Here is a 71,562-nt window from a genome sequence, read left to right as displayed (position 1 = left end):
TGGAAAAGGAAAATGCAATAAATATTTACTCTGAGCTGCGCTTCGGTAGATTGGTCGTAGATGCTGGCCGGGTTGGCCAACAGATCTTCCTGTCCTCGGAAGAATGTCTCTGGTGGTAAATTGGATACGTGGTGGTATCTTCGTCTGTTTGTTAGACTGGATCCGTCGTCCGTCCTTTCCTAGCCCACGTCTTCAGCGGCCGCTGCTAACTCAACGGCTAGGAAGTATCACTTCTGTAGTGATTAAGCTCAAAGTTCATACCATTCGCCACCAAAGCTCATGCCGAGGTTGGCTTAGTTCTGTACTTGACGTGTGTCCTTCTAACGTAGAGGTTGCAGACCTCACGTACTGGAACATGTGGTTATCTTTTCGTCAAAGGCTTATATAGTGGAGAGGGGGAAGGATGTGTTTCATCGTTTATAACCCCTGTCTCTTCACAGGGGTGGGCCACTGATCAAGCAGGGCACTTTCCTTATGAAAACCCAATTCTCTCATTTGGAAGCTAAAATGACATTTAATCTCCTAACAAACAATTTCAATATCAAACATTTCAATTGCATAACAATTCCATGTGACTCTGATAACTAGAGGGTGTATACTTTCCCAGGTACAGTTTATGTCGTCCTGTCATCAGTCATAATGTCTCAGATGACAACCGAACTGACATCCATACTCATTACGTTCCAAAGTATATTTCCAACTGGTTTTATTACCAAAATATGGTTCCTTTCACCATTTGTTTGATGTTCCCAGACTCTATATTTAACAGGACAGCAGTCCTTCAGGACAGCAGTCCGTCAGTAGGGTCAGAAAGAGAGGGGAAGGGAGAAAGGTATTTATGGGGGGGTCATAAACCTTACCCACAGGCCAACGTCATGACAGTGTTGTGTACAACCCAAATAAATGTGTCATTCATTTCTTTGTCTTTATGGTAAGGTAGTTGTGCTAATTACTTTTATCTTACAGACAGAGGCTATTACTGTGGGCTCTCGTTCTCCGTGGCCGACATGAGTAAGACATTTAAGTGTGTTAACCATCGCAAGGCTGCCAGCCCAGACGGTATCCCTAGCCGCGTTCTCAGAGCATGCTGGAGTGTTTACAGACATATTCAATCTCTCCCTATCCCAGTCTGCTGTCCCCACTTGCTACAAGATGTCCATCATTATTCCTGTACCCAAAAAAGCAAAGGTAACTGAACTAAATGACTATCGCCCATAGCACTCACTTCTGTCATCATGAAGTTCTTTGAGAGGCTAGTTAAGGATCATATCACCTCTACCTTACCTAACACCCTAGACCCAGTTCAATTTGCTTACCGCCCTAATAGACCCACAGACGATGCAATCGCCATCGCACTGCACACTATCCTATCCCATTGGGACAAGAGGAATATCTACATTAGAATGCTGTTCATTGACTATAGTTCAGCCTTCAACGCCAAGCTCATCATTAAGCTCGGGGCCCTGGGTCTGAACCCTGCCCTGTGCAACTGGGTCATGGACTTCCTGATGGGCCGGCCCCAGGTGGTGAAGGTAGGAAACAACACTTCCACTTCGCTGATCCTCAACACAGGGGCCCCACAAGGGTGCGTGCTCAGCCGCCTCCTGTACTCCCTGTTCACCCATAACCGCGTGGCCACGCACGCCTCCAACTCAATCATCAAGTTTGCAGATGACAACAGTAGTAGGCCTGATTACCAACAATGACGAGACAACCTACAGGGAGGAGGGCCCTGGCGGAGTCGTGATAGGAAAATAACCTCTCCCTCAACGTCAACAAAACGAAGGAGCTGATCGTGGAATTCAGAAAATGGCAGAGGGAGCACGCCCCTATCCACATCGACGGGACTGCAGTGGAGAAGGTGGAAAGCTTCAAGTTCCTCGGCGTACACATCACTGACAGTCTGAATTGGTCCACCCACACAGACATTGTGATGAAGAAGGTATCAGCGCCTCTTCAACCTCAGGAGGCTGAAGAAATTTGGCACAATTTAGAGCATCCTGTCGGGCTGTATCACCACCTGGTACGGCAACTGCACCGCTCGCAACCGCAGGGCTCTCCAGAGAGTGGTACGGTCTGCCCAACGCATCACCGAGGGCACACTGCCTGCCCTCCAGGACACCTACAGCACCCGATGTCACAGGAAGGCTAAAAAGATCATCAAGGACATCAACCACCCAAGCCATGGCCTGTTCACCCCACTATCATCCATAAGGCAAGGTCAGTACAGGAGACTGAAAAACAGCTTCTATCTCAAGGCCATCAGACTGTTAAATAGCCATCACTTGCCGGCTACCACCTAGCTACACAACCCTGCACCTTAGAGGCTGCTGTCCGATATAGATAGACATGCAATCACTGGCCACTTTAATAATGTTTACATACTGCTTTACTCATCTCATATGTATATACTGTATTCTATTCTACTGTATTTTAGTCAATGCCACTCCGACATTGATCGTCCTAATATTGATATATTTCTTAATTCCATTCTTTTACTTTAAGATTTGTGTATTGTTGTGAATTGTTTGATACTACTGCACTGTTGGAGCTAGGAACACAAGCATTTCACTACACCCGCAATAACATCTGCTAAATATGTGTATGTGACCAATAAATTTGATTTGATCCATACTGATAACCTTATGCCTAACCTTAACCTTGAATGAAGACCCCCAAAAATGTTTTGTGTTAAAAAAAAAAAAAGAGATTGGTCTGTCAAACGAAAGAAATGTGTGAACTAAAATTACAAAAAGTTAACTCTGACAGCCCTAAAATATATATACAGTGCCTTGCAAAAGTATTCACACCCTGTGGATTTCTTCACATTTTACTGTGTTAAAGTTGGATTAAAATGGATGTAATTATATATTTTTGGCAGCAATCTACACAAAATACTCTGTAATGTCATAGTGGAAGAAAAATCTTTTTTTTTTAATAAAAAAAATCATAACCAAAATATAGTCGTTGCATAAATATTCTGTATTCTTTGTTTAGGCAAGCCTAATTAGTTCAGGAGTAAAATCTGTCTTAACAAATCATATAATAAAAGGGGTTGACATGATTTTTGTATGACTAACCCTTCCTCTGTCCCCATACATGGGCCTCCTGAATGGCTCAACGGTCTAAGGCACTGCATTGAAGTGCTAGAGGCGTCACTTCAGACCCGGGTTCGATCCCGGGCTTTATCACAACTGGCCGTGATTGGAAGTCCATAAGGTGGTGCACAATTGGCCCAGCATCGTCCGGCTTAGGGGAGGGTTTGGCCGGGGTAGGCAGTCATTGTAAATAAGAATTTGTTCTTAATTAACTTGCCTAGTTAAATAAAAGGTTAAATAAAATAATACATAGAACATCTGCAAGGTCCCTCAGGCAAGAATAGAATTTCAAGCACAGATTCAACAACAAAGACCAGGGAGCCTTTCGAAAGCCTAATAAAGAAGGGAAAGTGATTGGTAGATGGGTAACAATAACAAATCACAGATTGAATATCTATTTAAGCATCGTCAAGTTGTAAGTCGCTCTGGATAAGAGCGTCTGCTAAATGACGTAAATGTAAATGATGTAAATGATGATGTATTTAACCACCCAGACACATCAAAGATACAATAATACTTCTAAACTGCAGGACAGGAATGAAACCGCTCATGGATGTTACCATGAGGCCATTGGTGCTTTTATTTATTTGCACTAAAGAAAAAAAGTGTAGATAACAATACAGACAAAAAAAACTATAAAAAAACAACAGTGAGCAGGTGGTGTTGGAAGCCCAATTGCTTATATGAGAGTTAGGCAATATGGAGGAGATTACTGAGTAGATTGGTTCATCAGGCTGACCCCCAGTCTTCGCTTGAAGTTGTTGAGGGATGATGATGTTTTGGCAATGTGAAGATAACAATTCCAGAGTATGGTACTGTACCTTTGGAAAGTATTCAGACCCCTTGACTTTTTCCAGATTTTGTTATGTTACAGCCTTATTCTAAAATTGAATAAATTGTTTTTTCCCCTCATCAATCTACACACAATACACCATAATGACAAAGCAAAAACAGGTTTTTAGAAATGTTTGCAAATGCATTACAAAAAAACACACATTTACATAACTCAGTACTTTGTTGAAGCACCTTTGGCAGCGATTACAGCATTGAGTCTTCTTGGATGGGGAGCGTTGATGTACAGCTATTTCCAGATCTCTCCAGAGATATTTGATTGGGTTCAAGTCCAGGCTCTGGCTGGGCCACTCAAGGACATTCAGAGATTTGTCCTGAAGCCACTGTGAACAAAAAACTAAGTGAGGCTTCCAAGCAGAGTGCTTTAGAGAAAAGTCAGACAATAGAAACACATCTTCTGCTCTATTCAGACCACCTTGGTTGGCTTATTTATTGCAGATCAATACTGTCATTTTATATGCATCAGTATGAAAATCCCTTCACATTCCTCCTCAGATCTCACAGGATCATATTACCTCTGAATTTTCAACCCTTCTTGAATGAATGAAGAATGATGTTGTCGTGAAAGTCTGTATAACGACAAACTGAAAGTTCTTTGTTCTTTTGAAATGACCTCCACAAAGAAAGCAGCTACACACAACTATAACAGCATTCATTTTTAAAGTGCACATTGTGACTTTCCTATTCAAACCTTTGATGAAACGGGCTGAACAGTTAAAGTACAGTTGTTTGTTTAGCAAAATCTTCAAAAAGCAAATAGATAAAACATCTGTCAACAATACTGCATGCCTACATAAATGCCACATATATTTGTCATGCGAACAAAGAGTATAATGAGTGAGACAACAAGTAAAAACATATTGTTGTACCACAATATGTACAGATGAAACCCATAATCATTCCTCTTTCATTTTTATTTTCAAACATGACCTGCAACAGAAACATCTGATAATGCCAATGAAAGCCAGCAGAGTAAATAACACAACAGTCAGTAAAAACACCATTACATCTACAGAGTGGTAGGAGAACCAGGGCATTCTGTAGGACTCTGTACGCAGGTGAGCAGCACCTTTGTGTCTCATGACAAACTCAATCCAGAAGAGGGCAGTGTCCAGGGGCTCCATTGGCACGTCCCTGTGTAGCCTGGAGAGTCTCTGCATGTTCGTCCTGTAGGATGGCTCATTCAGAACTTCCTGTAAGGCCTGGGAGAATATGTTTCTATCTAGTGTTGCTAAATCCACAACCTTTGCTATACCCTTCAATTTCATTCTAGAAAGATTTTCAGGTTGGTCGAACACCAGAGGAAGGCCTACTATTGGAACACCGTGGTAGATAGCCTCGAAAATCCCATTTGTTCCTCCGTGAGCTACAAACAGTCTTGTCATAGGGTGTCCTAAAAGATCATTCTGAGGCATCCAGTCAACTAGTAAGGTGTTGTTGCCCAGAGTAGCTGGCCTATCTCCTTTGTACCTCCAGATTACCTTCTGAGGCAGATGGGAAAAAGCAGCAGCTATCTCATCAGCTATATCATGTGGAAGTTGTCCAATTAAAGTCCCCAAAGACATGATAATGACTCCATTCACCCCAGAACTCTGAACAAACTCCTCTAGTTCTTGGGGAAGAGGCTTGGCAGGTTTACATTGGAACCCTCCCATATAGATAACATTAGGCATGGTGGGGCGAGGGAACTCAAACACAAAGTCAACTCTCATGAGCCATAAATCAGCAGCTTGAAACAATGAGAAGTAGTTGACCTCAGTACCAAAGTAACGACTAACCAAAGCGGAATAATGAGGTCCCACTGTCTGTCTGTACATATACTGTCTGATAATATAAACAAGGAAGTTACGGACTCTCTGAAAAAAACTCATCTTGTCTGTTAACTCTGCAACAGGAAATGGAACATAAGATAGCGGAGAGGGAGCAATAACAAAATGACCCTCACCACCTATAGTCCATCTAACATTGAAAACAAGGGGCACATTTAAATAGTGCGCCAGCACAACGCCTCCCCCATTTAATGGGTCTGTCAGAACCAAGTCATACTTGGTTTCTCTAATAGACTGCATCAACTGTTTATTCTCTAACATTTTGATTATCATCTCACACACTTTGCGGTGAATTTCAAAAAACCCGTCCTTCAACTCCATTTCCAAACTAAAACGAGTCCAAGCAGACTTTCCCTCTCTCTTTATCTGTATTAGTCTTGATACAAATGAGCGAAAGAATTCCTCATCAGCTCCACCTGGAATATCAATTGTGATTGAACTGTAGTGAGGGGAGGTTTCCTTGATGTACCAGCTGTCTGATGGCCGTACTACTGACACACTGTGACCTCTTGAATGCAGCGCTTCAATAATGATCTTCATGTTGACCCAGTGGCTGCCGTCTTGAGGAAACAGCAGGACTTTCCCACCATGGACAGCAGGAATTGAGAGTGTCAACATGGTGACAATGAAGATACCAGGGAGACTCATCTTCAATAGCTGATTCACATAAACCTGCATCAAGTTTACCTGAAATATACAAAAATAAGGTCAAATAAATCTAATAAAATTACGTTTTGACATGAAGAATTAAAACAGGCCTAAGTGTTTTTTCTTTAGGCTACAAATAAGTCCCTACACTGTCCACAATATTGACTGGCCTACTTTAAAGTTTAGACAAGTTATGTCAAAAGGTTGATTATGTAATACAGTATAATCTTTCACTCTGTCGGAGAAATACTTTTTTTTACATGAGAAAAATTTAAAACAGGCTTGATTGTGACGCTTAATATAATTTTTTTCGCTACGAATAAGTCCCTACACTATCCACAATATTGATACTTTAAAGTTTAAACAACTTTTCATAACAAAAGATTGATTACGTAATACAGTATAATCTTTCATTCTGAGAGATAAATGATTATCTTCTCCGATATAAATGTCTCTTGAACGTTGAGAAATTATCAAATTCTGTAGATTTTGCAGAGGTGAAACATATTTCACATCCTAATGTTAGGCTACACGTTAACATTGTATTATTGTAGCTCCGAATCAACAATCTGTCGTGAGTGTGAACCAACAACGTCACGACAGAATCCATACATGCGGACCTAATTTAATTGAAGGCTTACGTACCGGTTTTCATCCAAAGAACAAAGAATTTTAAATGAAAGCTATTTCAGAGCCCGTCTGGCTGTAAATCAGTTCGTAGGTATTTGTAATAATCTCGGAAATCAGAGAGGAAGAGGCGAAATCAGTATAGACTCTAGACATCCGCGTTGGCTCCCACAATTTTCAAATGCTCCTTCTATTTCTGTTTTCAAGCCCGAAGACTTGTCAGCATATAGAATGGATGCGTTCGAGCAGATCGCTTTTATCAAGTCGCTCACCACCTTTCAAAGCTTATTGCATAATGACAGGGCCGGTCCAAGACGTTCTGCAGCCCCCCCCCCCCCCCCCCCCCCCCCCCCCCATTTTTGTCAGCTAAAAGTTGGAGGAACAGAACATAATAGCAGCCCAAATAATAGGCCTATGCTACAAATTAAATACAATTTTAACACATCTGATGAGTAGGCTATATAATCAGTTCAATGTCAATAACATAGCCTAATGTTTTCAATCTGATTACATCGATAAAATCACCAATGCCCTGGACATTCTGCCACTCTAGGCGAGACAAAAATAATTACATCTTAGACATCCTTATCAATCAAAGCATGGACTTTCAAAAGTTACCTTTCCTACCCAGACAGAGGCTCTACTGACGCAGAAAACTGTAAGCTTCAACTGCTGGCTACTCGTCCGTTATACAATGGCTTGCGAAAGTATTCACCCCCTTTGAAATTTTTCCTATTTTGTTGCCTTACAACCTGGAATAAAAATAGATTTTTGAGGGGGTTCGTATCATTTGAAGATGCAAAATATTTTTTATTGTGAAGCAAACAAGAAATAAGACAAAAAAACTGAGCTTGAGCGTGCATAACTATTCACCCCCCCCCCCCCCCCCCCCCAAAAGTCAATACTTTGTAGACCCACCTTTTGCAGCAATTACAGCTGCAAGTCTCTTGGGATTTATCTCTGTAAGCTTGGCACATCTAGCCACTGGGATTTTTGCCCATTCTTCAAGGCAAAATTGCTCCAGCTCCTTCAAGTTGGATGGATTCCGTTGGTGTACAGCAACCTTTAAGTCATACCACAGATTCCCAATTGGATTGAGGTCTGGGCTTTGACTAGGCCATTCCAAGACATTTAAATGTTTCCCCTTAAACCATTCAAGTGTTGCTTTAGCAGTATGCTAAGGGTCATTGTCCTGCTGGAAGGTGAACCTCTGTCCCAGTCTTAAATCTCTGGAAGACTGAAACAGGTTTCCCTCAAGAATTTCCCTGTATTTTGCGCCATCCATCATTCATTCAATTCTGACCAGATTCCCAGTCCCTGCTGATGAAAAACATCCCACCAGCATGATGCTTCCACCACCATGTTTCACTGTGGGGATGGGGTTCTTGGGGTGATGAGAGGTGTTGAGTTTGTGCCAGAAATAGCGTTTTCCTTGATTGCCAAAAAGCTCAATTTTAGTCTCATCTGACCAGAGTTCCTTCTTCCATATGTTTGGTGAGTCTACAATATGCTTATTTTTTTAATTAAGCAATGGCTTTTTTTCTGGCCACTCTTCCATAAAGCCCAGCTCTGTGGAGTGTACGGCTTAAAGTGGTCCTATCGACAGATACTCCAATCTCCGCTGTGGATCTTTGCACCTCCTTCAGGGTTATCTTTGGTCTCTTTGTTGCCTCTCTGATTAATGCCCTCCTTGCCTGGTCCCTGAGTTTTGGTGGGCAGCCCTCTCTTGGCAGGTTTGTTGTGGTGCCATATTCTTTCCATTTGTTTTATAATGGATTTAATGGTGCTTTGTGGGATGTTCAAAGTTTCTGATCTTTTTTTATAACCCAACCCTGATCTGTACTTCTCCACAACTTTTTCCCTGACCTGTTTGGAGAGCTCCTTGGTCTTCATGGTGCCGCTTGCTTGGTGGTGCCACTTGCTTAGTGGTGTTGCAGACTCTGGGGCCATTCAGAACAGGTGTATATACACTGAGATAATGTGACAGATCATGTGACACTTTGATTCCACACAGGTGGACTTTATTTAACCTGTTAGGGACAGACGTTCTGCTAGCGGAACGCCTCACCAATATCCAATGGTAGAGCGTGGCGCGAAATACAAATACCTTAAAAATGCTATAAAGTCAATTTCTCAAACATATGACTATTTTATGCATATTCTAGTTTCTGGGCAGGAGTAGTAACCAGATTAAATCGGGTACGTTTTTTATCCGGCCGTGAAAATACTACCTCCTATCCCAAAAAGGTTAACTAATTATGTGACTTTGGAAGGTAATTGGTTGCACCAGATCTTGTTAGGGGCTTCATAGCAAAGGGGGTGAATACTATGCACGCACCACTTTTCCGTTTTTTATTTTTTAGAATTGTTTGAAACAAGTTATTTTTTCCATTTCACTTCACCAATTGAAACTATTTTGTGTATGTCCATTACATTAAATCCAAATAAAATTCTGTTTAATTTACAGGTTGTAATGCAACAAAATAGGAAAAACGCCAAGGGGGATGAATACTTTTGCAAGGGACTGTATAACCCAACAACATAAGTTCTTCCCTAAAAGCTGCCTGGGTTTAAACAAACATCTTCTCTTTTCAGAAAGAGAAAATCTCAATTAATAAAGACAGAATAGCAAAGTCAAAAAAAAATGTATCTCCTCGAATATTATAGGCTGCAGTTTAGCTTCAGATTGTCATAGAGAGGACTCAATATATCCCGATATGCATCGGAGTCACATCTTTAGAGCTTGTTTCTACCATAAGGCATCACCGGGTTAAGCATTGTTATAGAACGCTTGATATAATTTGGATACGTTTTATGTATTTATTTCAAAATATAAAGCAAACAATAGATATCATTTTCATTAACAAAGGGTATGTGATACCCTCACTCAATTCGAGCCCTGGTCTTAGTCAAACACACCAAGCCCTTCCCAGACATTCCCAGGTATTTAATCAGTGCATGCGACAGTATTTTAGTATTTGGCTATACCGACATCTATGGATTTGATAATTGTGTCTGTGAAACAGGTAGGATTACCACTTATTTATTGGAAGATGAAGAAATAAGCTCCAATTATATTTAACCCCTGCATCGGAGAGTTACAATGTTGCTATCACTATGCAACCTACTACCTATAGTAGGAAAACGAGTTTCTTATTAATAATATCCCACCTGCTATCACAAATGGCACGACCCCATAATTGTTACAATTACAACAATAAAAATAACACTTTTATATAACGTATTTGACATATATTTTAATATTTCTGTAGGACTGTAAAACAGAGAAAGATCATTTGAGCTTTGGAAACAACTGCTGTCATAAATGCATGGCGGGCCTCGTTGCAGTGCAAAATAAGCTTTATGTCAATGACCAGGCCTTAACGGATTTCGTTTAGTTACATATTGAATTTGATTGTCCATCATCAGTTTCAAACATTTATTTATCCAGCTAGAGTGGCCTCTTTCCTCTGCTGTGGTGCTGCATTGCAGCCAGTGATGTTTTCTCTCCGAAGCTGTCCATGGTCCTGGAATCTAATCATCTGAGTTTGCTTGGACACCTGCCTGATCTCCAGAACCTTCCACCTCTGGAAACTATCTAGGTGGTCATGCGACTTCTCATACGAGTTGAGTAGGTGGCACAGATTGTTCCAGTCCCTGCTTCCATCCTTGACCAGCGCAGATGTGCACTCGTGTGAGAAAAGTTTGCAGCAAAAACAGAAGGCTGCATCGTTTTGCTTGGAATAGATACGCCTTGGTCTCGGCACTCTCTCCCCATTCGCCATCCTTCTATTGTAGTGGGCCACCGAAAACTTTCGTTGCCCCTCATCTCTTGGGAAATTCCCCTCCTTATCCTGATGTGGCCCAGCCTGCACTAGCATATCCCGTAAAGATCCATTCCTATATTTTGTCCACTAACCGGGATCTTTTATGTTTTTGGTCTGGGAGTCGGATTTAGCAGCAGCACCACCACTGTCATCCGGGACGGGGAGCGACGAATCTGAGACTGGGTCCAAGATAAAAGGGTCTTCGCCGGCATTGTTTGGAGGTGTGGCTAGGCCTGGTGCGACCAGGTGTTCTTGTCCAGCCAGAGAGCTTTCGTCATCGGTGGAAGTGCATGGCTCGGACTCCTCCGGTTTGCCCTCTTCGCTGCTAGAATCAGCGAACGGGGGCTCGTAGTTCTCGGCGAATGAATAGCCTCTCCTTCTAGGCTTGTCATTCTCCTCCCCGCCTGATGGACATTTCTGCACGCTGATACATTTCACCATCGAATTTCTTTGGTTTAGAGATTGTTTCTCCTTTCTCATAGTTTTTTAATATTTTCATCCTGATAGTTTGTGTCTCTTAGACATGGAAACAAATTGTTTCAAATCTCTATAGATTACTTTTAGCTAAAATGATATCCACTAGTAGTAGCTAGCTAATATTAATCTTCTTCTTCAAACACGAACATGAAAAAAATACAATAATTTAATTGGCAGATTAATTTGTAATTATGTTTCACAGATGGATATTCCCATATAAACACACACGTCACCATAGCTACTCTGTATTTTCACCCTGTGAAATACTCTTCATGAGGAGTCTGGGGTACCTTCCCAACGGGTCTCGTAGCCCGTGAACAAGCTATACCCCTTCGTGATAACTCTCAGTTCGGGACACAAAACCTTGCGAAAAACCGTCTTCAGCCCCATAGTCCACTCCTAAAGTCTGGTCTGTGTATTCTCCACCTTCGGCTACGGTATAGAGTTTCACTCTACGGGCCGGGTAATCAAACTGATACCCCCAGTGCTGTCCATTAGACATCATCACTTGATCTTTCAGTGCAGTTGCGGGCGGTATTTGGGTTCTATACACACATAGAAACCGCTTTTTTGGCGCATCGTATATTGCTTCTTTATACTGGGCCTTCTCTCTATGTTTCAGCCGCTGTCCTGCTTCCGTTGTTAAGGTCATCACTGCTTTACCAAAATCCATGTTTATTTTTAAAATCTTATTTAGTGTTCTGGGTGTGTCTGTGTCTTATAAGTCGTCTGGCTCCAACACCTTCCCCCACCCCCCGGACATTCCTACTTTATAAACAACAACCCTAAGAGCAATAAAATAGGTGGGGTGTGGGGCCATCCTCTTTGAAATGTTCAAACGAGGTCCCTTCACATCAATCATCTTGACAACTTCAAAGGCATAGATGCAATATAGATATAAAATAACACACACTCTAACACGTGACAGAACAGGTGACACCTTCCCGCCAGGATGCCCTGACCAGGTGCCCTTATTTGGGCATGTACGCCCCAGCCGGACATAGGGTCATAAATCATGATTTTGACTGATGCCGTCTACTTTATTCTCTCTCACACACATCACCATAGCTACCAGGATAGTGGGAGTGAACTTCGGGAGAAGCGGGAATGGGGTGGGGGCGGGAACTGCAGCAACGCTATGAGCTGGTGGCTGGGATGCCGCGGGCGGTGTAGTAATCGATCAGGGGCGCCGGAGGACCGCAGCCAATTGTCAAAATTCCGCCCCAATTTCAAGTGCCGCCATAGGCGGCGGGCTAATCTTTCCTAATGGGAGGGCCGACCCTGTATAATGGGGATAGAAATTGTCTGACTTGAGCCTACATGTCAACTGCATGAACTTCACATAAATCATGTGATCAAAGGTCATGCATTTTTACTGCAAGTTTCTGCAGTGGCTCTTCACCAACTTCATCCTGCAGCCATCGCCTCCATTGTGGGAGGCTCTATTGTCAACCAATCATTAGGGTGTTTTTGTTTGATCCACGCAAACGAAATAATGATATTTGAGGCTCCCTTGCACTCTCTAAATTGATTGTATGCCTATAACGTACACATGTGATTTCAGTTTGTGACTGTGGTATGCGGGTTAGAGACATTTTATTTCGACATTATAAAGGAAAACGATTATAAAGGCAACTCTGCCATGTTGATCTGAGCCTTCTACACGATGCCTTGATTACACCTTTAGCCTGTTAGGGACAGACGTTCCGTTAGCCTCACCAATATCCAATGGTATAGAGTGGCGCGAATTACAAATACCTCAAAAATGCAAAAACTTCAATTTTTCAAACATATGACTATTTTACACCATTTTAAAGACAAGACTCTCCTTTATCTAACCACATTGTCTGATTTCAAAAAGGCTTTACAACGAAAGCAAAACATTAGATTATGTCAGGAGAGTACCCAGCCTGAAAAAATCACACACCCATTTTTCAAGCTAGCATATATGTCACAAAAACCAAAACCACAGCTAAATGCAGCACTAACCTTTGATGATCTTCATCAGATGACACTCCTAGGACATTATGTTATACAATACATGCATGTTTTGTTCAATCAAGTTCATATTTATATAAAAAAACAGCTTTTTACATTAGCATGTTTTGTTCAGAACTAGCATACCCACCAAAAACTTCCGGTGAATTTACTAAATTACTCACGATAAACGTTGACAAAAAACATAACAATTATTTTAAGAATTATAGATACAGAACTCCTTTATGCAATCGCGGTGTCCGATTTTAACCTGACGCCTGTCTTTGACTTGACAAAACATTACACACAACTCTTGTAAATGTACTGTCCTAACATACTCTAAATTTATGCTATTTACACAAGCGTCCCACCCGTGGTGCACTCCATCAACAGCAGGTGCATTTCAAGAGCGGCAAATTTGAATCCAAATAAATGTCAAAATTCAAATTTTTCAAACATACAACTATTTTACACCCTTTGAAAGATAAACATCTCCTTAATCTAACCACGTTTTACGATTTCAAAAAGGTTTTACGGCAAAAGCATAAATTTAGAGTATGTTAGGACAGTACATTTACAAGAGTTGTGTGTAATGTTGTGCCAATTCAAAGACAGGCGTCACCAAAACCATAAAATCAGCTAAAATTATGCACTAACCTTTTACAATCTCCAACAGATGACACTTCTAGGACATTGTGTTAGACAATGCATGCATTTTTAGTTCTATCAAGTTCATATTTATATCCAAAAACAGCGTTTTACTGTGGCGTTGATGTTCAGGAAATCGTTTCCCTCCAATAACCGGCATTCAAGTCAGCACCACAAATTAAATAATTAAAATTAGAAAACATTGGTAAAATATTATATTGTCATTTAAAGAATTATAGATTTACATCTCTTGAACGCAATCAACTTGCCAGATTTAAAAATAACCTTACTGGGAAATCACACTTTGCAATAATCTGAGCACTGCGCCCAGAAAAATACGCGTTGCGATACAGACTAGCCGCCATGTTGGGGAGATCTAAAATCGAAAATACTATGTAAATAATCCATTACCTTTGATTCTCTTCATCAGATGTCACTTCCAGGTATCACAGGTCCATAACGAATGTAGTTTTGTTCAAAAAAGCTCATAATTTATGTCCAAAAATCTCCGTCTTGTTAGCACATGATCTAAGCCCGCCGGACTTCACTTCATGAACGAGGGGAAAAAATATATTTACGTTCGTTCAAACATGTCAAACGTTGTATAGCATAAATCATTAGGGCCTTTTTTAACCAGAACATGAATAATATTCAAGGTGGACGAATGCATTCTCTTTTATAACGTATTGGAACGAGGGTACCCAACATGAACTCGCGCGCCAGGTGTCTAATGGGCCATCATCGTTCCATGGCTCTTGTTCGGTCAGATCTCCCTCCAGAAGACTCAAAACACTTTGTAAAGGCTGGTGACATCTAGTGGAAGCAATAGGAAGTGCCAAAATATTCCTCAGCCCCTGTGTTTTTCAATGGCATAGGTTTAAAGGTAATACAACACATCAGGTATCCACTTCCTGTCAGAAAATGTCTCAGGGTTTTGCCTGCCAAATGAGTTCTGTTATACTCACAGACACCATTCAAACAGTTTTAGAAACTTTAGGGTGTTTTCTATCCATATATAATAAGTATATGCATATTCTAGTTACTGGGTAGGATTAGTAACCAGATTAAATCGGGTACATTTTTTTATCCAGCCGTGCAAATACTGCCCCCTAGCCCCAACAGGTTATTAAGGGATTGTGTTGGGGATGGGACTCCCAATTGAAGGCAGGTGTGTTGAGTTCCCTTTGATTGGGAGTCCTATATAGAAGGGTGTGTTTTTCTTTGGGATTGTGGGTAGTTGTTTGTGTGCACTGCGTTTGTTTTAGCCTGCCACACTGTTGCCGTTGTGAGTATTGTTTTTTTGGTTTTCCAGTGGATACTTTACTTGTTTTTATCAATAAACATGAATATCCACATTCCCGCTGCGCCTTGGTCCATTCCTAACGACGGTTGTTACACCACTGTGACGTTACAGAGTATTTTGTGTAGATTGTTGACAAAAAATAGCAATTAAATCAATTTCAATCCCCCTTTGTAACACAATAAAATGGGAAGAAATCCAAGTGGTATGTAACAGGCGTCGTAAGGAGTGGACCAAAATGCAGCGGGTATATTGATCATCTTCTTATTTATTGAAGGAAAAAACACTTAAACAAAACAAACGACGAAAACAGTCCCGTAAGGTGCACATACTACACAGGAAACAACCACCCACAAACAAAAGTGAAAATGAACACACTTAAAAATGGCCTCAAATTAGAGACAACGACAACCAGCTGCCTCTAATTGGAGGTCATTGAAAAACACAACATAGAATTAGAAAACTAGAATAAACATAGAAATAGAAAATATAGAACATAAATCAAAACCCCGAAACACACAAAACAAACACCCCCTGCCACGCCCTGACCAAACTACAATGACAATTAACCCCTTTACTGGTCAGGACGTGACAGTACCCCCCCCAAAGGTGCAGACCCCGAATGCACCTCAAACACAAAAACCCCACAAAAATAACCCCAAACTTAAAGGGAGGGAAGGGAGGGTGGCCACCATCAACGACAGCTTCCGTGCTACACCCCCCCATCCTCCGACTACGGAGGTGGCTCTGGCTCCGGGCTTAGTCTCCATTCTAACCTGCCCACCCCCGCTGAAGGCTCAGGGCTGTAGACCACTGCTGAAGGCTCTGGGCTGAGGTGCGTCACTGGACACCTCGGGCCGAGGTGCGTCGCTGGAGACCTCGGGACGAGGTGCGTCGCTGGAGTCCTCGGGCCGAGGAGCGTCGTTGGAGACTCCGGACTGTGGGCCGTCTCTGCAGGCTCCGGACCGTGGGCCGTCTCTGCAGGCTCCGGACCGTGGGCCGTCTCTGCATGCTGCGGACCGTGGGCCGTCTCTGCAGGCTCCGGACTGTGGGCCGTCTCTGCACGCTCCGGACCGTGGGCCGTCTCTGCAGGCTCAGGACTGTGGGCCGTCTCTGCAGGCTCCGGACTGTGGGCCGTCTCTGCAGGCTCCGGACTGTGGGCCGTCTCTGCCGGTTCCGGACTGTGGGCTGTCTCTGTCGGTTCCGGACTGTAGGACATCGCCGGAAGCACTGGATGGGGAACTGTCGCCGAAAGTTCTGGACGGGGAACTGTCGCCGGAAGCTCTGGACGGGGAACTGTCGCCGGAAGCTCTGGACTGGGACTGTGCACTGAAAGCCTGATGCGTGGGGCTGGCTTAGGAGGCGCCAGACTAGTAACCCACACGACAGGGCTAGTGCGAGGAGCAGGAACAGGACGTACTGGACTGGGCAGGTGCACTAGAGGCCTGGTGCGTGGGGCTGGCTTTGGAGGCGCCAGAACAGTAACACGCACCACAGGGCTAGTGCGAGGAGCAGGAACATGATACACTGGGTCTTGAAAACGCACTGGAGGTCTGGAGCGCACAGCCTGCACAACCCGTCCTGGCTGAGTAGTCAGGGTATGGACGGGCAGAGTGCTGGCACAGGGCGAACTGGGCCTAGGAGATGCACTGGTGGCCAGATGTGCTGCGCCGGCGCACTTCTCCCTGGCTGTATGCTCACTCTAGCAAGGCATTTGCGGGGGGCTGGTATTGATTTTTTGGGGGGGCTGCCTCCTTATATCCTCCTGAAATGGAGGATATAATGCCTCATACCTCCGTCGTTCTGCCTTAGCTGACAACCAGCTGCCTCTAATTGGAGGTCATTGAAAAACACAACATAGAATTAGAAAACTAGAATAAACATAGAAATAGAAAATATAGAACATTAATCAAAACCCCCGAAACACACAAAACAAACACCCCCTGCCACGCCCTGACCAAACTACAATGACAATTAACCCCTTTTACTGGTCAGGACGTGACAGTATGAATACTTTTACAAGGCGCTGTATACAGTGACTTCGGAAAGTATTCACACCCCTTGACTTTTTCCAAATTTTGTTACTTTACATCAGGGGCGGGCAATTCCAGTCCTCGAGGGCCTCATTGGTGTCACAGTTTTGCCCCAGCTCCAGCCAACACACCTGACTCCAATAAAATCACCTAATCATGATCTTCAGTTTAGAATGCAATTTGATTAATCAGCTGTGTTTGCTAGGGATGGAGAAAAAGTGTGACACCAATCAGGCTCTCGAGGACTGGAGTTGCCCACCCCTGCTTTACAGCCTTATTCTAAAATGGATGTCACGTCCTGACCATAGAAAGCTATTATTTTCTATGGTAGAGTAGGTCAGGGCGTGACAGGTTTGAAAAAAATCTAGTTTAGATTTTCTATGTTGTTATGTTCTAGTTTTTGTATTTCTATGTTGGGCTTTTTTGGGATGCTCTCCAACTAGAGGCAGCTGGTCATCATTGTTTCTAATTAGAGATCATACTTAAATAGTTGTTTTTCCCACCTGGGAGATTGTTTTTGAGTTAGTGTATGTTTCACCTCTTCGTCACAGTTTGTTGTTTTTGTTCTTTAGGTTATTTTGTATGTATTGCATAGTTTCACAGTTTAATAAAGAAAATGTGGAACGATACACACGCTGCACTTTGGTCCGCTCCTTCATCATACGACAACCGTGACAATGGATTAAATAAAAGAAATCCTCAACAAGCTACACAAAGTACCCCATAATGACTAAGTGAAAACAGTTTTTTAGAAATGTTTGCTAACTTATTAACAATAAAAAACATAAAATAACTTATTCACATAAGTATTCATACCCTTTGCTGTGAGACTCAAAATTGAGCTCAGGTGCATCCTATTTCCATGAATCATCCTTGAGATGTTTCTACAACTTTGAGTCCACCTGTGGTAAATTCAATTGATTGGACATGATTTGGAAGACACACACCTGTCTACATAAGGTCCCACATTTGACAGTGCATGTCAGAGCAAAAACCAAGTCATGAGGTCGAAGGAATTGTCTGTAAAGCTCCGAGACAGGATTGTGTCACGGCACAGATCTGGGGAAGGATACCAAACATTTATTACAGCATTGAAGGTTCCCAAGAACACAGTGGCCTCCATCATTCTTAAATGGATGAAGTTTAGAACCACCAAGACACTTCCTAGAGCTGGCCGCCCGGCCAAAGTGAGCAATCGGGGAAGAAGGGCCTTGGTCATGGAGGTGACCAAGAACCCGATGGTCGCTCTGACAGAGCTCTAGAGTTCCTCTGTGGAGATGGGAGATACAACAAATTGGAATTCGTAACATGTCATACGCTTGCAAACTTGTAAAATATTGGACAAATTCGTAACATATCATCCGAATTGTAATTCGTAACATATCATACGAAATAGATGATGGACATCCACAAATGAATGCATGCCATACAAAACGTAACATATCATACTAAATGGACTGTCTCGGATTTATGTACAGAATAATACAAAATGCTCTGAGACCAGGTTGCAGCCTGGGAAATCACAGAACTAGTGCAACATCACTGGAACATTGTTAATGTGGAAATCAACCCGTCTGCCTAGGATGACTAAAATTATCCTGAATGAATAATGATGAGTAAGAAAGTTACACAGGGTCAAAGATCATACCTCAAGACATGCTAACCTCTCACCATTGCCAATAACAGTGGAGATCAGCATGTCTTAAGGGTATGATCTTGCATAAAGTATGTTACGTTGAACTGGGTGAATAGAATGTGAGTTAGTCATCCAATATGCTGTAATAGAAATAAAGCCATGCACGTCAACAAAGAAATGTAGCTCCCTAATCTTAAACTGCATCACTGATTGCAAATATAGATCTAACTCATGTTTAATTCTACCCCACATGATAGGGAGAATTGTATAAATTGGAACCTTGCCATATAGATAACATTATGCATGGTGGGAGGGAGCTTAAACACAAAGTCATCTCTCATGAGCCATAGATCAGCCCCCTGTAATAACGCATAGAAGTCCAAACCTGGTTGGAAAAACTCATCACAAACAGCCTGGTAATGTGGCTGGAGAGTCAACCTGTCCTAAACAGTAAATAGCAAATAGAAAAGCATATTTTTTACTCTCTCTGTGAAAGTCATTTTGTCTGAGTGCCCTGATAAAGTTATTGAAATGTACGACATTGATGATGGCGCAAAAGTTAAATGTCCCTCTCCACTGGTTATCCACCATACATTGTAGACTCAATTATTTGACAGACCTTGTAACCCTGAACAGAAAATCTCTTAATGAGAGTGAGAGTTCAATAAACTCATCTGAGTGAATCAATGTTTCTGTGTTTGTGGACTTTCACCTACATGTTGTTTTTAAACTCTCATAAGAATGTTACATATAAACTACATGTTCACTCATTCTCCAATCGAATGTGTTCCCGGATATAAATACTTAGGCATTTGGATTTGTATGGATTTGACATTAAAAGAACAAGTAGATGAGCTAGTTAAGAAGCTAAGATTTAAAGTTGTCTTTTTCTACAGAAACAGATGGTGTCTTTCTCTAAGCAGTAAGAAGCAGATTATTCAGTCAACCTTTTGATCTGTTTTTGATTATGGTGATATTATTTATCAAAGTGCAGCTGCTACTACTCTTAAACCTTAGGATGCCATCTACCATAGTGCACTTGGTTTTGTTACAGGTGACTGTTTTGATATTCATCACTGTATCCTGTATCACAAGGTTGGCTGAACGTTGCTAAAGACCCGTAGATCTCTACATTCCTCCCTTTATGTTTACAAGGCCCTACTTCATAAACTTCCCATCTAACTTTGCTGTTGAAGTATACACACCTGAGTTGCCTAACCCGTTCACAGGATTGGTTAACTGTTGAGGTTCCTAGGGTCTCCAAAGCTAGGCAAATCTGCTTTTAGTTTTAATGCACCAGATTGAATGCACCATTTGCAAATGTATAACGTTTAATACAGAGATTGTTCCTCTCTCTATATCAATTACTTTCTTTATGATTGGCTTTACAAATTCCTCATCCATAGCATCACGGACAGGTATTGTAATAGAACTGTAGTAGCACGACTCTTGTTTGATGTACCAACTTTTTGTCATTCGTACCACTGTGATGATGTATCCCTGAGAGTGAAGAGCCTTGATCAGAATGTCCATGTTTACCCAGTGACTTCCCTCCCCCGGAAAGACCAGCAACTTCCCACCATGGCAAACTGAACCACACATAATCAACAGAAATATCAATAGGCACAAGTCATGCTTCCAATGTATGTTATCATTTATCTGAAGTATAAAACAAACAGAGATAGGAAATCATATTCAGTTTGTATGACACGTTGAACGGATTTTGACATATAGTCAGTTAGCTGACTATATATTCTCATTTATGTACAAGCATTTTGCTAAACCCACGATAATATCTGCTAAATATGCCTATGCGACCAATAAATACAATTTGATTTGATACAAATCATGAAAGACCATGAAAGCTGTTCTCAATAGTGCATAATTCATTCTCTATAGGGTTTTGAGAGTTTTAGACAATGACGATTAAACTTTATTCTTCTCTAACCACTAGGCTGTTAGCTTAATGTTTGGAGCGTTGGGCTAGTATCAGGAAGGTTGCAAGATCAAATCCCTGAGTTGACAACGTAAAAATCTGTCGTTCTGCCACTGAACAAGGCAGGTAATCCTTGGTGTCACGTCCTGACCAGCAGAGGGCGTAATTGTGTTAGTTTTGGTTAGGATGTGGCAGGGGGTTTGTGTGTGTTAAATGTTGTGTGGGTGATTGGACTCCCAATTGAAGGCAGGTGTGTTGAGTTGCCTTTGATTGGGAGTCCTATATAGTAGTGTGTGTTTTTCTTTGGGGTTGTGGGTAGTTGTTCTTGCATTGCATTTTGTGTGCCTGCAAGACTGTTCCTGTCTGGTGTATTGTTTTTTCCGGTGGATGCTTTACTCCTTTTTGGAATTAAAATATGAGTATCCACATACCCGCTGCACCTTGGTCCATTTTTGAAGACAGCTGTGACAGAACTACCCACCACCAAAGGACCAAGCAGCGGACGAACGAGGAGGAAGGATGGACCTGGGAGGACAAGTTAAGGGAGCTAAGGGAACCCGAGAGGCAGCCCCAATAATTTTTTTTGGGGGGGGCACAATGGCTGTTTGACGGGGCGAGAAGGGAGCCCCAGGTCAGCTCCCCGCACTAGCTCTGAGGTGCGTGTCTCCAGGCTGGCACGTCCAGTACCAGCCCCATGCATCAGGCGTCTAGTGCGTCAGCCCAGCCTCGCCAGTCAAGAGTCGCAAGAGCTGCCCGCCAGTCAAGAGTCACCAGAGCTGCCCGCCAGTCAAGAGTCACCAGAGCTGCCCGCCAGTCAAGAGTCACCAGAGCTGCCCGCCAGTCAAAAGTCACCAGAGCTGCCCGCCAGTCAAAAGTCACCAGAGCTGCCCGCCAGTCATGAGTCGCCAGAGCTGCCCGCCAGTCATGAGTCGCCAGAGCTGCCCGCCAGTCATGAGTCGCCAGAGCTGCTCACCAGTCATGAGTCGCCAGAGCTGCCCGCCAGTCATGAGTCGCCAGAGCTGCCCGCCAGTCATGAGTCGCCAGAGCTGCCCGCCAGTCATGAGTCGCCAGAGCTGCCCGCCAGTCATGAGTCACCAGAGCTGCCCGCCAGTCATGAGTCGCCAGAGCTGCCCGCCAGTCATGAGTCACCAGAGCTGCCCGCCAGTCATGAGCTGCCAAAGCCGCCCGCCAGTCAGGAGCTGCCAGAACCGCCCGCTAGTCAGGAGCTGCCAGAACCGCCCGCTAGTCAGGAGCTGCCAGAGTGGCCCGACTGCCCGGAGCTGCCAGAGTGGCCCGACTGCCCGGATCTACTAGAGTGGCCCTACTGCCCGGATCTGCCAGAGTGGCCCGACTGCCCGGATCTGCCAGGGTTCCCCGCCTGTCCTCCGGTCCGGCCAGAGTGGCCCGACTGCCCGGATCTGCCAGGGTGGCCCGCCTGCCCAGATCTGCCAGGGTGCCCAGCCCGAGTGGCCCTCCTGTCCTCCGGCCCAGCCCGAGTGGCCCGCCTGTCCTCCGGCCCAGCCCGAGTGGCCCGCCTGTCCTCTGGCCAGCCCGAGTGGCCCGCCTGTCCTCCGGCCCAGCCTGAGTGGCCCGCCTGTCCTCCGGCCCAGCCCGAGTGGCCCGCCTGTCCTCCGGTCCAGCCCGAGTGGCCCGCCTGTCCTCCGGCCCAGCCCGAGTGGCCCGCCTGTCCTCCGGTCCAGCCCGAGTGGCCCGCATGTCTTCCGGCCCAGCCAGAGTGGTCCGTCTGCCAGGGTCAGCCCGAGTGGCCCATCTGCCCGCCGCAGCTATCGGCGCCACCGAAGTGGGCGACGCCGAAGGTGGAGCGAGGTCCACGTCCTGCACCTGAGCCACCTCCAGGATAGGTGGGTTGGGGAGGGAGGGTGTAGCATAGTGGCGTCGGTGATGGCAGCCACCCTCCCTTCCCTCCCTTATTGTTTAGGGGGATATTTTTTGTTGTTTGGGGGTTTGTTTTTTCGTTTATGTGCATTCCGGGGTCTGCACCTTGAGGGGGGGTACTGTCACGTCCTGACCAGCAGAGGGCGTAATTGTGTTAGTTTTGGTCAGGATGTGGCAGGGGGTTTGTGTGTGTTAAATGTTGTGTGGGTGATTGGACTCCCAATTGAAGGCAGGTGTGTTGAGTTGCCTTTGATTGGGAGTCCTATATAGTAGTGTGTGTTTTTCTTTGGGGTTGTGGGTAGTTGTTCTTGCATTGCGTTTTGTGTGCCTGCAAGACTCTTCCTGTCTGGTGTATTGTTTTTGTCCGGTGGATGCTTTACTCCTTTTTGGAATTAAAATATGAGTATCCACATACCCGCTGCGCCTTGGTCCATTTTTGAAGACAGCTGTGACACTTGGCCGTCATTGTTAAGACTTGCCTAGTTAAATAAAGGTAAAAAGTGTCATGACGTTGGCCTCTTTTGGTACAGGGAGGACAGTTGACCCCTCCCTTTTGCACACAATCCACCCTGTGTGTAAAGGGTCGTAAAAACTCTAAAATTCCAGGAGAGTCTCTGGCCACATGGCCCATAGAGAGACACAGGAAATTCTTCCAACTCATAGAATTGGAGAGCCAAGCGACATTTTGTGTTCTGGAGAAGGTATGGAAGATTGGTGAAGAATCCAGCTACGAACTGATCCACTTGGTACCATTTTGTGATACTCAGAAGAGACAATATAGCCATATTACCATAAAACTGTTTATATAATAGACTCAGTTTAAGACTTGCATCATATGGGTGTATGGAATGTATTAATAAGGATAAAGCTTTTGTAAGACATTGAGATGCTATGTACTGATGTAATGTGATAGAATTGTATTTCTGTAACCAAATCTAACTCAGTCATAGGCACGCCCCCAGGGACCCATACAGGACCAGGCGTCATTTGACAAGCTGTTCTATGGGCACTATAAAACACCCCCGGATTTACATTTCCTCAGACCAGGCCTACACTCCGTTGGCTAATAGGTTTTACCTTCCAATTCCTCTACTGAAAGTGAACCATACCACGTGGTTAACTTTTAGACTATCGATACTGACAGAATAAGAACAAGTCTTTGATATTAATTATTAGTCTGCAGCTAAGTAAATTATATAATTGAACGCGAAGACCAACGAAACAACCATTCGATGACGACATTAATGAATGTCGCTCTGAAAGATCCATTCTAACCGAGAGAGAGAGAGAGAACGCGGACAAAACTTCCCAACAGAACCGAACTCTCCAACAAGAATCAGAACGACACACTGAGCGTAAATATATATTGATTGCAATTGTTCCCGAATGAGTGAGCCTTCAATTGTCAATTGTTAATATTAATGAACCCTGTGTAACTTCTCAGCCGACCTTTTATGATCCATTGTTCAACAGGCCGACCTGCCTGTTTAGCCAGTAGGGCACATTCCGATACCAATCCTTTGTGACGATAATTACTGTTTGTATGTTTTTCTGTTAATTACTTAGTGTAGTAAATAAATGATTTTAAGACAATTGATGTATGGATGATTTTAGTAAAGACTGGGTTCGTGCAGATACAACAATTTACGACGTTTTGGAATGAGACTGGACTAGAGGTAAATACACCATTTAAACTAGAGGATAATCGGCCTATACTATAATAGAATATAATATTATAGTACAGGAAAGTTATATTAGGAAAATTATAGCTTTGTAATCTGAATATTCTCCTTGGTGCCCCGATCTCCTAGTTAATTACAATTAAAGGATTAATCAGTTTAATCGCATGATAATAATTACAGGGAGCTAATTGATAAACATATCTTCCGTTTAATGGTACCCCCAAAGACACGACAAAAGTTTAGATTCACATTTGGTACAGTTGTAAACACAATCTCACAATGCATTACATCCTTGCCTATGAACATTAACTTAACATAATTATTATTACCTTATTCAGTCTGGAGGTAAGATGTAGTGAAATGTTACTTACATGTCAAATGTATAGCTTACTTTGGCTTTTGTGTGGCATGTTGGTTTATAAGGGTTAAGTCAAGGTCAAAGTAGTGCTTTTATGAGAACCTTTCAATTTGTTAAAGTCACAGTGATGGTTACTCAAAACTCAGTGAGTGAATATGATTATAATATGGATGTATAATATTACTATGGATGTATAATATAATATGGATGTATAATATAATATGGATGTACGATATCAAAATATTTTTTAACATAGCAGACACATTTCACAAAGTCAAACAACAAGATTTCCTGGTCCAAACATGTCAATGAAACCCACTCGGAATTGCCTATATAGAACTACCTCATGCTTTTTCTACCCCACACGACAGGGAGAATTGGAACCCTACCATAAATTGGAACCCTCTATAGATACAATTAGGCATGTTGGGGCGAGGGAACTCAAACACAAAGTCAACTCTCATGAGTCAAAGACCAGCCCCCTGTAATAACTCATTGAAGTCCACACCTGGTTGGACAAACCCATTACAAACATCTTGGTAATGTGGCTGAATTAAAAATCTGCCCTGAGCTTCCCAAAGAAAATAGAAAAGCATATTCTTTACTAAATCTTTATTCTATCTGTGAAAGTAATTTTGTGTGAGAGCCATGATCCAGTCATTGGAATATAAGACATGGAGGATGGTGCAATGGCCAAATGTCCCTCTCCACTGTTTACCAACCGTACATTGTAGACTAGAGGAAGCTGAAGATCGTGAGCCACCAAAATACATGCTCCCCTATGCTGGGTCAGTAAGCACCAGGTCTAACTGGCTCTCCTCCAGGGATAGGATATCATTAAGAATATACACTTCTTTTTTTTAACTAGGCAAGTCAGTTAAGAACAAATTCTTATTTCCAATGACGGCCTACCCTGGCAACGCTGGGACAATTATGCACCGCCCTATGGGACTCCCAATCACAGCCGGATGTGATACAGCCTGGATTTGAATCAGGGACTGTAGAGACACCTCTTGCACTGAGATGCAGTGCCTTAGACCGCTGCGCCACTCAGGAGCCCACTTAAGTGTACAAAACATTAGAAACAGCTGGTATTTCCTTGATATCGACTGACCAGGTGAATTGAGGTGAAAGCTATGATCCCTAATTGATGTAATTTGTTAAATCCACTTCAATCAGAGTAGATTATTATTAGCCCTTTCAAGCTTAACATCCTTATCATTTATCGCCCTCCAGGTTCCCTTGGAGAGTTCATCAATGAGCTTGACGCCTTGATAAGTTCCTTTCCTGAGGATGGCTCACCTCTCACAGTTCTGGGTGACTTTAACCTCCCCACGTCTACCTTTGACTCATTCCTCTCTGCCTCCTTCTTTCCACTCCTCTCCTCTTTTGACCTCACCCTCTCACCTTCCCCCCTACTCACAAGGCAGGCAATACGCTTGACCTCATCTTTACTAGATGCTGTTCTTCCACTAATCTCATTGCAACTCCCCTCCAAATCTCCGACCACTACCTTGTATCCTTTTCCCTCTTGCTCTCATCCAACACTTCTCACTCTGCCCCTACTCGGATGGTATTGCGCCGTCCCAACCTTCGCTCTCTCTCTCCCGCTACTCTCTCCTCTTCCATCCTATCATCTCTTCCCTCTGCTCAAACCTTCTCCAACCTATCTCCTGATTCTGCCTCCTCAACCCTCCTCTCCTCCCTTTCTGCATCCTTTGATTTTCTCTGTCCCCTATCCTCCAGGCCGGCTCGGTCCTCCCCTCCTGCTCCGTGGCTCGACGACTCACTACGAACTCACAGAACAGGGCTCCGGGCAGCCGAGCGGAAATGGAGGAAAACTCGCCTCCCTGCGGACCTGGCATCCTTTCACTCCCTCCTCTCTACATTCTCCTCTTCTGTCTCTGCTGCTAAAGCCACTTTCTACCACTCTAAATTCCAAGCATCTGCCTCTAACCCTAGGAAGCTCTTTGCTACCTTCTCCTCCCTCATGAATCCTCCTCCCCCCCCCCCCCCCCCCTCCTCCCTCTCTGCGGATGACTTCGTCAACCATTTTGAAAAGAAGGTTGACGATATCCGATCCTCGTTTGCTAAGTCAAACGACACCGCTGGTCCTGCTCACACTGCCCTACCCTGTGCTTTGACCTCTTTCTCCCCTCTCTCTCCAGATGAAATCTCGCGTCTTGTGACGGCCGGCCGCCCAACAACCTGCCCACTTGACCCTATCCCCTCCTCTCTTCTCCAGACCATTTCCGGAGACCTTCTCCCCTACCTCACCTCGCTCATCAACTCATCCTTGACTGCTGGCTACGTCCCTTCCGTCTTCAAGAGAGCGAGAGTTGCACCCCTTCTGAAAAAACCTACACTCGATCCCTCCGATGTCAACAACTACAGACCAGTATCCCTTCTTTCTTTTCTCTCCAAAACTCTTGAACGTGCCGTCCTTGGCCAGCTCTACTGCTATCTCTCTCAGAATGACCTTCTTGATCCTAATCAGTCAGGTTTCAAGACTGGGCATTCAACTGAGACTGCTCTTCTCTGTGTCACGGAGGCTCTCCGCACTGCTAAAGCTAACTCTCTCTCCTCTGCTCTCATCCTTCTAGACCTATCTGCTGCCTTTGATACTGTGAACCATCAGATCCTCCTCTCCACCCTCTCCGAGTTGGGCATCTCCGGCGCGGCCCACGCTTGGATTGCGTCCTACCTGACAGGTCGCTCCTACCAGGTGGCGTGGCGAGAATCTGTCTCCGCACCATGCGCTCTCACCACTGGTGTCCCCCAGGGCTCTGTTTTAGGCCCTCTCCTATTCTCGCTATACACCAAGTCACTTGGCTCTGTCATATCCTCACATGGTCTCTCCTATCATTGCTATGCAGACGACACACAATTAATCTTCTCCTTTCCCCCTTCTGATAACCAGGCGGCGAATCGCATCTCTGCATGTCTGTCAGACATATCAGTGTGGATGACGGATCACCAGCTCAAGCTGAACCTCGGCAAGACGGAGCTGCTCTTCCTCCCGGGGAAGGACTGCCCGTTCCATGATCTCGCCATCACGGTTGACAACTCTCTTGTGTCCTCCTCCCAGAGTGCTAAGAACCTTGGCGTGATCCTGGACAACACCCTGTCGTTCTCCACTAACATCAAGGCGGTGACCCGATCCTGTAGGTTCATGCTCTACAACATTCGCAGAGTACGACCCTGCCTCACACAGGAAGCGGCGCAGGTCCTAATCCAGGCACTTGTCATCTCCCGTCTAGATTACTGCAACTCGCTGTTGGCTGGGCTCCCTGCCTGTGCCATTAAACCCCTACAACTCATCCAGAACGCCGCAGCCCGTCTGGTGTTCAACCTTCCCAAGTTCTCTCACGTCACCCCGCTCCTCCGCTCTCTCCACTGGCTTCCAGTTGAAGCTCGCATCCGCTACAAGACCATGGTGATTGTCTACGGAGCTGTGAAGGGAACGGCACCTCCATACCTTCAGGCTCTGATCAGGCCCTACACCCAAACAAGGGCACTGCGTTCATCCACCTCTGGCCTGCTGGCCCCCCTACCTCTGAGGAAGCACAGTTCCCGCTCAGCCCAGTCAAAACTGTTCGCTGCTCTGGCACCCCAATGGTGGAACAAGCTCCCTCACGACGCCAGGACAGCGGAGTCAATCACCACCTTCCGGAGACACCTGAAACCCCACCTCTTTAAGGAATACCTAGGATAGGATAAAGTAATCCTTCTAACCCCCCCCCCCCCCCTTAAAAGATTTAGATGCACTATTATAAAGTGGTTGTTCCACTGGATATCATAAGGTGAATGCACCAATTTGTAAGTCGCTCTGGATAAGAGCGTCTGCTAAATGACTTAAATGTAATGTAATGTAGATGTAGGGCAAGAGACAGGTCAAATAAGGACTTTGAAGCCTTGAGAGAATTGAGACATGGATTGTGTATGTGTGCCATTCATAGGGTGAATGGGCAAGACAACATATTTAAGTGCCTTTGAACGGGGTATGGTAGTAGGATTCGGGTGCACCGGTTTGATTTTCACGCTCAACTGTTTCAAGAATGGTCCACCATCCAAAGGACGTCCAGCCAACTTGACACAACTGCATTGGAGTCAACTGTGGAATGCTTTCGACACCTTGTAGAGTCCATCCCCTTACAAATTGAGGCTATTCTGAGGCAAAATGGCAACTCAATATTAGGAAGGTGCTCCTAATGTTTTGTACACTCAGTGTACTTTAGTGGGCTTGTTAACATTTACATGGTTTCTGTTTAAACACATAAACAGACCTACCCATTTCAATTATTTGACAGATGAAATCATTAACATAGAATCCCTTGATGAGAGGGAGAGTTCAATGAGTTAATCTGAGTGAGCACAATGTTTTTATGTATGTGGACTTTTACCAATTTGTAAATGTTTGCCATATACAATATTGTTTTGTGAGAGCTGGGGCCACCAATATATACGAAAAATGTATGCACGCATGACTGTAAGTGACTGGATAAAATAATCTGCTAGATGGCATACATTGTTATTATTTAAGGATATGAGGTTGTCAATTTCATCTGTACACAGCAAAATCACCAGTGTACATTGAACTCGGAGATTGTACATTGTACTATATCATAATATATATGAGTCCAACTTAGCTGGTGATAAAATAACAGTTTTGAAAGTTTTTACTCTCATAGTTTATTATATTTAAACACTGTAGGGTGTAAAGCCTTATTTGTATATTTACCAGTGTGCCTTTTGAGGGAATGATCGAGTTACCACCCATGACTGTGTTTGTTAGTGACAGAGGTTGTTGCATTCGTTCATTCACTTCCAGTCCTGTAGCCTTCACGAAGTGAGTGCCTAAGTGTTATCATTTAATTAAGATTTAACCCTTTATGACAATACATTACATATATGTTATGGCCTAGTTTCTCCCTAACACAGCGGTCAGAAATTCTTGGCTTTCAAGCCACATCAGGCCTGCAAATCACATTATGCTGGTTGGCAGAGTATGTATCTTTCTGTAGCATGAAATCAATAAATCAATCAATGTACATGCAAAAACACAGATATTGAACAAACAATTCTAAACATCAACCTGCAATAGAGCATGGTGGGAAATGTGATAATGATGGGCAGGATTGTATTTAATTTTTTTTACACTACACAGAGTACGCAAAATACGCAAAAACTAAACTTAAACATGGGAATCATAGAAATAGCACACATAGAATATATCTAGGGCATCTTAGACTTGCTTTCAATGAGAACGACAGATCTATAACACACATATCTATGTGAATTTTGTTGGTTCACCCTAAAAGTTACATATTACAGCTTCAATTCATACGTATCCTATTATTTGTGTCCACCAGAATGTGGAGAATTGGATCTGTTCATTCACTTTTAATCTTTCTTTTCAAGCAACTTCTAATGCTTAAATATCTGACTATTGCAACAAGAAGAAGAAGAAGCACTACTACAACAGCCAACAATATCAGGACAACATCTACAGAGTGGTAGGAGTACCAAGGCATTCTGTAGGACTCTGTACGCAGGTGAGCAGCACCTTTGTGTCTCATGACAAACTCAATCCAGAAGAGGGCAGTGTCCAGGGGCTCCATTGGCACGTCCCTGTGTAGCCTGGAGAGACTCTGCATTTTCATCCTGTAGGACGGCTCATCCAGAACTTCCTGCAAGGCCTCCAGGAAGTTACTGTTCTTGTCTACTGTTGCCATGGATAAAAGCTTCGCTCCTCCTCTCTCTTTCAGACGAAGCAGGTTGTCATATTGATCAAAAAACAGAGGTAGACCCACAACAGGAATTCCATGGTAAATAGCCTCTTGAACCCCATTTGTTCCTCCATGAGCTACAAACAGCCTTGTCCTTGGATGTCCTAACAGATCATTTTGCGGCATCCATTCAACTAGTAAGGTATTGTTGCCCAGAGTAGCTGGCCTTTCTCCTTTGTGTCTCCAGATTACCTTCTGAGGCAGCTGGGCAAAAGCAGCAGCTATCACACCAGCTATATCATTTGGAAACTCAGACACAAAAGTCCCCAAAGACATGATAATGACTCCATGCTCCCCAGAACTCTGAACAAACTCCTCTAGTTCTTGGGGAAGAGGCTTGGCAGGTTTACATTGGAACCCTGCCATATAGATAACATTAGGCATGGTGGGACGAGGGAACTCAAACACAAAGTCAACTCTCATGAGCCATAAATCAGCCCCCTGTAATAACTCATAGAAGTCCACACCTGGTTGGAAAAACTCATCACAAACAGCCTGGTAATGTGGCCGAATTACAAGTCTGTACTGAACTTCCCAAAGCAAATAGAAAAGCATATTCTTTACTCTCTCTGTGAAGAGCATTTTGTGTGAGAGCCCTGATCCAGTCATTGGAATATAAGACATGGGGGATGGCGCAATGGCTAAATGTCCCTCTCCACTGGTTATCCACCGTACATTGTAGACTAGAGGTAGCTGAAGATAATGAGCCACCAAAATACCGGTCCCCCATGCTGGGTCAGTAAGCACCAGGTCATACTGGTTCTCCTTCAGGGTCTTCATTAAATCCTTGTCTTCCAATACAGCAGTTGCCATGTCACATTCCAGTCCATGAACCTTAGACATTGCAGAGAACATCTCAATTTGCAAATGTATAAAGTTTAATACAGAGCTCATTCCTCTCTCTATATCAATTACTTTCTTTACGATTGGCTTAACAAATTCCTCAAATTCCACACCATCAATGACAGGTATTGTAATAGAACTGTAATGTAGAGACTTTTCTTTAATATACCAACTTTGAGTTGTCCGTACTACTGTGATGGTGTGTCCCTGAGAGTGAAGAGCCTTGATCAGAATGTCCATGTTCACCCAGTGGCTACCTTCTAAGGGAAATACCAGAATTTTCCCACCATCGTAGATTCTCCAAGAAGCAACCAGTAAAGATATGAGAAGGTATGAGCTTATGCTTCCATTGTAGCTTGCCATCTTTCATCTGAATGATAGGAGAAATCAGACGGCAGGTTGAACAGAATGCAAAACAACAACTCTTGTTGTTGCATCAGGTGGACTCTGACCGACTTAAGAGGATCGGACCCTTTTTTTCCATTTTCGCCTAAAATGACATATCCAAATCTAACTGCCTGTATGTAGCTCAGGCTCTGAAGCAAGGATATGCATTTTTTGGTACCATTTGAAAGGAAACACTTTGAATTTTATGGAAATGTGAAAGCAATGTAGGAGAATATAACACATTATAACACATCTGGTAAAAGATAATACAAAGAAAAAACCATCCGTTTTTTGTATTGTTTTGTACTATCATCTTTGAAATGCAAGAGAAAGGCCATAATGTATTATTCCAGCCCAGGTGCAATTTAGATTGTGGCCACTAGATGGCAGCAGTGTATGTGCAAAGTTTCAGACTGATCTAATGAACCATTGCATTTCTGTTCAAGGTGTTGTATCAAAACTGCCCAAATGTGCCTAATTTGTTTATTAATAACTTTTCATGTTCAAAACTGTGCACTCTCCTCAAACAATAGTATGGTATTCTTTCACTGTAATAGCTACTGTAAATTGGAAAGTGCAGTTAGAGTAACAAGAATGTAAGCTTTCTGCCAATATCAGATATGTCTATGTCCTGGGAAATGTTCTTGTTCCTTACAACCTCATGCTAATCACATTAGCCTACGTTAGCTCAACCGTCCCGCAGGGGACCCACCAATCCTGAAGAAGTTTTAAGTCCCCAACTAAGTCTCCCAGCTTCTAATAGACTCGCAGACTTAAAAGCTCATCTCAAGACACCTCTCTAATGCAAAGAGATGGTCTTAGAAGCTGGAAAGTAGGAAAATGAATTCACTGTAACAATGATTTGTCTGCTAAATTAACTGTATCCCACAAGCCAAACAGTTGTAGTTTTTGCTCATACAAGAGCATTCACAGCTGAATTTTTTAGTGAAGCTTATTCAAGAGGATTATAATTAAACTCTTGCTTGATCTTGTTATGTAATATTGCTTTTCTGAGAATGTAGCCACTGTCAAAAAAAAAAGTATTTTATTTTGTATTTTACCAACCTAGGGCCCAGTTAACTACGTTTTGGCCATTATTTTAATAAATTATAAACGAGCAATGTAAGGGTAATATAAAAGGGTAGTGTATATAAAAAGGTAATAGATTTAAAAATGTAATATAAAAGGGTAGTGTATATAAAAGGGTAATATAAAAGGGTAATGTGTATAAAAGGAATGTCGACTTAAATATAAAAGGTAAAGGGGTCATATACAAGGGTAATGGTAAAGGGTACTGTACACTTATTTACTGTACACTTATTTATAAAGGGGTGGATTAAAAGTTATTTATTCACCCCTGTTAATTATTAGCTAGTCTCATGTGGCCAGCCTTCCATAATCCTGTCTCGTTAACTGTGAGAAGCCTGTTTTTCAGAGGCAAGAAAAACAATAACTTGTCACACCTGCACCCGCTCCCCCTCCCTGGCGCTCGAAGGCGCCAGGCTTCCCAGCATTACACACTCCTGCCACCATCATTGCGCACATCTGCCTTCCCTCATCACACGCTTCAGCAATTATTGGACAATTATTGGACTCACCTGGACTCAGTCACCTGTGTTATTACCTCCCCTATATCTGTTTGTTCCCAAGCTCTGTTCTCTGCTTCAGGATTAATGTTTGTTTGTCTTTGCATACCCGGTTCTGACGCTGTCCTGTTTGATGTCTGTTCCATATTAAATGTTCGACTCCCCGTACCTGCTTCTCTTCTCCAGCGTCGGTCCTTACATAACCTGGATTATTGTATTCATTGTTATACTTTACTTTGTGAGATATGTCTATAGGGAGGTATTCTCCTTCCAGAATATAAAACAATTGTATGTTAATTTAATCTATAAACAGATACAGCAACATAGAGACAATAATCCCTCATTCATATACACAAATCAAAAATCATGATGGAACTAGAATCCATTGCAATTTTAACTGCTCTCCCACACCCACATGTAAGTGGCTCTGCCTCTGCACTGACTGTAGTGTCTCTGAATTTGTTGTGCTCAGTGCACTTAGACTCAGTTTAGTCTTATCCGCTGCCACCTGCATGGTTTGGGACAATGATCTTTGCCCATTTGTAGATGACAGGGATGAAGAGCAGAGCAGAGCCCAGTACTGAGACCAGGAGGAAGGTCCACAGGAACACACGATCCAGAACCTGAGCCACAAACTTCCAATCCTGCACCACCTGGAGAGAGAGACCAAACATGCCCTTCAGACTCCAACACATGACCTCGTTGACACAGGCTGGGAGGGCTTTGCACTCAGAGGTGCAGTTGCATGTGACAATCAGAGGATGGAGACAAATATACAGTATGGAGAAGATTAATATATAGAGAGAATTACAGTAAGACTTCAAAAACCTAAATTCAGTACTGTAGGATTGATTTTGTATCATAACAAACAAACACAATATTCTCTCATGCCAACTGTGTCATTGATACTGCAGGGGCAGACTGATTCTCTGTAACTCTATGGGATCTTACCTCTCTGACCTCGTTCTCCTTGACCACATGCATGGTGATGTAACGGATAGAGTCCAAAGCAGCCTGCAGGTTATTCGTAGGGGAGAGATGAGGGGTGGACTTCATAATGCCCCCTACTGCCCCCTGTCTTCCTGCCAGTCCTGCCCTCTCTCTCCCTGCCAGTCCTGCACGCTCTCTCCCTGACAGTCCTGCCCTGGCCCCACCGGGGGTAGCATAGCGGTCCACGTGGCTGCGCATGCACAGCAGCTTAGGCAGCCTGTGCAGGAAGATACGACGCACCCAGGGCGCCATGCCTTGGTGCATGGGCGAGGAGCGGTGGTGGATGTTGATGGCGAAGACGGTGATGACAATGGAGAGCGTGACAAAGATCATGGTGAACACCAGGTACTCCCCGATCAGAGGGATGACCTTGGAGGAGGACGGAATTATCTCCTCGATCACGAGAAGGAAGACGGTGAGGGACACCAGCACAGAGGTGCACAGGGAGATCTTCTCCCCGCCGTTGGAGGGCAGGTAGAAGACCAGGATGGTGAGGAAGGAAAGGCCAATACAGGGGATAATAAGGAAGAGGGTGTAGAAGAGTGGCAGTCTACGGATGATGAAGGAGTAGGTGATGAAGGGGAAGTGGCAAGATCCGTCCATCCTCAGACCACGGCTGCCTGTCGCTTTCACTATATCCCATTCACCACTGTCAAAGTAGTCTCTCTTATCCACATGGAAGTCCTCCAGGAGGATGTCTACCTATTGAATGAATAAAAGGTTAGAAAAGATTAAACATCAACAGACGTATCTTCCCTTTAACTCCCTAAAGTATAAACAAGAGATTAACACATTTCTGACATCAATTAAAGACTGTGTGGTTATTAATATACTGTAGACTGTTTCACAATGCTGTGTAGGCTACAACCTGTGAGCCATCATAGGTCCAGGAGCCAAACTTCATGGAGCAGTTCTGCAGGTCAAAGGGGAAGAAGGTGACATCGATGATGCAGGCTGACTTGTAGTTAGCGGGCTGTGTCCAGGTGATGGTGCCATCATACTTGACAACAGCCTTGGTGACAGAGCCCTCAAAACGTCCATCGGCACTGTTAGAGGAATGGATTAACGTCTGTTTATCTTCTACAGGGTTGAATCAGGCTTTTCTTGATGTGTTGGATTAATTGAATTTGTGCTGTTCAAAATATAGTCTATGCTGTGTAGGGCTAAAAGCTAATGGTCATTTCCCAAAGTTACTGGAATCTTCAGTCATTTTGGTAATTAACAGAAAATCTATGGCAATCTATCGTAATTTTCGTAATTTATACTTGAAAAATGTATATATAAAAAAGAGAATACATATAGTATTAATTAGTATTAACACAACCCAACCAAACTCAACCAAGCCACACAATGACACAATTGACACAATACCCACTTAACCCGGAAGCCAGCCGCACCAATGTGTTGGAGGAAACACCTTACACCTGTTGACCGTGTCAGCGTGCACTGCGCCCGGCCCGCCACGGTCCTTGTCCCATCGCTTGTGCGCGATGGGACAAGGACATCCCTGCCGGCCAAACCCTCCCCTAACCCAGACGACGTTGGGCCAATTGTGCGCCGCCCGATGGGTCTCCCGGTCGCAAACCCAGAATCTCTAGTGGCACAGCTAGCACTGCGATGTAGCGCCTTAGACACTGCACCACTCGGGAGGCTATTAATTGATCTTTTGAACAATCAGATCAACTCTGAAAAATATCTGATGTGAAAAGATTTGATGTGATTGGTAGAAAAAAGAATCCCAGAATTGGGATGCCTGTGTAAAAGCAGCCACATAGGGCCAGAGACTGTTACAGACACCTGTGATAATCTGAAGTACCCAAAAGGGCCACTAGATGTCTTGTAATAGATTACATAAAATCCCTGAAAATCCTTAGAAAGTTTCCAGTATTATACAGTGCTTGACTTGGGATGGAAGTAGTGCAGGAGCTGTATTTTTTCAAGTCGAGAGACTTGATTATTCACTGTTAATGGTTTAAACATGCCACTTTATATAATGTTTGCATACCCTACATTACTCATCTCATATGTATATACTGTACTCTATACCATCTACTGCATCTTGCCTATCCCGTTCAGCCATCACTCATCCATATATTTTTATGTACATATTCTTATTCATTCCTTTACACTTGTGTGTATAAGGTAGTTCTTGTGAAATTGTTAGATTACTTGTTAGATATTACTGCATGGTCGGAACTAGAAGCACAAGCATTTCACTACACTTGCATTAACATCTGCTAACCATGTGTATGTGACAAATAAAATTTGATTTGGATTTGATTTAAACTCAGACTTCTCCATGACCTTTAATCTTGCATGGGGACTGCAGGATGCTGACTGTTTAAATGATTTTTGTACTAATTTAAATTTGACCCAGCTGATTACAAAGCCCACTCGTCCAAACTTAAATGACCCTACGAAATCGACTTTGATTGACCTCATATTTACAAATACTCCAGAAAAATATGCTGGGAGTGGGGATTTGCTTTAGATATTAGTGACCATTGTCCCATTGTATGTGTCAGGGATATACGGATGCCTCGATCCAAACCTTGTTTTATCAACAAGAGGAATTTTTAAAATTTCAATGAACAGGCCTTTTTTTGTGACCTTTATTTTGTGACTTTGATTGCATTGCATCTATACCTGACCCAGAGTTGGCTCTGAACCACTTCACAAATGTTTTCAATAAACATGATAAACATGCTCCCTTTAAAAAACGGAGAATTAAAAATCCGTCATGCCCTTGGTTCAGTCCAGAGCTATCTGAAGTCAAGCACAACAGAGATGCTGCCTGGGGCAATGCTAGATTCACAGACTCAGGCCCAGACTGCCAGTCTTTTAGGCAATTGAGAAATCTGTGTGTAAAACTAGTTAAAAAAGCTAAATTTGATTATTATGTTAATATGTACACTATCTGAATGTACAGGGAATCCAGCTAAATTCTGGAAAGCTGTTAAATCACTGAAGGGTTGTGTCTCCTCTTCTCTCCCCCATCAAATGAATTTATATTCTGGCACTATTACTGACAAAATTGATCATCATTAATGCATTTAATCACCATTTTATCTCTGCAGGCTTTATATTTGAATGTATTTCAAAGCCAGCTCTTGAAAAGAGTAGTTTGGATGTAGATGGTGAAAATCTATTGAATGATACTGAAAATGCTGGCCAGGAGTTTTCTTTTAAAAAATTCACTGATAAAGAAGTCCTGGATGCTTTGTTAACATTAGACAAAAACATCCACAGGGGCTGATCATTTGGAGCCTGGTCTGCTTAAGTGTGCAGACTTATTGCTGGCTCAGTAGCCCACATTTTTTATTTAACATTGTTATCAGGAAGTATTCCAAAAGCATGGAAATCCGCATATGTGCTGCCACTCCATAAGGGTGGAGATACAAATGATCTTGACAACTATCACCCCATTTCAAGACTACCTTGTTTAGCTAAGATTCTTGAATCGTTGGTTAATGTATAACTTTATTCCTTTTTATCCGATAATTGTATTCTTAATGTAAACCAATCAGGGTTTAGGCCTGGGCATAGTACTACCACAGCAGCCACGCTAGTTATTAATGATCTTGTCAATGCCTTGGATGCTAAAAAGAGCTGTGCTGCCTTGTTTATTGATCTGTCAAAGGCGTTCGACAATGTTGATCATTCTGTTTTGCTGAAGAAATCATCAAGGGTAGTCCTGGGATATACAGCCTGTTTATGGTTTCAGAATTATCTTAGCAACAGAACTCAGGCCATCTTCATAGATGGGGTTAAATCTGAATTTCTTGAGATTCAAAAAGATGTTCCTCAGGGTTCGATTTTGGGTCCATTATCTTTCACTTTGTATATTAATGGCATTAATGGCATGTTAATACTTGTAACATTCATCTCTATATGCAGATGACACAGTTTTGTATTCCTGTGCCACCTCACTGCAGCAGGCCATTTGTGAACTTCAGCATGACTTTGATTCAATTTAGAAATCACTTACAGATCTTAATGTTAAATGTTAAATACAAGTAAAACCAAGCTCATGCTGTTCTCTAGGTCATGAAATGTTGACCCTGAGGACCTGCATATTTGCGCTATAAATGGAGCCCAAATTGAGCTTGTTTCTCAATATAAGTAGCTTGGTGTCTGGATTGATTACAAGTTGTCCTTCGTAACGCATATAAAAAATCTGACTATGAAGCTAAAATCCAAGATAGTTTTTTTTTAATAGAAATAAATCATGCCTTAGTATTAAAAATAGGAGAAAGATTGTTCTAACAAAGCTTCTCCCTGTATTGGATTTTGGTGATATTGTTTACATGCATGTGGCAACCTCTGTTTTAAAACCCTTGGATGCAGTCTACCATTCAGCAATACGTTTTATCACAGGGTGACAACTTTAGGACTCATCATTGTAGTCTGTACAAAAATGTGGGATGGACCTCTCTGTCTGTAAGAAGGAAGATGCATTCTCTTTTATTTATTTACAAAGCAATCTGACAGAAACCCTCTCTATATGTAACATCATTAATTAAGATAAGAATCATAAGTTACCAAACCCGTTCACAGGAATGGATAACACTAGAGATCCCTCCAGTATCCACAGATTTGGCAAAATCTCTGTTTTGTTTTTATGCCCCAAATTTGAGGTATAATCAGGAATAATCTGCAAAGTTCATTGCAGTTAGATGTGCTGGTGCCACTCAGGCAGTTTCCATTACTGACTGAGGATCTCTATATAGATGAATGTGATTGCTTTTATTAAATGCTTATTGAATTTTTTTATGGTGCTGAATTGTATTGTTTTATACACATGTATGTTGTTTTAATATTCTGTTTGTATTGTAATGTGTGCAGGGCTCTCTTGTAAAATATATTTTTAATCTCAATGTGACTCCCTGTTTGAAGAAAGGTTAAATAAAATAAATAAAATAATAGAGGGGAATCCAAGTTGTTTAACGTTGCAGATATATTTAGGCTCTACAGTGCCAGTGGAAAGGCAACAACGAAATGAACGCTTAGTTAGCGATAGCTAACTAGCGAGATAACTGCTACAAGTTATATTTTGAATTGGTGATCTAGTTAGTCTGTCTGTCATTACTGTATACCTTCTGCTGTAATGTCGCGCACTCTCTCCTCTGGCAACCGCCCACTCGCACTGGCACTCACGCAACAACACAGACATGCACTAAAGGGTCATTGCGATAATGGCTGATATGTCGTTTTTTTTATTGATTGGCCATATTTAAAAGTGTGCTTTTATGAATTACATTAGAAACAATTATTTAGTGTCACAGTATCCACAGAAGGTGGTGCCCCTCCCCGGTCGGGCGGTGCTCGTCGTCGCCGGCCTAGTAGCTGCCACCGATCTATGTTTCTGTGTCTTTTGGTTTTGTCTGTCTAGGTCCGCACCTGTTTCTTGTTTATCATTAGTGGGGGGTATTTAGTTTGTTCTTTTTGTTCGGGAATTCGTGCGGGATTGTTTTGTGTCATGTCTGAGGGCTGTTAGTATTTTGACGCTGCCTGTTAGTCACAGCGTTCTTTGGAGCTGTCATTTGTATTGCCGGGCTGCGCCCCGTTCGGTTTCATTTTTTGGAGCTGTGCTCCTGTCGGGTGTTTATGCGCACCCTGCCTTGCGGCTACCTATTTCTAAACGGTGTTTAATAAACATCTGTGTTCTTGGACCTCCGTCTCCTGCCCTTGACTCTGCCCCTTTCCTGCTACACAAGATAGCCGTGACAGAATCCCGCACCAAATACAGATGGAGTCAGCAGGAGCAGAAGCACCGTCCATGGCTGAGCAGGTGTCTCAACACGCCAGCCTCCTCCACCGCCTGGGCTCGGCTATGGACCAGGTGCTAGCCCGGTTGGAGAGCTGGGGGAGAGGTGCTTCCCCAGCCACATCAGCCCCGGTTCCCCATCCTGCGCCCCTACCAGCACCCACGGAAGCAAGCTCGAGTGGGATCAGGATTACGCCTCCCAGGGAGTTCGATGGGACGGCCGCGGGGTGCAAGGGGTTTTTACTCCAGTTGGAACTGTACCTGGCGACCGTCCGCCCCTCTCCCTCTGATGAAGAGAGGGTGAGCGTCCTCATCTCGTGTCTCACGGGTAGGGCCCTGGAATGGACCAACGCAGTCTGGGATGGCCCAGACTCGGCTAGGGGCGACTACCCGGAGTTCGCCCGCCGCCTTGCCCTCCGGGGGATGATCGAATACCGCCCGGAAGCGGCGGGCGAACTCCGGGTAGTCGCCCCTAGCCGAGTCTGGGCCATCCCAGACTGCGTTGGTGAGCGATTATTTCACCTGAGACAGGAGATGAGGAGCGCTCAAGACTTCGCCTTGGAGTTCCGGACTCTCGCCGCAGGATCGGGGTGGAATGAGCGGGCCCTGATTGATCACTACAGATGTAGTCTCCGGGAGGACGTCCGCCGGGAGCTGACGTCCGCCGGGAGCTGGGATAACACCACCACCCTAGACCAGCTTATAGACATGTCCATCAGGCTGGACAACCTGCTGGCTGCCCTGGGACGTTCCAGTCGGGGTCTGCTTGTTCCACCTCCCAGCCCTCCTGCTCCACTGCCCATGGAGATAGGAGGGGCTGCTTCGAGGAGGACCGGAGGGGGGGGGCCTCTCCTGCACCCACTGTGGGCGCAGAGGGCACACTGCGGACCGGTGCTGGAGAGGTCCACCCGGGAGTTCGGAGGGCAGGCAGAGCACTACGTTGACCCCCCAGGTGAGTCAGCACCAGTCACACCCAGAGCCCCCTGTCGACCACATGTACACCTCAGTTTGTTTTCCCGAGTTTTCTCCTCACTTCCAGTATAAGGCGCTAGTCGATTCAGGCGCAGCTGGGACCGTGGGGTAGCCAATAAGTTAGGGATTCCCCTGGTTTAGCTGGACCACCCATTCCCCGTGCACGCCCTAGACAGTCGACCGCTAGGGTCTGGCCAAGTGGGGGAGGTCACAGTGCCACTTGTCATGGTAACATGGGGGGGCCATGAGGAGCGTATCAGCCTATTCCTCATTGACTCCCCGGCGTTTCCGGTGGTACTGGGAATCCTCTGGCTAGCCACTCACAACCCTCAGATTTCGTGGAGGCAGAGGGCTCTTAAGGGGTGGTCGAGGGAGTGCTCAGGTAGGTGTATAGGAGTTTCCATCGGTGCGACCATGGTGGAAAGTCCAGACCAAGTCTCCACCGTGCACATTCCCTCAGAATATGCCGATTTGGCTATCGCCTTCAGTAAAACAAAGGCGACTCAATTACCCCCTCATCGACGAGGGTATTGTGAGATAAACCTCCAGGCTGACGCGGCCCTTCCTAGCAGTCACGTGTATCCTCTGTCTCAGGAGGAGACAGCGGCTACGGAGACATACGTCACTGAGTCCTTGAGACAGGGATCCAAGTCACCCGTCTCCTCAAGCTTCTTTTTTGTGAAGAAGAAGGAGGGAGGTCTGCGCCTGTGCATTGACTATAGAGGTCTAAATTCTATCACGGTGGGTTTCAGTTATCCGCTACCTCTCATCGCTACGGCAGTGGAGTCATTTCACAGGGCGCGCTTCTTCACAAAACTAGATCTCAGGAGCGCGTATAACCTGGTGCGAATCCGAGACGGAGACGAGTGGAAAACCGCATTTAGTACCACATCTGGCCATTATGAGTACCTCGTCATGCCGCATGGGTTAAAAAATGCTCCCGCCGTCTTCCAATCCTTTGTGAACGAGGTTCTCCGAGACATGCTCGGGCAGGGTGTGGTGGTGTACATCGATGACATTTTGATCTACTCCGCCACACGCGCCGCGCATGTGTCTCTGGTGCGTAAAGTGCTTGGGGCGGCTGCTGGAGCATAACCTATACGTCAAGGCTGAGAAATGTGTGTTCTCCAAACGAGCCGTCTCTTTTCTGGGATATCGCATTTCCACCACAGGGGTGGTGATGGAATGTGACCGCGTTGCGGCTGTGCGTAATTGGCCGACCCCAACCACGGTGAAGGAGGTGCAGCGGTTCTTGGGGTTCGCCAATTACTACCGGAGGTTTATCCGGGGTTTTGGCCAGGTGGCGGCTCCCATTACCTCACTGATGAAGGGGGAGCCGGTGCGGCTGCGGTGGTCGGCAGAAGCGGACGGAGCCTTTCGTCGTCTGAAGGCTCTGTTTACCGACGCCCCGGTGCTGGCGCATCCGGACCCCTCTTTGCCATTCATAGTGGAGGTGGACGCGTCCGAGGCTGGGGAAGGAGCGGTGCTGTCGCAACGTTCGGGCGCGCCTCCGAAGCTTCACCCCTGCGCATTCTTTTCTAAGAAGCTGAGCCCGGCAGAGCGCAACTATGATGTGGGGGACAGGGAGTTGTTAGCCGTGGTCAGGGCTTTGACGGTGTGGAGACATTGGCTTGAGGGGGCACGACACCCTTTTCTCATCTGGACTGACCACCGTAACCTGGAGTACATTCGGGCAGCGAGGAGACTTAACCCTCGTCAAGCCAGGTGGGCCATGTTCTTTACGAGGTTTCAATTCACCCCCTCGTACATTCCAGGTTCCCGGAACCGGAAGGCCGACGCACTGTCACGTCTCCACGACACCGAGGAGCGGACCATAGATCCTACTCCCATACTCCCTGCCTCCTGTCTGGTGGCACCGGTGGTCTGGGAGGTGGATGCGGACATCGAGTTGGCGGGTCAGTCAGAACCCACTCCACCAAAATGTCCCGCGGGTCTGAAGTATGTTCCGCTCGGTGTTTGCGATCTCCTGATCCGATGGTCCCACACTCTACCCTCCTCGGGTCATCCTGGTGTGGAACGGACGGTGCGTGGCCTGAAGGGGAAGTACTGGTGGCCCACTTTGGTTAGGGATGTTAGACACTATGTCTCTTCTTGTTCGGTGTGCGCCCAGTGTAAGGCTCCTAGGCACCTGCCTCGAGGGAAACTACAGCCCCTCCCCGTTCCACAGCGACCTTGGTCTCACCTCTCGGTGGATTTCCTCACGGATCTCCCGCCGTCTCAGGGGAACACCACGATTCTGGTTGTTGTGGATCGGTTCTCGAAGTCCTGCCGTCTGCTCCCTTTGCCCGGTCTTCCTACGGCCCTACAGACCACGGAGGCCCTATTCACACGTCTTCCGGCACTACGGGGTGCCCGAGGACATCCCCAGTTCACGTCCAGGGTGTGGAGGTCGTTTATGGAGAGGCTGGGAGTCTCGGTCAGGCTGACCTCGGGTTTTCACCCCGAGAGTAATGGGCAGGTGGAACGCATTAACCAGGATGTGGGCAGGTTTCTGCAGTCCTATTGCCGGGACCGGCCAGGGGAGTGGGCGAGGTTCGTGCCATGGGCCGTGATGGCACAGAACTCTCTGCGCCACTCCTCTACTAACCTGTCACCTTTCCAGGTTGTGTTAGGGTACCAGCCAGTCCTGGTGCCATGGCATCAGAACCAGACGGAGGCTCCTGCGGTAGAGGAATGGGTACAGCGCTCTAGAGAGACCTGGACTGCTGTCCAGGAGTGCCTGAAGCGGGCGGTAGGACGGCACAAGGAGAGCGCTGACCGCCGCCGCAGTGAGGCCCCCGTGTTTAACCCGGGGGACAGAGTCTGGCTCTCGACCCGGAACCTGCCCCTCCGCCCTGCCCTGCCGGAAGCTGGGTCTGCGATTTGTGGGGCCGTTCAAAGTCCTGAGGAGAATAAACGAGGTGTGTTATAGGTTACAACTTCCTTCGTATTACCGTATTAACCCCTCGTTTCATGTGTCTCTTCTCAGGCCGGTGGTAGCTGGTCCGCGGCAGGACGCTGAGGTGCGGGAGGTCCCTCCGCCCTCCCTGGACATCGGGGGGGCCCCGGCGTACACAGTCCGGGCCATCCTGGACTCCCGACGTCGGGTAGGGGGCCTGCAGTACCTCGTGGACTGGGAGGGGTACGGCCCGGAGGAGAGGTGCTGGGTCCCAGTGGGGGACATTCTGGATCCAGCCCTGCTGCAGGAATTCCACCGCCTCCATCCGGATCGACCTGCACCTCGCCCTCCGGGTCGTCCCCGAGGCCGGCGTCGGCACGCTGCGGGAGCCGCGCGTCAGGGGGGGGTACTGTCACAGTATCCACAGAAGGTGGCGCCCCTCCCCGGTCGGGGGGTGCTCGGCGGTCGTCATCGCCGGCCTACTAGCTGCCACCGATCTATGTTTCTGTGTCTTTTGGTTTTGTCTGTCTAGGTCCGCACCCGTTTCTTGTTTATCATTAGTGGGGGGGTATTTAGTTTGTCCTTTTTGTTCGGGAATTCGTGCGGGATTGTTTTGTGTCATGTCTGAGGGCTGATAGTATTTTGACGCTGCCTGTTAGTCTCAGCGTTCTTTGGAGCTGTCATTTGTATTGCCGGGCTGCGCCCCGTTCGGTTTCATTTTTTGGAGCTGTGCTCCAAGTCAAGACAGCTATGCCCCAAGTCAACCACTGGTAATATATCCTCCCTTTGCCACCCTAATGTGGAGATTATATTGCACAGAAAGCTTTAGTTCAATATCAGTGCCATCTTTTGTTCTAAACTGATGGCAGTCATGGGCATGGTACTTACTTGTCATAGAGCACAATGTCTGGGATCCAGATGGAGTCCGATGGGACTCTGATGGTAGTGATGCCCAGGTAGTCATCAGTGTTCCAGCGTAGCTTCATGTCCAACCATTCCTAAACAGGAGCGAGAGAGAGATGGATGAGTCACCTTTGTAATATTTGTGTTGTGGAGAAATGACCAGGCAGGAGACGGGAGTACAGTTAGTTTTCGTTTAGTCAAAACCTCTCGTGCTCTACCGCCCCCGGTAAAATAGTGCGCATGTGCATTTCCTATTAGGTGTAGTAACATAACACTGCTGTAATACATTACTGCTTAGTAACAGCATAGTAACTAATATAAACAGATGTAGATCACAGACACTACACTCCTCCCCCATAGTGTTTTCCTCACAGAGAACAAGGTAAATATGTTAGGGAACTACTAATTCAATATCTGAACAATGTATTCTTAAACATTTTTCAACTACTGGGTTGAAGCAGACTTTTCAGAGCCCAGCACAAATCCAGGGGATTATTCTGCCCCGAAGATGTAATTTGTACTAATAACTAGCCCAGGTAATGTCCTTTATCTTTCCTTTAATCCAGGACATATTAAAGTGTTTGTTTTACTGTCTGTTTCCTCCTTAAACAGCTCAACTCACAGGTCAAGCTTTTGAGGTGCCCTTCACTGTCGAATAGGATATCTCCGCTCCTCCTGGGCTTCCGGTGGTGGGCCAGGTTCGGGTGGAAGGTCAGGCTCTGTCTCTCCCGTACGTCCACAGTCAGGAGAATAGTCCTGGGGGTCATTATTGTTCTTGTTCTCTCGGCATGTCTTTGCTGGGGCGTTGGACCGTAGCAGATGATCCACATGAACGTTGACATGGCGATGACCAATTTGGACTTGGTAAGTCAAAGGTCCTCTGCGTTGCAAGATCACACCTGAGTTCCACAGGCGCTTGGGGTGTCTGAAATCACGTACCATCACCCTCTCTCCCTCTTTGAATTCTCTGACAGTCTTTGAGTGTCTGTCATGAACTTTCTTCTGCTGTAGCTAGTGCTTTGCCATAGTGCTTGACAAGTCTGGTTTCAACAATGTCAGGCGGGTACGTGGTTGGCATTTCAGAAACAGTTCAGCTGGTATACATTCCGTTACTGTGTGTGGTGTGTTACTGTAAGTAAACAGGAACCAGGGAAGCCTTTGGTGGGTGGGCACAGACTGAACCTCGAGTCTAGTCCAGGCCTTCTTAAAGGTTTGCACGGCTCTCTCCGCTGCTTCGTTTGATGCCGGATGGTAAGGGGGTGACAGCATGTGCCTTACTCCGTTGTTCTTGAGAAACATTTCAAAATCGTTTGACGTGAAAGGAGGGCCATTGTCCGATACGAGCTCCTTGACTAGTCCAAAGGATGCGAACAGGTATCTGAGAAGATTGATGGTCTTCTCAGCTGTGGTCAGTTGAGTAGGGAACACTTCCATCCACTTGGAATGGACATCGACGACAACAAGGAAATGTTGCTTGTCAATCTCGGCGTAATCCACATGGATGCGTTCCCATGGTGTAGCAGCCCAGGACCATGGATGAAGAAAGAGGTGCAGCAGCAGGCTTGTTGCAAACAGCTTCACAAGCTAAGCAGTGGCCTACATGCTGTTGAATGTCCTGATCCAGTCCAGGCCACCACAGATAACTGCGGGCGAGTGCTTTCATTCGAGTGATCCCTGAATGTCCCTCATGCAGGTCAGATAGCAGTCTCCTCTGTAATTTGTGAGGTACCACCACCCTTGGTCCCTACAGAACACATCCTTGATCAGTGGACAACTGGTCTTTCTTGTCGATGAATGGACGAAGGTCATCGTCATTTCCGAGGGTTGGCCAACCGCCTAATGTTAAGTCCAAGACTTTGGAAAGCACTGTGTCTTTCCTCGTTTCCTTTGCTATGTCTGAAGCAGATATTAGGCAGTTTGTCGATGAGAGAGATCTGGAAGACTGCTCTATCATCTTCACTGTTGGAGTCACTATTGCATGGTAGTCTTGATAGTGTGATCACTGGATCGTCTGTACTCGATCTCGTAGTCGTAGGCTAGCAATATCAGAGCCCAACGTTGCATTCGAAGTGCAGCAAGGGTTGGTATGGCTGATATTGGTCCAAGGATGCAAATGCAATAGGGTGTTCTTCACCTGATGGTAGAACATGTGAGATGACAGCTCCTACTCCGTATGGAGATGCATCACACGCGAGTCTCAGCTTCATCTCTGTGTCGTAGTGGGCAAGCCACTTGCTCTTTAGCAGACGCTGTTTGCAAGTCTTGAATGCTTCTTCGCATTGTGGGGACCAATTCCACTTTGTATCGGCCTGCAGCAGTTCGTGAAGTGGATGCAACGATGTGGACAAGTTTGCCACAAACTTTCCGTAATAGTTCAGGAGCCCCAAATATGACCTCAGCTCTGAGATATTTGTGGGTGCTGGTGCGTTTATGATTGCTTCCACCTTGCCTGTTGGTTGGGTGCAGGCCTAGTGCATCAATCTTGAATCCTAGATACTCCACTGAGTCCTGGAGGAACTCACACTTGCTGAGTTTCATTCTCACTCCGTATTTCTCCAGTCTTGACATCACTTTGTCCAGGGCTACAAGATGCTTTCCAATGGTTGGTGCTGACACGAGGATGTCATCCATGAAGCACACAGCATTGTCTACACTGTCCAAGATCTGATCCATTGTGTGTTGGAATATCGCTGGAGCTGTCGAGATTCCATAGGCCGAGCGATTTAATCTGAATAGCCCCTTGTGTGTATTGATGGTCAGATACTGTTCTGACTCCGGATCCAGCTTCAGTTGCTGATAAGCGAATGCCAGGTCCAGCTTGCAGAAAACCTTCCCACCAGCTAGAGTGGCAAACAGATCTTCAGCGTTTGGTAGTGGATATTCCTCTGGTAGTATGCAGCGATTTACTGTGACCTTGTAGTCTCCGCACATTCTGACGGTCTTATCTTTCTTTGGCACTACAACGATCGGAGCGGCCCAGTCGCTCCTCGCTACATTTGTGATGATGTTATTCTTCTGTAGGCGGTCCAGTTCCTTCTCTACTGCTTCCTTAAGAGCATAGGGAACTGGACGTGGTTTGTGAACGATAGGCTTGGTTCCTTCTCGCACTCTGACTTTTGCTGTGAAGTCTTGTATTTCACCGTAGCCATCTTTGAAAAGTTCTTTGTGCTTCTCCAGCATGTTAGTGAGTGTAGCCAGACTCACTGGTTTGTCATTTCTCAGACTGAAGATTTCTCCCCAGTTCAACTTGAGCTTTTGTAGTCAGTTTCTGCCTAGCAAGGCTGATTTTTCTCCTTTAACAATGACAAGCGGTAGCGTCCACTCCTTCCCTTCATACCGGACTGGTACCTGGATCTGCCCTAACACAGGAATAGTGTCACCAGTGTATGAAGAAAGGCGGATGGACACTGGCTGAAGAGGGCACTCTTTCAGTTTTCTTTGTAGAGTCTTTCTGGAACAAGCGATAGACGCTCCGGTGTCCAGCTGCATTTTCACTGGTTTTCCCGCTAACTCCATGCTGAGATAGATTCCATATTTTTGTTGTTGAGCTGTGTACACTGTGAACAGTTCCAATACTGTTTCAGTTGTACCTTCCTCTTCTTGTGCTGCGTCTGACACTTTGTGCTCTCTTGCCGTGTGTTTTGGAGCTTTACACACTCTCTGTAGATGTCCAACCTTACACAATTGTGGCACTTTTCATTTTGGAATCGACATTCACTGTGCTGATGATTATCTCCCCCACATCTGTAGCAACTTGGCTTAGACCTTTGTGATGTGGGCTGCTTTGTTCTTGTGTAACCTTGAGGACGGAACTGAGAAAAGTGTGACTTTTGTGAGCCTTTTTCACCACATGCATCACTGACCATGTGAACACCTTTCTGATGTTCTGCATGTCCCGATAGCTCAATAGTATCCATGTGGGCAAGCTCGAGTCCAAGTGCGATATCACAGGCTTTCTTAAAGGTCAGGTCCTTTTCTGACAGAAGCCTTCTGTGATATGCTTCACCTGTGAGACCACATACAAACTTGTCTCGGAGAGCGTCATCAAGAAATCGTGCAAACTCACATGTAGTTGCCCGCCTTTTCGAAGCAAGGATGTAGTCAGCCACAGTTTCCCCTTGACTCTGGTGATGTTGGTCAAATCTGAAACGTTCTTTAATGAGAACTGGCTTAGGCTTGAAATGCCTTGAAAGAGTTTCAGTCAGTTGTGCATAGGTCAACTCTACTGCTTTTATTGGTTGAGACCTTTCAGCAATCCATACTCAGTTAGACCCAAAACACTGAGAAATACATCTGCTTTCTTTTCATCTTTGATTTAATTTGCAGCCAGCCAACTCTCAAAACGCTCTAAATAGGAATCAAAATCCTCTTTTGTATTCTCAAACTCTATCCTTGACCAATGGTTTCCAATTTCACAGTTAATTATTATGTTTCCTTATTCCTTGTATTCCTTTATTTTCATCTAATTATTCACTTTCTTCATTTCAGAAGTTTCTGCAATTACTTCATTCACTGCACTCATTTGTAATAAAGTACACATTACTATGTGTTACGTTTCTTCTTCCTTTGTTATTTATTTATTTTTACAATATTTCTCCATTGAGATCACCTAATTTCAATGGGTTCAATGAGTTTTTTTTTACTTAACCACCAGAGGGCAGTGTCGCCATTCTGGACTCCAATAGTCTTGCTACTTGGCAGCTCCTGAACACTGTACCTACCAGCAGTGCTTTCTACTGGCGAAAAAAATTAAAATAAAATGACGATTTACATAATTATTTTCAGTTAAATTACTCACGCAACATTCTTCCCTTCAAGCAATGTCCGTTTAAGAAGCTTAATCACCTCGTCGCCACTGTAATATTTGTGTTGTGGAGAAATGACCAGGCAGGAGACGAGAGTACAGTTAGTTTCGTTTAGTCAAAACCTCTCGTGCACTACCGCCCCCGGCACAATAGTGCGCATGTGCATTTCCTATTAGGTGTAGTAACATAACACTGCCGTAATACATTACTGCTTAGTAACAGCATAGTAACTAATATAAACAGATGTAGATCACAGATACTACAACCTTCACATCATTCATGAATGGCCATTTTTTTTACAAGCAGATTCATTTGACAAGACTGCTACTGGAGCTCACCATAAATTACTTTTCTCCTGAGAGAAAATTGATACCTCTACAGTATACACTGAGTGTACAAAACATTATGAACACCTGCTCTTTCCATGACATAGACTGACCAGGTGAATCCAGGTGAAAGCTATGATCTCTTGTTGATATCTCTTGTTAAATCCACTTCAATCAGTGTAGATGAAGGGGATGCGACAGGATAAATAAGTATTTTTAGGCCTTGAGACAATTGAGACATGGATTGTGTATGTACGCCATTCAGAGGGGAATGGGCAAGACAAAACAAAATGGGCAAGACAAAAAAGTGCCTTTGAACGGGGTATGGTGGTAGGTGCCAGGCGTACTGGTTTGTGTCAACAACTGCAACACAGCTGGGTTTTTCACACTCAACAGTTCTGTTCTTAATTCACTGCTCAAAAAAATAAAGGGAACACTTAAACAACACAATGTAACTCCAAGTCAATCACACTTCTGTGAAATCAAACTGTCCACTTAGGAAGCAACACTGATTGACAATAAATTTCACATGCTGTTGTGCAAATGGAATAGACAACAGGTGGAAATAATAGGCAATTAGCAAGACACCCCCAATAAAGGAGTGGTTCTGCAGGTGGTGACCACAGACCACTTCTCAGATCCTATGCTTCCTGGCTGATGTTTTGGTCACTTTTGAATGCTGGTGGTGCTTTCACTCTAGTGGTAGCATGAGACGGAGTCTACAACCCACACAAGTGGCTCAGGTAGTGTAGCTCATCCAGGATGGCACATCAATGCCAGCTGTGGCAAGAAGGTTTGCTGTGTCTGTCAGCGTAGTGTCCAGAGCATGGAGGCGCTACCAGGAGACAGGCCAGTACATCAGGAGACGTGGAGGAGGCCGTAAGAGGGCAACAACCCAGCAGCAGGACCGCTACCTCTGCCTTTGTGCAAGGAGGAGCAGGAGGAGCACTGCCAGAGCCCTGCAAAATGACCTCCAGCAGGCCACAAATGTGCATGTGTCTGCTCAAACAGCCAGAAACAGACTCCATGAGGGTGGTATGAGGGCCCGACGTCCACAGGTGGGGGTTGTGCTTACAGCCCAACACCGTGCAGGACGTTTGGCATTTGCTAGAGAACACCAAGATTTGAAATTCGCCACTGGCGCCCTGTGCTCTTCACAGATGAAAGCAGGTTCACACTGAGCACATGTGACAGACGTGACAGAGTCTGGAGACGCCGTGGAGAACGTTCTGCTGCCTGCAACATCCTCCAGCATGACCGGTTTGGCGGTGGGTCAGTCATGGTGTGGGGTGGCATTTCTTTGGGGGGCCGCACAGCCCTCCATGTGCTCACCAGAGGTAGCCTGACTGCCATTAGGTACCGAGATGAGATCCTCAGACCCCTTGTGAGACCATATGCTGGTGCGGTTGGCCCTGGGTTCCTCCTAATGCAAGACAATGCTAGACCTCATGTGGCTGGAGTGTGTCAGCAGTTCCTGCAAGAGGAAGGTATTGATGCTATGGACTGGCCCGCCCGTTCCCCAGACCTGAATCCAATTGAGCACATCTGGGACATCATGTCTCGCTCCATCCACCAACGCCACGTTGCACCACAGACTGTCCAGGAGTTGGCGGATGCTTTAGTCCAGGTCTGGGAGGAGATCCCTCAGGAGACCATCCGCCACCTCATCAGGAGCATGCCCAGGCGTTGTAGGGAGGTCATACAGGCACGTGGAGGCCACACACACTACTGAGCCTCATTTTGACTTGTTTTAAGGACATTACATCAAAGTTGGATCAGCCTGTAGTATGGTTTTCCACTTTAATTTTGAGAGTGACTCCAAATCCAGACCTCCATGGGTTGATAAATTGGATTTCCATTGATTATTTTTGTGTGATTTTGTTGTCAGCACATTCAACTATGTAAAGAAAAAAGTATTTAATAAGATTATTTCATTCATTCAGATCTAGGATGTGTTATTTTAGTGTTCCCTTGTTACACAGTGTATGTGTAACAATGCAACTGCATATCTGTGATAAGCAGATGTCATATCTCAGAGTTTTTGCATCGTCACATGCTGGATATAAAAATGTATGGCCAAATAAAGTATAGTGGGAGAGGAGCACTGATGTGGACAGAGCCATATCTTCAATCTTATCTCCTCATTCACCGCTGATGTGGACAGAGCCATATCTTCAATCTTATCTCCTCATTAACCGCTGATGAATAGATATGGCCATCATGTTAGCTATTGCCCTCTGTCCTCTGATTTGCATTGAGTTGTTTGTCATTGAGGCATTGTGACCTGCAGACCCTGGTCTGGAGTGATGATTCCCTGGTTGCAGAGAGCAGATGCAGTCAGAGGATATGAATTAAGCTGCCAAGAGGGCTGGGGGCAAGGCAGGCTGCCGGGGGGCGGGAGTTGCAAACTGGGTTGCTCGTGTGGGCACAAGGGAAGGTGGAGGAGGGTGGGGAGAAATGAAGATGTGAGCTCTTGGTGAAATGCCACCAGAACAAGGGGACATGCAGGGGGAAGGGAGGTTGATTGTTACTCTAAATTCCATGTCGCCTTTGTTTGTTAAGCTGACGCTGCTGTAGAGCAGTGGTTCCCAACCTTTTTGGGTTACTGTACTCCCAACTGAATTTTGCTCTGCCTGGAGTACGCCTGAAGTATCCGCTTATGTGCATGTAACCCTCTGGACTTATGAGTCTTTTTAATTACCCCCTCTGGATAGGCCAAGTACCTCGGGGGTCCTAGTACCCCTGGTTGGGAACCACTGCTATAGAGTGTTATGAATTATACAACGGGTGGGTGTAATCCTGGACGCTGATTGGTTGAAACCGCATTCTAGCCGTTGTCTATTCCACAAGTTACCACCATCTAAAGCTATGACTTTGAAATGCCTATTTGCACTGTTCAATCTCACTGCACAATCCACTGTCTCATCAGCCCAACCAGGCAATTTGTAAACTTGACTTCCAATGTAAAAAGCGTCTATTCATTATCTCCCATTTCTTGTAGACTAGCAATTGGTTTTCAATAGTGGAGATTTGTATAAACCTTGCTGTCTCTCTGACATTTGTAACATTGTTAATTTAGAAACTCGATCTCCAGCTGTCCCATAGTAATGAACGTGTAGGGGTCGGGAGTCGGGAGTCGGGACAAGACAGATAGGCAGGCAGCTTTTCTCAGCCAGTCAACATTTTTATGGATATATACAAAGAAATGTCAATAGAAAACAGCTAAAACGAAATGAAGTGCAGCTAGTTTGCAGTGTTTCCAGCTTCAGTTTGAAGTGATTGTGTTAGCTGTGTTGTTGGCTAGCTCCTCTGAACAACAGTGTCCTGACGAGAGAGCACATTTTCTATGCCAGCTGAAATTGCACGTCATTAGCTCATTGTTATGGATGTATCCAAATAAATGTCACTAGAAAACAGCTTAAACAAATGCAAATTCAGTTACTTTGTTGTTATTCTGTCTGCACTGTTTGACGTGACTATAAGTTAGCCATACCTGGCTAACTAGCAAGCAAGAACGTTGCCAGCAAGTATGGCAATGGAACATTTAGAACTAACGACTGGGTCACGTCCATAGATACAGAACAAAAATACTTAACAGCTGGGTCACGTCTCTGGGAACCGAACCGATAGAACGAACGACCAGCCGGCTTGGGTAGCAACACCTAGATTTGTGTTGGGACTATATCTTGTGGAACGATGAAATAGTATGAATAAATTCCTCAAAATAACTTTTTACTGAAAATATGCAAATCATTATTTAAATATGTTGGTAAGCCATTGTATAAAAGTGATAATGCCCTCGAAGCCAGTGATTGGAGGACATATTGGCATGGTTTGCCTAACAAAACCCGTGCCAATATATCCTCCAAACACTGGCTTCTCGGGAATGATCACTTAAATATACTATGCCCCCCCCAAATATGTTTAAGATCTTGCCTGTTTCATCCACACATTGGTTGTCATCAACTGGTTCTTCTCATCCTGTAATGGAGAGACCATATTGTAAAGGTTTTATCTGTACCTTTGTGTTGTTATACTGTCAGTATGTGTGTAAATGTGGTAAAAAACAGAATGTAAATTAGCCTAAATATATTTATAGTGATATATTCTTTGCAGTGATGTAATGTACTTAAGTAAAAAATACTTTAAACTACTCGAGTAGTTTTCTGGGTATCTGTACCTTACTGTTTATATTGTTGATTACTTTTACTTTTACTTCACTACATTCCTAAAGAAAATAATGTACTTTTTACTCCATACATTTTCCCTGACACCCAAAAGTAATCATTACATTTTGAATGGTTAGCAGGACAGGCAAATGGAGGCAAATGGTCCAGTTCACATGCTTAGAAGAGAACATCGCTGGTCATCCCTACTGCCTCTGATCTGGCGGACTCACTAAACACATTCTTCATTTGTAAAGGATGTCTGAGAGTTGGAGTGTGCCCCTGGCTACCCATAAATAAATAAAATACAAAAAAATGGTGCCGTCTGGTTTGCTTAATATAAGGAATTTGAAATAGTTTATAGTTTTACTTTTGATACTTAGGTATATTTTAAACCAAATACTTTTAGACTTTTACTCAAGTAATATTTTACTGGGTTACTTTCACTTTTACTTGAGTCATTTTCTATTAAGGTATCTTTACTTTTACTCAAATATGACAATTGGGTACCTTTTCCACCACTGACTCTTTGCCTTGAAAGTCCAGTTTGCATTGACAAACATCAAAATAATCATCAGGAAGACACAAACCACAATATCCCATAATAATCATATTTTTCTCACCACGTCCACAAGCTGGGAGATGGCCAGCCCAAATCTGACCCGTACTGTGCCGTTGAGGTATTCCACAGGCCTCACCCATTTCTGGTAGTTTCTGAAGAGGTTCTTGAACAGTTTGTCCTCTGTCTTGGCATAGGAGGACAGTTTAGGGAGTCCTATAGAGGCAGGGAAACACCACATTAGCCTTCCTTACGCTGCATCATGTCAGCGATGTGTTAACAGGGGCATTATCTTGGTAACAGCTCATGGCCCATGTTCAGCCCAGCTAAAGCACATTGACAATAATTCATAGTCCCTGGCACCTAACACGTTGTCAATAACCCAATCAATCTCCAGTTTAACATGCAGGAAATCACCCCAGCACTCTCAGCATCACGACAATCACATCTCTGGTCCCTGTTTACCCCCAGACCAGGACCAGACATTCACTTTCTAGAGAGGAAGAAAGCTATCTGTCATTTTGTCATGGTAACATAGTCAATATCTTTTATTCATGATTTGGTGTTTTCCACTCCTCATGGAAGGAGACAAAGGTCAAGTGTGTCCTTCCTGTTAGAATTCTCTGCAAACTAGTATGTTTGTTCAAATATGTTGGTGTGTATTTACAGAGGTGTAATTTTATTTACAAGGAGGATTTTTGAATAATAAATTTTATTGTGTTTTCCCTCAAATGAATCCTCCTCTTCTTTCATGGACGAGACTCCTCTGCTACCAATACAGAGTGGTGCTTCATCTCCAGTTCTTCGCCATGGAAGTAGGCCTATAAACAATCTAACAGTGATTAAAGGTAAGAGTCACTTGGATGGGGTTCAGGCATCAAAAGGCTGTCCAAACCTTTAAAAGCTGATGAAGGTTTGGCACAGTATAAACTAAAGATAGCAGCCAGCCAGGGTAGCATTTGTGCACCAATTTCCTCCGTAATTGATGACTCACTGTTAGTGGGCTGCATAGACATGGAGAGATTAAATATGACTCCATTGTTCCATGTGTGTGATGCCACCACCAGTGTCAAGTGGGAAGGGTTCAATAATGTGGGCTGCCGGTCTAGTCAGCCTCCCTCCATCATCCAAAATGAATGTGTTTCTTCCTATCAGCTCTGTTCTATTTGGTGTCTCTCTCTCTATCTGTAAATCCTCAGTCAGTCATCCCCCGCTCTTCTAATTTAATTTGTCTCAGTGTGTTTCTATCTGGATTATGAGGAAGGAAGCTCCAATGAGTTTTCTCTCCATAACTTCATTACAGATGGGTCTGATCTTGTGACTGTGGTTGATGGATACCTCATTGTATCAGTGCATCAGCTGGCCTCTGTGGCGTGCTGGTATCCATGACAGCCTGGTGGTGTAGGCCCTAGGGGGATTGATGATGGAGAGAAGGGCTGGAGGATGGAGCTTTAGATAGAGGAGGCTTTTTATGTGTGAAGGACACAGTGAGGTCTTTGTGCCCCCTAAGGGCTAGCTGGGTTTTTAGACAGAGAGAGACCAGAGGTGCACCTTCCATATTAAAGATGTCAGCCATCACTCTAGTCCACATACAACTGCAGACTGGGAGGAAAATCTAGAGTTAGCCTCTGTAAATGCAGAATTAAGCACAAACAATTCTCAGGATTCATTTATTATATTCAGCACTTTAGTTCAAGCAAAGGATGTAAAGTTGCTGTATTATTGCTGGAAACAGCTCTCCATCGCAAGGAGAAAATGAAGAAGTTTTGATTCAATTCTTGAGGGACACAGTGCTCTTAAATCATTCCCCACATGCTTATAGGCTTATTTTATGTGCGTTCAATATGGCTGTAAATTTACCTGAGGATGACAGGCCCATAACAGGGCCGACTACAGTTAATAACACTCCTGTGTCATCCTCAGGCTCAGGATCAATAGCAGCGTTCTTAGACCTCAGTCAATATCACTGTGATTAGCAGATTCATCGTCCTTAGACTTTCTCTCTGTCACTCTCAGCACAGCTTCCTGCAGAAAATCCTGCTCCATGTCTGGCTTCTCTGGGAGATTCTGAACACTACCCTTTGTGAAAACCACTATAAATATGATCCAACAATGTGTCATATAACACCTATAGTACAACCATCATCTATTGTATGTCATTACAAGTAGCAACTTAGCAATGAGATACCTGTAAGTAATACTTTTTAAATAAGGTATATATGAAATAAAAATAATTGAATTGAGTAAAGACAACTCGTGCAAAATCTCTTCTGCAGCTGGCCTTCATTAGACTAACACCAGCAAGTATGCTGAGAACCACGGGACATTATTCAGTTAAACGGAGCAAAAACATCTGTATCAAATCAGAGGGGAAGAGTCTGCACAACTGGAAATTCCTCACAGAGCAAGGATATTACATACATGGACTACATTATAGGTGCTTCCTTTGCTTTTTGTAATGGAGCAACAATTCAGCATGATTTGTCATGATTGAATGATAAATACAATCTAAAGGCCACTTCCCGACCCTTTACAATATCTCTAATCGAGTGTATAGATTGTGTTATAAATGCTCAGTCGTATCTTCATTATGTTCAATCAATGGGTGTATCTACAATTAGCGTAACCTGAGTGTGGGGCCAGCGAGGCATTAGGCCAGTCTATCTCTCCAGAGGATCCCTGGCTGTGTACTGCACTGATGAAAGATGTTAATATTTTATCAGTCATCTCGAAGATGTGGGGTTTACAAAAACGCCCTAAGAGATGGCAGATTAAAATCTGTGACCTTACACATCTCCTAACCCTCTTCTGCAGTCCACACAGCCCATGTTATTAAACCCAGCCCGCTAACGAAGGACAGAATTTCAGAAGAGGAGCTCCATTACATTTTTCCATTTATTTATTCGGCGGACGCTCAAGCTCTTATCCAAAACAAATTACAGTCAGCGCCTCACAGTCAGTGAGAGAATCAATTCTGTTTCTGCACAGGCTGGTTGGCATGGAGGAGGCAGCCGTGCGGAGCTATCTGGGCTGGCCAGCTTATATTTCTGCTATTGACTGGACAGAGTTATTAGAACTCTGAGGTTCTTTCCCCAAGTGGTTAATAGAGCTATTTCTTCCCTTGTTCAGCTCACCACCTCTCCCAGCTGAACAGAAGGTCACCAACCACAGGAAATTGCTGCACTATGCAGACAGGGATGCATATCTTGGATACTGAAATAACCGAGAGCAGGAAACCAAACCACTGACCTTCATAATAAATGTTGCCAAAGTCTCTGAGACCCTACACCTTGATTAGAAATCTACTTAAAAGGAAAATTAGGTCTGGATATATTGAGTGGTCATACTGACATTACTCAGCCCATCAGTTAATGACCAACAGCTCCTCTTTTAATTTAGTATTAGTCTCAGCTGGCATAGCCTCTTCACTATCTCCCATCCTCAGATTTTCCATCTGCCCTGCCGCTCATCTCCTTATCATCCTGTTCCCAGTAGATTATCCTAGTTGTGCAGAGTGGGTATCTCTCAGTCTGATAACATCTCTGATGGCCCATCACTCTGAGAGTGTCTTCCATGTCCTCCACAGTGGTACTGTAGGGAGAACTTACCCAGAGAGTGACACAGGTGGCAGCAGCAGTATGACAGCAGCAGGATTAGAGTGCTGGCCGCTGGCCCAGCTCTCAGCATGATATCAGAGGGGGCTCCAGATCCACACACCCAGGGAGTAGTCCCTCAGGCAGCCATGACTACAACACAGCTGGAGCCGAGGAAAACACAGCAATAAAATCACGGCACAGTGCACAAACAGAGGAAGTTATGGGACATGTATACATCCGTATAGATACCTTACATGTACACACATACATGAATACAGACGCATACTGCATACACACAGAAACTAATTTTCACATTTGCATACACACACATTTCATCTTACACATTTCAAATATACACACATGCACAACAGTGTACATGCGAACACATTACACTCACCTGCTTGGATGTAGTGAACACACACAAACCTATACACATATGATCACAAACAGACATACTGTGGATATCAGACCTGCATCCTCTATTCCTATCATCCACTCAACACACAATCTATCCTGAATGCAGAGTGAGAGTCCAGACAGAGTGTCGACAGACAGACAGGCAGCGCTGCTCTCTAGTATTCCCCCATTCCATGGAGCCCTGCCTCAGCTCAGACAGGCGATGCTTCAGTCCCTTGCTGCTGCCTCTAAATGAACGGTAGTGCCCTCTCTCTCCTCTCTCTCCTCCTTTTCCTCCTCCTCCTCAACCTCCTCCAGAAAGCCAGCCCCCCTCTCTCCCCCAGAAGAGTCTGATCACTAATCACTACCAGGTATCCTCCCCAGCAGCACACTGCCTGCAGCCTGTAGCCTATCCACAGCCAAGTGTCTACACTGCAAGCCCTGCCCCAGCAGCTCTACCTACATAGATCCAGCACACTGTTGTTGTTCTCTCTTGTTCTCTCCCCTCAGACAGTGGCTAGCAGCGAGGCTGCCTCAGCCATACGTCTAACTAAAGTAGCTTCAGACTGTTGCTTCAGGTTTAATGTCAGGGTTAATAGGGGTGGAGGAGTGTGTGTCTGTATGTGTGTGTTGAGAGCTTGTCTAATATACAGCATCCATTCCCCTGATACTACAGTAGCTGGAGTACCTGTGGTATGAGAAGATTTCAATTTTGAGATGTTATTTTGTGTGTGTGTGTGTGTGTGTGTGTGTGTGTGTGTGTGTGTGTGTGTGTGTATGCATGTCTGTGAGCCACATAACTCCATCGTGTCTATTATGCATTGTCTCACGTCAGATAGCGGGACGGCCGTCTGCACTGATGAGTTGAGGGATGAGCGTCAGGTAGGAGTGAAACCATCTGGTGTGTGACATGGGTCTATGATGACGATGCCTTGTGAGAGTGACAGCAAATGGAAAATGCTGGAAGGAAAAAATCAATCTCGTCTGCCTAGCCCCTGGGTCATGGTGTGTGTGGAGAAATGGTAATATGCTGCAGACAGCCTCCCACTCTTTCCCTCCTCTCCCCTTCTCCTCCCCTCTTCCCCTCTGCTGGGAGGCATGATGATGGTGGCTGGTCTATTACTAAGCTCTGTCTCCCTCTCCCATTAGACTGAGCTTTCTATAGAACCACTGTAACCACATTAGCCTGCCACATATTCTCCTTTGTCCACATCTCTTTCTCTATGTATGTCTCGGTCTTGTCTTATCATTCATTTGTGTGTCTTAATTCACATTTCCATGTTGGCATAACAAACCTGTGGAAAACATTGGCTAACACTTTGTTTGAATTTATATAGCTTTTATTCAAGCCTGGTTTGTTTTTATTGAATAAAAGGTGAAATAATGTCATCTACATCTTCGCTAGGCTCAAAGATGGCACCCAGACTGCAGACTGCATCAAACGCAGAGTAATATGTTCAAAACCAAAGCAGTATTTCAAAAAACACATCTTGGCATACACCTAGGTGTACAGTATTAATATCCCCAGACTTCTATGACCAAAAGGGGAGATAAACCACATGTTCTGTCATGTCATTTCGCATGTCATATACTACTGTATATCACTACTGTATATCACTACTGTATATCACTACTGTATAGCACTACTGTATTTGTAATGGAACAGTATACAGTATCATGGTGTCCTCTCTGTTTATGTTTTCATCGGCAGACTGTAAACGGGGTCCTGTTTTTCTTTCTCCTTCTTTGTTTTGGTCACTTTGGCATAGATGGCAGTTTCACCCTGCTGTGCTGTTTTTTTTCACAGAGGGGAGAGGTTGCTAGATTTAGTCAAACATGCTGGATACTGTATGTAGAGAAAGTTAACTGAGTGTTCTGAGAATGAAGTGTCTGTGGAAAACCAAGTCGCTACAGTTAAGTGTATCTTTATATAAATATAGCTGCGTCAGGGCACTGTGGTTTGAATTGTGTGGGACTTAAGTTGTGCTGTGAGTCTTTGCTCACGTTGCCTTCCTCTGTCTGCAGGCCTGTTGATCTCTGAGTGCATGTGGCAAAACCATCCACAACCTGTGTAGTATGTGGTTACGTGTGATGCTCAGGGGTGCCTCTACGTCAGTATAACAGACAACAGATAAAAATAGGTATGATGTGAACCTACCTTTGTAACCCATCAGACAGTACATGCACCTATACTATTCTACTTGTTTCTTTTTTAGTACCCACCTCTAGTTATTACACTGTACAGTGCCTCAGCTCCTGTAGGATCAGTTGGACAGCTACAGAAACAGAAAATGAACTTCAAACTCAGAAATGTAAATATGTAATTAGAGAAATATCAACAATACGCCTCATAAATGTCCCTGATACTGAAGGAAATGTAAAAGCAGGATTCAGACTTACTGATGAACAACCGATCCCATGCCTGCTGGGAATAAAATAGAGATCAGTTCTATGTATTGTAAAGGTTAAGGGACTCCAGAAAAGAGAGGAACAACTATGAGATTGCATACATACCTGACACACCTTGTGAACACAAGGGCTCAGGATTCTTTCTGTTTAAGGGAAATATTACATATATAATTTGGCATATATCATTGATCATTTATGCATCTTGAGTGTGGGAAATGCGCTTTACAAATTAAATATTATTATTATTATTTGTGTCATATCTTTAGAAATAATGTGGTAGTTACTAAAATGTCTTACCGTAGTCTCCCTGACGATTTCAGCCCTGTATTAGAATTGTTTTGTTAATAGTCAGATACAGTATATCATAAACCAAGGGCTTTCTCTGCTAGGTTATTATTAATAATGTAATGATTAGACAAACTGTACCTCTCCAGTCACCTATCATAGAATAGGGTCCTTCATCACCATCAAATGGGACCTCACTACTGAACAGACAAGACATTGACACCATTGTAAACAACTTACAGAAGCCATGGAAAAGGGATATCATCTTAGACTATGAAAGGTTATTGTATGAAAAGTACTCTTAAAAAATGCATACTAAACCTATATGGTCACTTCATTGTTTCATCAAAGATACTGCATATCAGATATTTTCTTTACCAAAATAGGGAAACTAACCCTTAGTTAGTTACACACTTTTATGAAAACTGTATCATCTCAATAGTATGGTGAGATAGCATAATTGCCCATTTAAAAAAAATGGTGCTGAAGAGAAACTTACATTACACCAGCTGCGACTAGAACATCCAGCATATGAAAATCAAAGACAGAAAACATACATTATGACTTAGTACTTAAAGAACTTAAGAAAAGGAGCAATATGTGATGCAAAATATGCAATGTAAAAATATGAACTGGTATACTGAACCTGGCACAGCTGAGATTAGACTGTATGTTTGATCCGCATCCTGATTCTCACTAAGGGAAGAATACAAATATTTTTGCCCTGTCTCAACAACGTGGACATTGTCAAGTAGTATTTTGTTTTTGTTTGGTAGGTTTTCTATACCTTGGTTGATGGTCAATGTGTATCACTGTAACAGAAAGCAACAGTAAGGAATGACTAAAATGCATAGACACTTAGTTTAACATCAAGCGTTTGTTCACTTTCCCCCACCATGTCACATAGCTAGACATGGTGATTGTAAGGCCGGGATTCAAATATCCGCGTTAGATCTGCATTATAGCTTGATTGATATTTAAAGCGGATTTCCGATTGAGCCGTCATCTGCAGTGTTTTGTGAATGCGAACTGCTAGTGGGCTAATCTACAGTTAAAATATATAAACAAATATCTTGCTAAACTTGACTGTTTACAGATTAGTTAATCAAAATTCCAAATTCCACATTGCTTGTTTGACATTTTATGGGAATTTCCGATTGAGCCGTCATCTGCAGCATTTTGTGAATGCGATCTCCGCAAACGTGCGGTGAAAATGCCTTTTAAAGCTGAATTTTCGGCTGTCCAGCGCGATGTGTTAAGAATTGATTCCTGGCCTAAACCAAACAGACTGTCAACGTCACTTACTTTGTTTCAGGATTCCCCAGTTCCTCCACAGTAACAGCAGTACAGACAGCGTCAGAAACAGGAGGACCAAGGCTGCTGCCAGTCCTGCTCTTCCTTGTCCTCCCACATTATTTAGTCCCTCTGTGAAGAACATTGATATAATAGATTCTGGTGTACAGTAAACGCTGGTGTTTAACTTGTTGCTGAGTCAGAGTACGTAGCCTTTCATTGCAAAGCAATATATTATTGGCTGAAAATGTGACTGAATTACAAATATTCAAACTGCACTGCAACAAATTGACAAATATACCATATGGATAGCAATCTTATCATTACAAACATACATTATACACAAATATTGAAAGAATCTTACCTTTCTTTTCTCCATCAACCTGAAAAAACACTAAATTCTCCCCTGTTGAGTTCACCTGACTGGTTACAAGTTTATCTCTGGCGTACACACAGCTGTAGTTGCCTGAGTCTTCTCTTGTAACATCCTTTATGGTGAAAATAGCGTCATCTACAAGTTTCTCCAGCAGCGCAATTCTTATCCCAACTCCATTCTTGCAAAGGTAAAAATTAAACTTGTCCTCAGGTTCTCTGATGCCAGTAGTGCTACATTTAAAAGTGACGTTTACCCCTTCAGTCACACTAGATGGTCCAAAGATCTTTGCTGGGTAGATCTCTGCTTAAAAACAAATACCAATAAGGGGTGAACCCTTCACTTTCTTTTTGAAAATGTGACTTAAGTGGAAGTTAGGGTTTCCCTTAAGTGTAAGTGTGTGTATTATTAAGAAAGAATTTCTGTTTTAAAAGTATATACTGTATTTTATACACTGATGTATTAAATATTTCCAAAACACTAATCACTACAAAAAAATATACAGAAATACTTTACTTTTGTGTTCAGATGTTGCATCTTCATCACATTTGACAAGGATGGATGCTGTGGCTGCATGGACAAATGAATACACTTAGGGAAAGTATTTTGTTCAGTAAATGAACATGAATATTTCTTTGAAAATGTTTGTATTACTTGAAAAGTAGAACATACTCACAGATCACAAGCCATAGGAGTCCTAATGCTGCCATGATGTTGGCTGAGACTTCAGTGGTGTGGAGTGACGGTTTCAGCGAAATGCATTGTTGACGTACCTTACCTATTCAGACTAATGATGGTAACCACACATTGTACGAATCAAAACCCGGAACATAGGTCTGTTTGGTGCGTTTTCTCAAATACTTTGGACAATTTAAGCATACTTTCGTAACAAAGCCATTTCGTCATTACAGTGTCACATGTAATGGCCGGGTACATGTGGCCGGGTACATGGTCGGGTACATGAGCTATCATTGAAATCATCAGCAACATGTAGAACTTTATATCAGATGTGTTTATTTATTAAATATCACATTTTTAGTAACATTTACAGGCTTTCCTTACAGAACTGCTAGTGGACTAATCTACAGTTACAATATATAAACAAATATCTTGCTAAACTTGACTGTTTACAGATTGGTTTATAATAATTCCAAATTCTACATTCCAAACAGTATACCAATTTGGCAAATTAAGGGGTTCAATATGATTCAATTCTCAGTTTATATACTTTATTGAACATTCTATCTTTCACCCATCCTACCAGAGGTCCAATTGATTGTGACTGCAACCATTTGGTACGTTATGTATCCCACTGTAGAAGTAACAGTTTTAAATACATAACCCTTTATAGGTTCACACTAAAATGTGAACCTATAACATCTGCTTGTCGAACATCTCATTCCAAAATCATTGGCATTAACATGGAGTTGGTCCCCCCTTTGCTGCTATAACAGCCTCCATTCTTCTGGGAAGGCTATCCACTAGATTTTCGAACATTGCTGCGGGGACTTGCTTCCATTCAGCCAGAAGAGCATTAGTGAGGTCGGGCACTGATGTTGGGCGATTAGGCCTGGCTTCAATTCATCCCAAAATGTTCCAATTCATCCCAAAGGTGTTCGATGGAGTTGAGGTCAGGGCTCTGTACAAGCCAGTCATGTTCTTCCACAACGATCTAAAAAACATTTCTGTATGGACCTCGCTTTGTGCACGGGGGCAGTGTCATGCTGAAACTGGAAAGGACCGTCCCCAAACTGTTGCCACAAAGTTGGAAGCACAGAATCGTCTACAATGTCATTTATGCTGTAGTGCTATGATTTCCCTTCACTGGAACTAAGGGGCCTAGCCCATCCCATGAAAAACAGCCCCAGACCATTATTCCTCCACCAAACTTTACAATTGGCACTATGCATTTGGGCATCCGCCAAACCCAGAAAAGTCCGTCGGACTGCCAGATGGTGAAGCTTGATTCATCACTCCAGAGAACACGTTTCCACTGCTCCAGAGTCTAATGGCAGGGCAGGAATTTGATGAACTGACTTGTTGGAAAGGTGGCATCCTATGACGGTGCCACGTTGAAAGTTACTGAGCTCTTCAGTAAGGCCATTCTACTGCCAATGTATGTCTATGGAGATTACATGGCTGTGTGCTCGATTTTATACACATCTCAGAAACGAGTGTGGCTGAAATAGCTGAATCCACTAATTTGAAGGGGTCTCCACATACTTTTGTATATATAGTGTAGTTCTCAATAATTACGTTTTTTCTGTCAGTGCATTACTACTGTTTGTCTTCCAGAAAGAGAAAGAGACATCATGATTAGCCTACTTTTCAGTAACTAACAGTCACTACAGTCAGTAGAAGTATGACCACAGTAACTGAACATATCAATCAGATTTAGTGTTGCAAAGGGAGGGTATATTACTGAAAACCTTCTAATTTTACCATTAAACTACCAGAATGTTGGTATCTTTTAAGGATTTTATGTAATCTATCACAAGACATCTAGTGGCCCTTTTGGGTACTTCAGATTATCACAGCTGTCTGTAATAATCTCTGGACCTCCCTGTGGAATTATCATATGAACAAATTAAATAAGATGTAAAGAAATTCATGACAAAGCTGTAAAACACTATCTTAAATATAAACCATCATCTTAGTGAATACCATTGTTTTTTTTCATTAATTAAGCTATTTTCTCTTGAATAGTATGGTCTATCTACTAGAAACTCATGGACAATATGAACACAGATATAATAAATTAATATTATAAATTATTTTATTGTCAGAGTTACGATAGATTGCCATAGATTTTCTGTTAATTACCAAAATTACTGAAGATTCCTGTAACCTTGGTAAATTACCTGAAGTTTTGCAACCCTAATCGGATTACATTGACCATTTGCACACGTGGCTCCCTCCACGAGAGCAACTGTTCCTTGATTTTAACTGCCGGCTTTATTCTGTAGTTTTAGTCAGAATTATCACCTTCTGTGAGAACTATAAAGTCAATGAAAATACAGTTAAGCACACTCTTAAAACTTTCTTGTCTTACGAGTGACTTATTAGCTGGATATAACTCTGAAGGGCTTGCATATGTAACGGGCGTCGTAAGGAGTAAACCAAGGCGCAGCGGGTTGAGTGCTCATTTTAACATTTATTGAACACATACACAAAAAACAAGAAAACGAACGAACACTAGACAGTTTTGCAGGCTAACCCTAGCAGTGCAAAAACAACTTCCCACAAAGGGACAAGTGAAAACAGGCTACCTAAGTTTGACTCTCAATCAGCAACAACGATGTAGAGCTGTTCCTGATTGAGAGCCATACCAGGCCAACAAAGAAATACACAACATAGACAGAGCATAGAAATACGAAATAAAGAACATAACCCAAAAACCCCGGAATACTCTAACCAAACACCCCTCTTACATAAATACATATACTAACAAACCCCGAACCACATAAAACAAATACCCCCTGCCACGTCCTGACCAAACTATAATAACAAATAACCCCTTTACTAGTCAGGACGTGACAGCATACATAAACAGTTTAGCCGGAGCTATAACAGTAGCAGATTAACCTGTTGGGGTTAGGGGGCAGTATTTGCACGGTCGGATAAAAAACGTACCCGATTTAATCTGGTTATTACTACTGCACAGAAACTAGAATATGCATATAATTATTGGCTTTGGATAGAAAACACCCTAAAGTTTCTAAAGCTGTTTGAATGGTGTCTGTGAGTATAACAGAACTCATATGGCAGGCAAAAACCTGAGAAGATTCCTTACAGGAAGTGACCTGTCTGACAAGTTCTTGTTCTTCTTTGCTCTCTTTAATGAAAACTGAGGATCTTTGCTGTAACATGACACTTCCTACGGCTCCCATAGGCTCTCAGAAGGCGGGAAAAAGCTGAATGATGTAATTCCAGCCACTGGCTGAAAAACATTAGCGCTTTTGGTAAGTGCTCTATCAGAGGACAATGGGACTGAGACACGTGCACGAGTCGACCCCATGTTTTTATTTTTTCTCTCTTTGAACCTAAACACGCTTTCCCGGTCAGAATATTATCGCTTTTTTACGAGAAAAATGGCATAAAAATTGATTTTAAACAGCGGTTGACATGCTTCGAAGTACGGTAATGGAATATTTAGAATTTTTTTGTCACGAAATGCGTCGTGCGCGTCACCCTTCTTTACCATTCGGATAGTGTCTTGAACGCACAAACAAAACAGAGGATATTTGAACATAACTATGGATTATTTTGAACCAAACCAACATTTGTTATTGAAGTAGAAGTCCTGGGAGTGCATTCTGACGAAGAACAGCAAAGGTAATAACATTTTTCTTATAGTAAATCTGACTTTGGTGAGGGCTAAACTTGGTGGGTGTCTAAATAGCTAGCCCTGTGATGCTGGGCTATCTACTTAGAATATTGCAAAATGTGCTTTCACCGAAAAGCTATTTTAAAATCGGACATAGCGAGTGCATAGAGGAGTTCGGTATCTATAATTCTTAAAATAATTGTTATGTTTTTTGTCAACGTTTATCGTGAGTAATTTAGTAAATTCACCGGAAGTATGCTAGTTCTGAACGTCACATGCTAATGTAAAAAGCTGGTTTTTGATATAAATATGAACTTGATTGAACAAAACATGCATGTATTGTATAACATAATGTCCTAGGGTTGTCATCTGATGAAGATCATCAAAGGTTAGTGCTGCATTTAGCTGTGGTTTGGGTTTATGTGACATTATATGCTAGCTTGAAAAATGGTTGTCTGATTATTTCTGGCTGGGTACTCTGCTGACATAATCTAATGTTTTGCTTTTGTTGTAAAGCCTTTTTGAAATCGGACAGTGTGGTTAGATTAACGAGAGTCTTATCTTTAAAATGGTGGAAAATAGTCATATGTTTGAAAAATGTAAGTTTTTGCATTTTTGAGGAATTTGAATAACGCGCCACGGGATTACACTGGCTGTTGAGTAGGTGGGACGCAAGCGTCCCACCTAGCCCATAGAGGTTAAGACACTTTGTATCGTGCGGATTTGCCTTTCCCAAACACCACCCATGTGACTTGAAGATGGGGGGTTCATGATAAACTCACATCCAAGTTCCTTCAGTCGTTCTTGATCCATTTCTTTCAGGGCGTCCACAAACTTGCGTCTTGCGCCAATGAAGTCGCTGCCTTAATCACACCTGATTTGACGAGCATTACCACGTATGACAATGAATGACCGCAGGGCATTGATAAAGGCATCGGTGGTTAATAAGTCATCAAGCATTTCAATGTGAACTGCTCGAGAGCCCATGTAAGTGAGTGGGAGCCCATAACGGTTTAACTCTCTTCTTCCGTCCTTGGTGTTGAAGGTCCAAAGCAGTCCATCCCGCAGTATGTGAAGGGAAGCGTGGTCTCCATGTGTTCCTTCGGAAGATCTGCCATCCTTTGCTCTTCTGTACATCTTCTGAATTTCCTGCATTTCACACATTTGTAGATGTGAGAGGAAACAGCATTGCTGCATCCAATGATCCATATACCATTGGATCGCAGCTCATTGATCGTCATTCCACGTCCTTGGTGTCATACTCTTTCATAATAGTGCTTGATGAGCAGCACTGACAAGTAGCTATCTCTTGGCAGGATTGCAGGATGCTTCACATGGGAATGAAGAGTTGCATGAGCCAAGTGACCTCCCACCCTGAGGATACCTTGCTCATCCAGAAATGGACTCAATTTATGCAACTTGCTTGCTTTATCTTTGGTCTTGATGTTTTTCTGGTGCCTAAGGTTGTGTATCTCATGGGAGAAGGCTGTTTCTTGAACTATCTTTATAATGGTGAGCTCTGCCTCTCTCCTTTCTTCTATGCTTGTAGCTTCACTGGACCTCAGTTTTAAGCCCATGGTTTCCTTGACATGTCGTTTGAGCCTGGCAATAGCTTTCACCACTCTAGCCCAGTTGGAGAACTTGTGAAGGTGATCTAGTAACGATCTTTCTTCCTTTGCCTGGGTATCATGGATCAGGGATTTCTGCAGCTCTGGGTCATTGTCTGAGATCTCTCCCACCTTGACTTGTCCTTTGGGAAGTTCTTCCTGCCAAAGAAAGTCTGGACCTGTGAACCAGTTGGAAGCCATGAGCTGTTCTGATGTGAGATCTCTGGAAGCATGATCCGCAGGATTCTCTTCAGAGGTAACATATCTCCATTGTTCGGGATCTGTGCTTTGCCTAATGCGTTGAATACGGTTAGCTACAAAGATGTGGAATCTTCTGGCTTCATTGTTGATGTAGCCAATAACTACCTTTGAGTCTGTCCAGAAGTATTCCTGTATCTCTAGCTCCTTTTTGAGCATGTCACTTGTTCAAACAGCTACCACCGCTGCTGAAAGTCCCAGTCGTGGTATGGTCATAACCTTGGAAGGGGCGACTCTCGACTTCCCCATAATTAGGGAGCAATGAACTTCTCCTGCTGTGCTGATTGTTCTGAGGTATGAGCACTCCATAACCTGAGATACTAGCGTCGGAGAAGTGATGGAGCTCATAACTCTGCACTTCCTTGAAACTTGATGGCAAGTAGCCTCGTTGGATCCTTACTTCAGACAAGTTTTGTAGACCTTGGAGCCAGAATTCCCACTGGGAACGTAGGTCATCTGGAAGGGGGTCATCCCAGTCATATCTTGTCACACACATCTGTTGCAAGATCTGCTTCCCTGCCAGGACAAAGGGTGCCACAAACCCAAGCGGATCATATACAGAGGCTACTGTAGACAAAACTCCTCTTCTGTGAGTGGGCGCTCCTTGACAACTACCCTAAACTGGAACTCATCTGATGCAACACACCACAGTACACCAAGCGCTCTCTCCATGTGTGGTTCACCCAGAACCATATCCTGGTCTTTGGCACCCTCAGCACGTTCTTCCTTGGGAATTGCGGCTATAACTTCCTTTCTGTTAGAGATAAACTTGTGCAACCAAAGTTTGCCGATGCTGCAAAGCTCCCTTGCTTCTTTCACCATCTGGGCCTCTACGTCACACATAATTGCGACTGGATCCTTACGAAAATGGCAAATGACACCCAGTAATGTGTTTGTCAACTCTGGACCGGTAAGGAGATGGTCATTCAAGGACATCACTCGAAACTTCACTGAGCAGTCAAAGACGACTCATATCTTCCCAGGCTTTTGTGGGTGATAAACCCCATGGTGTGGGATGTACCATGCTGGATGCTTGTTCAATTCCTCCTCAGCATCTCCACAAGCTATGGTCTCTTCCATGAATGCTGTGTAGTCCTTGTAGTACTGCTTGTCTCTCCTTCGCCTCCTTTCCAGGCACTTGAGATGGTGAACTGCACGTCTTATTGTTCAGCAGGTTGGGTCTTTCTTCCTTAAACGGCAGCGGCATCTCGTAATGTCCATTGTCCTTGCGTCTGATGCCCACTTTCATTTTGTCAGGAACCGGATATCCTCTTGAGATATGAGCTCCTCTTCTGCAGCTCTCTCGTTGAAGTCGGATTCAAGCGTCTTGATAATGTCCAGTGCTGTGATTACCTCTCTTACATGTGTTCTACAAACATAGTGTACTTGATTTGCGAGGTTGGAAGAAGATTGAAGACTTGGCATCACCTGTCTAACAATAACCTGATGACTCACTTCAATAGTGTCGCCATAGTCGATACATGGGTTTCCATAGCCGACTATGCTCCAGCCAAGGTCTGTTCTCTCAGCAAAAAGCTGATTTCTCTTACCAGACACAATTTCTCTTGGATGGAGCACCTAGGAGCAGTTGTAGCCAATTAAGAGACCGACATCACAGCTCTGTTGAGGAGCAATCTCCTCTAAAATGTGTTCAAGAGGAGACCATGCTCTTGCAGTCTGTGGAGTAGGAATATGATCTCTTTTTGCAGGAATAAACTCTTTCGTGTAGGTCGTTGGCAGAGGGGTTTTCTTCTCCAAGTAAAACCCTCTAACCTGCAAACCAGACAGTTTCTGGCAGGGCACGATGGTATTCCTTGAAGCCATTATAGAGAGTTTCAGTTGTACTGGCTCCTTCCTAGTATTGAGAGCTTTTGTTGTCTCTTCAAGTATAAAAGTGATATTGCTCTGGGTGTCAAGAAGAACATACATGAGAACTTCACGATCTGGCTCACCTGTGGTTGACACCCATGCTGGAATGATTGTAGAGGTGTGAGTGTTGTTAATGTCCCTTACGACTCTGTTAGATATGGCCTCACATGACGCCCTTGTCCCCTTATCTTGTGGTGGCTCTGTCTTCCTATCCCTTGACCTTTCTTTAGTACGATCTTCGTGCAGGCAAGATGGATGCCTCCTCTGACACGTGTCACATGTGTTCCTGTTTTCACAATCTTTCGAACGATGCCCAGGCCTTAAACAGCCGAA

The 71,562-nt window shown here is 44.0% G+C and overlaps 3 protein-coding genes and 1 pseudogene across 10 annotated transcripts; all 4 read right to left on the bottom strand.

The window, feature by feature from the left end:
* Positions 1–4,271: 4,271 nt before the first annotated feature.
* Positions 4,272–7,301, bottom strand: LOC106562130 (UDP-glucuronosyltransferase 2C1 pseudogene; annotated as a pseudogene). The gene is made up of 2 exons (XR_014379347.1): positions 7,073–7,301; positions 4,272–6,466 (listed from the first exon to the last, which is right to left on the bottom strand). The product of XR_014379347.1 is annotated as a UDP-glucuronosyltransferase 2C1 pseudogene (transcript).
* Positions 7,302–29,674: 22,373 nt separating this feature from the next.
* LOC106562131 (UDP-glucuronosyltransferase 2B13) lies at positions 29,675–31,764 on the bottom strand. Its single transcript, XM_045689105.2, has 2 exons — positions 31,630–31,764; positions 29,675–31,447 (listed from the first exon to the last, which is right to left on the bottom strand). The coding sequence occupies exon 2, from the start codon at positions 31,424–31,426 to the stop codon at positions 30,218–30,220; it is 1,209 nt and encodes a 402-aa protein (XP_045545061.2). The 5' UTR covers positions 31,427–31,447; positions 31,630–31,764; the 3' UTR covers positions 29,675–30,217.
* Positions 31,765–33,697: 1,933 nt separating this feature from the next.
* Positions 33,698–59,303, bottom strand: LOC106562132 (neuronal acetylcholine receptor subunit alpha-5). 4 transcript variants are annotated; one of them, XM_014126758.3, is made up of 8 exons: positions 58,810–59,303; positions 58,425–58,573; positions 54,881–55,032; positions 54,028–54,072; positions 44,946–45,055; positions 35,288–35,465; positions 34,381–35,121; positions 33,698–34,082 (listed from the first exon to the last, which is right to left on the bottom strand). In XM_014126758.3, exons 2-8 carry the CDS (start codon positions 58,501–58,503, stop codon positions 33,924–33,926), a joined length of 1,464 nt encoding a protein of 487 aa, XP_013982233.1. In that variant the 5' UTR covers positions 58,504–58,573; positions 58,810–59,303; the 3' UTR covers positions 33,698–33,923. The 4 variants fall into 4 exon arrangements, with proteins under 4 accessions (XP_013982233.1, XP_045545058.1, XP_045545059.1 ...); XM_045689102.2 differs by having other exon boundaries at positions 58,425–59,303; XM_045689103.2 differs by lacking the exons at positions 54,028–54,072; positions 54,881–55,032; positions 58,425–58,573; positions 58,810–59,303 and adding an exon at positions 49,806–49,948.
* A 260-nt stretch (positions 59,304–59,563) lies between these two features.
* On the bottom strand, positions 59,564–63,995 carry LOC106562180 (uncharacterized). Of its 4 annotated transcripts, none has more exons than XM_082957769.1 (13): positions 63,845–63,995; positions 63,685–63,738; positions 63,160–63,471; positions 62,808–62,927; positions 62,290–62,314; positions 62,149–62,198; positions 62,002–62,017; positions 61,644–61,702; positions 61,515–61,539; positions 61,323–61,360; positions 61,209–61,230; positions 61,032–61,084; positions 59,564–60,599 (listed from the first exon to the last, which is right to left on the bottom strand). In XM_082957769.1, the coding sequence occupies exons 1-13, from the start codon at positions 63,876–63,878 to the stop codon at positions 60,502–60,504; spliced, it is 906 nt and encodes a 301-aa protein (XP_082813895.1). In that variant the 5' UTR covers positions 63,879–63,995; the 3' UTR covers positions 59,564–60,501. The 4 variants fall into 4 exon arrangements, with proteins under 4 accessions (XP_082813895.1, XP_082813896.1, XP_013982352.3 ...); XM_082957770.1 differs by having other exon boundaries at positions 61,644–61,699; XM_014126877.3 differs by having other exon boundaries at positions 62,808–62,906.
* Between the last annotated feature and the right edge of the window lie 7,567 nt (positions 63,996–71,562).

This window comes from Salmo salar, chromosome 11 (genome assembly GCF_965601325.2).
Source record: "Salmo salar chromosome 11, fSalSal1, whole genome shotgun sequence".
In the NCBI taxonomy this organism is placed as follows: Eukaryota; Metazoa; Chordata; class Actinopteri; order Salmoniformes; family Salmonidae; genus Salmo; species Salmo salar.
The sequence above is the reverse complement of the archived record's forward strand: the minus strand, read 5'-3'. Positions and strand labels throughout refer to the sequence as shown.

Bases quoted from the DNA above. Each gene is read 5' to 3' on its own strand.
- LOC106562132 (XM_045689102.2), bottom strand. From the start codon at position 58,503: ATGCTGAGAGCTGGGCCAGCGGCCAGCACTCTAATCCTGCTGCTGTCA. The intron at 35,122-35,287 runs GTTGTAGCCTAC...TTCATTCAATAG, and splicing joins GGACCTATGATGGCTCACAG to GTAGACATCCTCCTGGAGGA. The intron at 34,083-34,380 runs GTAAGATCCCAT...CTCTCTCTCCAG, and splicing joins AGGAGAACGAGGTCAGAGAG to GTGGTGCAGGATTGGAAGTT.
- LOC106562180 (XM_082957769.1), bottom strand. From the start codon at position 63,878: ATGGCAGCATTAGGACTCCTATGGCTTGTGATCT. The intron at 62,928-63,159 runs GTAAGATTCTTT...TGTTCTTCACAG, and splicing joins GGTTGATGGAGAAAAGAAAG to AGGGACTAAATAATGTGGGA. The intron at 61,231-61,322 runs GTATGTATGCAA...TATTCCCAGCAG, and splicing joins GTGTTCACAAGGTGTGTCAG to GCATGGGATCGGTTGTTCAT.
- LOC106562131 (XM_045689105.2), bottom strand. From the start codon at position 31,426: ATGGCAACTGCTGTATTGGAAGACAAGGATTTAATGAAGACCCTGAAG.